This window comes from Camelus dromedarius, chromosome 9 (genome assembly GCF_036321535.1).
Source record: "Camelus dromedarius isolate mCamDro1 chromosome 9, mCamDro1.pat, whole genome shotgun sequence".
Classification (NCBI taxonomy): Eukaryota; Metazoa; Chordata; class Mammalia; order Artiodactyla; family Camelidae; genus Camelus; species Camelus dromedarius.
In genome coordinates this window covers 15068031-15138443 of record NC_087444.1, presented here as the reverse complement: position 1 = coordinate 15138443, position 70413 = coordinate 15068031, and the positions used below count along the sequence as shown (strand labels likewise).

The following is a 70413-nucleotide window of genomic DNA, read 5'->3' as shown; positions in this document are numbered from 1 at the left end:
CAGGGGACACCTAGTCTCCTCTCACAGCCAAGCCTCCTTTCCTTTTGTCCTACGAGAGCCTCACAGTGGGGGAAATACAGAGCAAGCAGGCTCCGGTGTAAGCAATTCTGGGGGGCAAGGAGACGGGGGCTTTAGTTTTGGAGGAAGAAGTGAAGGAAGAGCTGGGCAGAGAGCGAGAAGCCCCCCCTCAGCCCCCGCCGTCCTGAAGTCAGAGGCCATTCCAGGCAGAAGCCACAGGAGACAGCTGAAGCGACGGTACCACACAGACATGGATGCACAAGATCTGGGCTTGGATTCTAGTTCTATTACCAGCTGTGTGACCCTGAGCAAGGCCTCTGTCTCCTCTGTAAACTGAGGTTAATAATCCCTGCCTCCCATGGGTCAGAGATTAGAAAAAAGCGCAGGCAACAGCACTTGAGAGTGAATGCCCAATCAACGCGAAACTCCAGCTCCAGCTGCCTTCCTGGGGCAGAGGGATCCTGTGGGATCACTTCCTCTACTCAGAAGGGAAACATCATGAGAAAACTCAGTCCAGGTACTGATTTAGCCAAAGGAGGACTACCATCCTTAATAGAGCTGAAAACTGGGCTAAAGCCAGCTCAGTCCCTGGGACCTCTGGAGACTGAGGGTGAGGGAGGCGAGTGTCCCAGGGCCCATTCATCAGGCCTCCTGTCTGCCCTCAGGAGGAAGGCCTGATTCTAGAGCTCAGGATGCTGCCCAAACCCCGACTGGTCTTCAGTCCGGGAAGCCACCTTCGCTGTTGCTGAGCCCTGACTTTGCCTGGGCCCACGCGCAGTGGGCAGATGGGGACAAGGCCAGTCTGCCCCTCGTGCTTGCTCCCAGGTCAGGCTACAGAAACAGAACCACAGCAGCAGCAGTCCATGGGCCCAGCCACAGTGAAGGAGCAGGGGTGAGCACCCCAAGGCGGGGCCTCCCCTAATGGGAATGGCTCTGCGGGCCAGGCCAGTAGCTAGGCAACAGGCTCCCATCATCAGCTCAGTTCACTTTCTGTTAGTATCAGTTTGGCTCCTGTCATAACGCACTACTCAAATGACCAGCTGCTGTATGCGAAGAGATGCCCAGGGCAGCGCACTGCTCCTCTGCCCTTCCTGGCCCTCAGTGAGCACCCGCAGTGCTGCGGGCCCCCTCCAGGGAGGCAGCAGGAGGAGGCCCCAAGGGAGGGAGGGAAGGTGTGCACACAGACCCAGGGGACAGTGCTAGGTATGGGGGTGGGGAGGGATTACTGGCCTAGGGTAAACACAGCAAGGAGGGCACAGCCCCAGAACCCCTGCACTTCAGACCCTCAGGCCTGAGGGCGTAACAGAGTAAGTGTCCCTTCTGATGTCCCCATCCGCCCTTGGGTTTTCTGATGTCATCCATGGGAGGCACAGAACCTCAGAACACCTCGTAGACCAGAGTAAGAAACGAGCCACCAGAGGGACAGGGTATAAACTCAGTGGGAGAGCACATGTTTGGCATGCACACTGTCCTGGGTTCAGTCCCCAGTACCTCCGTTAAGGGGGAAAAAAAGAAATGAGCCACCTCTCCACCTCAAAAACAGCCTCATTCAGTAGAAAGAACAGGTTAGCATCCGAAGAGCAAGAGCCGGGGAGTCAGAGCCCTGGCTCTGAGTCACCACTCTCTAGCTGTGTGACCTCAGGCAAGCTGTTTACCCTCTCACAGCCTCAGTCTTTTAAATGGGGATAATACCCCCATTGTAAGTTTACTGGGAGGATTAGCGATTACTGCAGTAAACAGTAGTTATTGATTTTTTAAATTTTGTATTCTCACTTGTGTGTCCCAGGAACAGCTGAAGGCTTGCCTTTGCCTGTGATCGTTAGCAGGAGGCAGGTCCCCTTCTGGCGTGAGGGCCACCAAAGCTCCATCCAGCTGTGCACATCAGTATTAACCCCCAGAAGGTGGGCAGCTCGGGATGGTTTGCCGGCTCTGTTATTAGTTAAGTGTTGTGACAAGATGCTTAACATCTCGGAATCCTGGTTTCGTTGTTACTTCAATGGGAAGAATTTACCCTGCCCAGCCCCAAACTTCTGACTTCAACTGGAATGCCCTGGCTGCTGTGATTCCACATCCAAAGGGCCAAGTATCTTGGGCTCCTGGAGGACTTCGAGGGGCCGACCAGGCTCTGAGCTTACCTGCAGAGCTCCTGGCTGGATCCCTCTGCAGAGAGCTGAGGAGAAAACACTCTCTGACGGTCTAGCCCTTTGGAATCCAAGAGGGAAGAAACCAAGTAGGTGAAAAGTACAAAGAGACTCCAGAATGCTCAGATATAGGGCCCCTAACCACCTTGTCTCATTCCTGCCTTCCCTGGCTTGCCCTCTTTCCCCATCTCCATCGAGTTAAATCCACCTCCTCCCCCAATCCCCAACTTTGAAAGAGCCTGAATGACCTGCACTTGTCTCCCCTCAGTGCACACAGCCAAGAGCGGACACTGGCACGGTTAGAGAACTGTGTGAGAAGCCCGGGAAACTCACAGCTGACCCAGGCCAGGGCCTCACTTTGCCCTCACCTTCTGAGCCAGTCCCAGGGCTGTGGAAGAAGACACAGAGGTAGCACCCTAGCTTTGCTCCCAGTCCCGAAAAAGCTCCCTGCCTTACGGTGGCTGCCCTGGGATGGGTATGCCTCAGTCTCTGGGCCCTCTGTTCCTCCCTCCCCTTCCAGGAAGGAGATGCATATACCCTGGTCAAGCATTTATGCCAGCCTGGCCCCTCCCTGCAGCCCTACTTCCCAATCTCCTACCCTCCCCTGGGGGGTTGGTGGGAGGGGAGTGGAACTTTTCCTTCCATGACTGCGTGGAAGCCCAGCCCAGGAGGTGCTGGAGAGGGTGGCAGGGCTCTGAGACTCATTAACGTGATGACTTGGATACCAGAGGTAACTACCAGCTTCCACAGCGGGAGGCGGTCCCCAGACCCAACACATCACACTGCTCTTTCCTGTCTCCCAGACAGACCCCAGTCAGGTTTCCAGCCATGGTTTTGGGCTGCCATCCATGAGATTAGACACCAACCCCCAGGGTTCTCTTTTTTAAAGAATCTAAATCATCCTTCAGGGGTTTTTTTGGTTGTTTTTTTTTTTTTTCAGATGCTCAAACCTATCTCCCCCACTGCCCCCTTCCACTTAAGGGGGTTAGGGAAAACTGGATTGACTTGGGGAGGGGGTAGTGGGAAGGGACTAAATATTGCATAAATCAACCTTTACCTCTTCCCCCATCCATACCCATACACCTATTTCAAGCAGTAACCTGAACCAGGGCTTTCTGGGAAGCCAATTTGTGCTGCAGCACGAAGAAAGCAGCAGCAACAAATCTAGGATCATCCCCAGGCAGCCTGTGGCTGGCCACTGGCTGTGGAAGCCGGAAGGGCCCGGAATATTAGGCTTTTCCTGTCTGACTCTCCCCCCAGCCCAGCTGAGGCCAGGACAATCCAGGAGTCCTGGAAGCCTCAGGGGCAGGCATCTTGAATTTTATCCCTGGGAAAAAGAAGGCCTCTCCCAAACCTGGGCAAGAGACCTGGGTTCTGGTCCCAGCTCTGCCTGTCATGGTGGCTGAAGAGGCTGAAGCCTCTGTTCCCTTCTCTAAAACTCAGTTCTTGGCACACTGAGCTGCTAGGGGGATTTCAACAAGGTGGGATCAAGGAAGCAGCAAACCCAATGACCCACTAGAGTAGGCACTTACACTAGTTTTCTCCCCCAAACCCGACCTAACCCCAGCATAAGGCCTCATTTCAGCTCTCCAGGACTCTGTCCTTCAGAGGAATAGGGGGTAGATGTTTCTACCATTCCACCGCCTGTGCAGAAAGAAGGGGGTGGAGGAGCTCAGCTAAAGGCACCCCACTCACTGAGAGGGGATGTCTTAAAAGCAGGAGCTGGGATTAGGTCCAAGTAGTAAGTCAAGTGCGTGCAATCTCCTGATGAAGCGTGCAGGGGCGGGGGGGGGGGGGGTATGATTCCCCTGGGGGCCCATGGAAGGCAGGGGGAATTGGGAAGGAGGCGGTGGTAAAGTCAGTCAGTCTAGGTCCGAGAGGAGACCCAGGCTCCTGCCACTCACCCTGGCAGCCCGGGAGGAGTAAGGATCCTCGAAGAGCGCCCACATGCGGGGTTGCCAGCCTCGGCAGCTCCCGGACCCAGCGCCGGGGCCCGCGCCTCCCTCGTGGGGCCCCAGGCGCTGCAGGGCCAGATCCCGCTCATCGTCGCCGGCCTCGTCGCCGGGCCCCGGGCCCCCGCCACCTCCGTCAGGGCTCTCGAAGATGTCGAGCGCCTCCTCGGCGTCACGGTGCTGCCGGTAGGTCATCCAGCAGCAGGGCTCCACGTCAGTCTCGTCGATGCCCCAGAAGGTGAGCTCCTCTTCGAAGAGAGGCCCGCACACGTCGGCCGGGCAGTGCAGCTTGCCGGTGCGGTAGTAGTTGAGCACGTAAGCAAAGACGCCCGGGTGCCGGTCGAAGAAGAACTCGCAGCCCCCGCCGCTGTTGCTGCCGCTGCTGCCTGCACCGCCGCCATCGGACTCGGGCCGGCCCCCGCCGTCGGGATCCGCCAGCCAGGCGAGGCGGGTGCCCGGTAGCGTTCTCAGGGTGCTGCGGTAGGTCTCATGTCGCGTGCCGCCCACGTTGATGATGATCTTCTCCGACGCCTCGCCCTTGGCCATCTCCTCCTTCAGACATGTTTTGGACGGAGGCTTGTTCCCCGACTTGCGCCCGCGGTAGGAGGAGACACACACCGAGCTGATCATAAGAAGCGCTGCGGGGCTTCGGCTTGGGGCGGCCGCTGCCCTCCAAACACCCTTCCCGAGGAGGCAGCGTCAGACGGGGGAGGGGGAGGAGACGACAAGGAGGCAGGAGGCGGCTGCGGCCCCCTCTGCGGCTTGGCCCTGCCCCTGCCTCCCCCTCGGGGCGCCGAGCGGGAGGAGTTGGATTTCTCGGGTGCACAGGTGGTTGGGGTTTAGGGAGACAGGCAGGAGGGGGAAAGCAGAGCCGAGGACCCAAGCGAGGCGCCCAGGGAGGCAGGGGCAAGCACCCACGCGCTTCCCCGCTAGGACTGGACACTCAGACGCTCGAGGCCCGGGACACACCCCCCCTTCACCTCCCTAAAGACAGGGAAGCGCACAGTCCAGGCGCACTGCGAGGATCCAGGGCGCGCACGCGCTCACACTCACACTGGCCACCCTCCGGCTCCCAGTCCGCGCCGAGCCCCGGGAGCGGCCGGCTTCCCCGCGGCGGCGGCGGCAGCGCAGCAGCAACAAGTCCTCCGAGCGGCTGCCGGGGCCGGGCCGACGCTCTCACGGCAGCCGGAGCTCCGCGGGCCCGGGCTGCGTGCGGTCAACACGAGGCGGCGGCGGCGGCATGTGGCCTCTTCCCCCCATTCATAAATCCAGCGCAGGGCACGGATGGCGGGCGGGGCCGAGCGGAGCGCGGCGTTCTGGCGGGCGGGTGCTGCGCAGGGCGAGGCGGCAGAAGGAAAACAAGCGCGCCCGCAGGAGAGAGCCTCCGGTCCTGCGTCCGCGGCGCGGCAGCGGCGAGGAGCTGCGCTGGGCTGGGCGCTGCGCTGCGGGGGCCGTACTGGGGCGGGGGGGCCTCAGACGGGGCGTCCTGCGCGGCGCCAAGCTTGGGGGGCGGGGCAGCTCCCGGGAGCAGGGCTCTGGGTACTGGCGAAGGAGTCTCCCGGGCGGTGGCCGAGCGGCCAAGGACACCTGCAGGCTTCCTAGGCAGCGCGGAGCGGGATCCTCAGCGCAGCGCCCCGGCGCCGGGCTCCTGCGATCTGGCAGCGCTGGGAGCCACGCCATCCACGCGTCTGCCCATCTCCGGGCGGGGCGCCGGCCTTGGCCCGCTGCAGGGGGCGGTCGAGAGGTGGCCTAAGGGAAGGGGCGCCTCCACGCGGGTGGGCTGCGGCTCAGGGGGTTCCCCTTCTCTCTCCGGCGTTGGCAGCGGACGCCACTCTCCGCTGGCGCCTTTTCCTCCCGGCCCCGCCTCGCCCGGGCTCGTCCTCCGCGGGGCGGGGTGGGCGGGGCGCGGCGCGGCTCGCTGCAGGGCCCCGGCGGCTGAGCTCTGCCTGTCTTCGCGGAGCCGAGCAGAGCCAGGCGCGCAACCCCCTCGCCGCCCGCGCGCCGCTCTTGCGCGCCTCCGCCGCCATCCCCCCACCCCCGCACCCCCCGCCTCCCTCGAGCTTGCAGCTCCTCCCATTGCAGTCCCGGTGACACCGAAGCGCTCTCGACCCCTGACCTCTAACCTCTGTCGCCTTCTTCTGGCTGCTTCCTTTGGCCCCTCCCCACCAAGCTGATCGCGTTGTTGCTATTTGCGGCTAACTGGAGGCCGGGGAAGAAAGAGTGAAGAGATGGTGTCGCTAGGAGGAGGCTGCCCACTCCTGACCCAGACACTGTGTTGGGGCCTCCTGACCACTTAGCCCCCAGCAGGCCCAAGATCCCTGTGAACTTGATGCTTGCAGCCTCTGTCACAGTCACTGAAACCCCCGCGGTGGAATAGGGGACCCGGTGGCCTTGGGCAGAGAAGCAGCTCCTGGTCTGGGTGGAAGGAAACCGTAGCCCTGGCCCTTTTAGGGGTGTGGGGCAGGTGGCCCCGAAAGGTTAAAGCCGTGGCTCATCGTTGTCCTGGGGGCATATAGGAACTGTCCCACCTTGTGACTCCCTCCTGGTTCTCCCGTTGTTTCACTCGTCGCAAGTTGACTTTGCCCTTTTTATGTCTTATCTCCCCTCTCTGACCCTGAGCTCTTCCAGACCACACTGTTTTTTCATCTTGATGGCTCCCACAGTGCCTGCCTCTGAGAACCTGTTTGCTAAGTGATTGAGAAGCTGCCCAGTACAAAACATTAGGCACCAGCCTGGGTTGACTGGCCTCATCCCAAGAGCAATGTCCAGATTCATTTGTTTTTATGTCCAGACTTTTTCTACATTTTGGATTAATCCTTTTTTTTTTCTTTTTCTTTCTTTTCTTTCTTTCTTTTAACAGTTTTAGGCAGCTTCCATGTCCATCTGGATCACATAAGGATTTTAAAGCAGAAATACAAGGTGATTGACACACCTGCCCTGGACACCTGTGCACCATCTGATTTCCAGATCAGGCATTACTTGACTCTACTGGGAGAAATAAGAAAGGGGCCCAGGGGTGATCCAAGGAAAGGTTATTGTGAATTCGAGGGATTCTTATAAGCAAAAGTCTCATCATTGATGAGGTCAGAACACCAAAATGACATGACGATGATCTCTGGCCTGTATTAACATGCAAAAGAGGTGGATAGCATCCTGGACTGTAGCCAGAAACACACATTTGCTGATACCTATTTTGTGTCCAGCCCCTCTACCCCTTGGACTTGATGTCTGCATTTAACTGGCCTTCAATTTTGCTGCAGCGAAAAAGAAATCTCCTAAACGTGACTGGAAAGAGAAGACCTAGGACTGCGCAGCAGCTGGAGTGAGGAAGGAAGACACACAGCGAGGATATTAAAAAACTGACTGTAATGAATAGTTTTAAAGCCCTATCTGGTTGTGTCCCAGCAAACTCCCTTGAGATCTCTCCCCCAGTTTCTATTCTTCAGGCTGGCTGAACTCAGTCATTCCAAAACGAGGGAGATGCTGATGGGGTGGGGTGAGAGACATGAAAAAAACCATCTCAGCATCCCATTACTAAGTCATTTGTTCATTTAGCAAATATTTCTTGAGTGCCTACTCTTGGCCAGAAGCTGTTCCAGGCATTGGAAATCAGTGAATGAAACAGAGTCCCTCCAACCTCACCCTGGTAAATCTCTGCCCTCCTGGTGTTTCCACTCTGCAGCATCTGTAGATGGTGGGAGATGGGTGGAGGGAGAAAGCTGCCAGGACAAAGGCGGCCAGGAGGGGAGGTCAGAAAGCTGGAAGAGGCAGCGAGGTGAAGGTGCAGTGGTGGGAGTACCCCTGACTCAGCAAGCTGACCAGCTCCTGGAGAGGGAAACTCAGCCTCAGGCCAGAGTTCTCCAGACAAGTCCTCACTGCTTGTGAAGGATTTTGTCCTAGAGCTCTGGGCTAGCCCGTTACCTGAGCCCCTCTGGGATTTTCTGGAAGATTCAGTATGCTGCAGTTAACATCATAGGGGCTTGTCTCTGTCAATTCTGTAAGTATGAGGTCATGCTATTTCCTCAAAGCTCAGAACCCAGGAAGGAAAGACCCACCTGCCCAGCCTGCCATGACAGCCTACGGTGGGTGGGTGGGTGCTGCCCCCTGGTGGTACTAGGAGATCCTTCTCCAGACCTCCCACACTGGGCTGTGGTAATGGAAGAAAAAGGGGCTAATAGTCCTGAAGTAATGACTGGTTCTAGGTTTCCCGTCAACTCCAGGACCTCAGGTAGCTCTCCATCTGGGACTCTGCCTGCTTTCTTTTCTCCCTTTTACATTCCTCCAAGACCTTGATAACCAACAGGCTTAAGCAAGACCACGAAGCAGTCACAGTTAGAAATTCCTAATTTCGTAAGCTTCTTCCCTTTCACTGTCACCTTTTCTCTACCTTCCTCCCCTGCATGCCCTGGTTTCTTCTGGCTTTCCAGAAAGAACATCAGTCTGGGAGCCAGCTTATGCTAAAGTGTTGGTCACAGTGGGTTTCCATCACCAGGAATAAAGGTATGGCAAAAGAAAAGGAAAAGAGAGCAATGTTTGATCCCAGAGTGGTGCTGATGGGAGCCTGTGAAGTACCTGTAGCCTTTCTAGTGCCGCCCCCCCCACACACACACACATAAGGCCCTTGCTGTCTGAGAACTGAGGGCAATCTGGCCAGTGGGAGGCTTGAGAGCCTGATATTACAGCCATTTACCCCTCCCCTTCCCCTTCCGGGCCTGGTGTGGGGCTCAGCCACTTTGGGGTGACATGAGCCATCCAATCTCCTCTCCATCTTTTTTCTGTGGACTCTGGACTCTGCTTGTTTTGAGGGGCTCCAGGTCTAGGAGCAGGCCCCATGTCTGCCAAGACAAGGTCCTAGCCATTGATATTCACACCTTCCCCTTTTGATATCCCAGCTCCTGCCAAGGACCAACCCCGTCCTTCCTCAGGTTCAGGACAAGGAGCCAGCATCCTTTCCCAGCTTTCCCTGCTTCCCAGACTGGTTAATTGAGTTGCTTTATCAGCCGTCATCATGGGGCAGAGGGTGATAGAGCCTTTCCCTTCGTGGAGGGAGAAATGGGAGGGCGAGAGGAGACTGAAACCTCCTGTTTGCTTATCACTTCATTTTATCTTGCCTCCCACCCCTACCTCTAGGCAGCCAGTGGAGACTTGCAGGCTCCAAATCAAATGCTGAGAGCCTTCCCGGGAGGAATTGGGAAGGACTTGGACACAGAAGATGGCCCATAGGGCCTTGTGGATGTCATCGAGAAGGGCTCTGCGCAAGGGCTGAGGACAGGGTTGGGTTGCTGTGAAAATCTTAGTGAAGGTGTATTCAGGGCTCTGGGGGAGCTCCACAGATGGCCTTTGATGGCCCAGCTCTTAAAGTGAAAGGATCAAAAGGCCTGGGCAGGACTCAGAGCCTCATAAATCATGGACTTGGAGTCAAAGGGCTGGAAGGGACCTGAGTGTCAGCTTACAGACATGGTCTCCTTGAGAGATTTCAGACCTAAGGAGCCATGAGTGCTGGGAAACTGAACTGGGCCTGGGGTTGGGCCCATGTGGCCTCTGCATGTGGAACAGTGTTCATGGGTATCACAGAATCGGGGCTGGCTAAGTGGATCCCCAGAGCCCTCCTGGCTCCAGGATGCTGAGGAAGAGACCCAGCTCAGGTCCAGAGAACAAGAGCGCATGTGCACACATGGTAGCTCAGGACCCAGCTGGCAAGACTCCTTGGCACTCAATGCTCCTCCATCTAGAAAAGTATAGATTCCTCCCACTTGGGCTGAACTCCAGCAAAACTGGTTTATTCCATTAGAGTAGTGAATTAGGCCTGATGGTCCTGGTCCCCTCTGGCAATGGCTCCAGGAAAAGGAAAGCAGTTGTTCGGAGAGGCAGACCAAACTCCGGCTCCTCCTGGGGACTCATGAAGCCCATGGATCCTTCCCTGCTTGGGCCAGCCGTGAGAAGAACAAAGACACCCAGAAGCCAGCCACAGGCTCCACCTCCACTGGGTCTGCTCTGCAACCAGCACCATGGTTTGCATGGAATAGTCCTAATAATGACTGGTTTGCTGTTGAGTGACAGATAAGGCCTTCCCCCCATTTCCCGGGTTTCTTCCCACATGCAACCACGTAAGTAAATGCAGCAGTGTGCCTGGCACTGGTGAGTGTGACATGGCAGGTTGTGCCGAGTCAGATTATGACTACAAGGCAGGGACCCCTGCCTGAGTTTTCCTTGTATGTTCCCAGTGCTTGGCACAATCCTATGCACTCAGAACACTTGTTTTATGCTTGATGCATGGAATTAATGAGGTGGTGGAATGAGAGTGGGCAGGTGGGAGCCCTCCCTGTCAGCATTTTGCTGTACTAGAGGGCTCCTTGGATTTGGGAGTCAAGAAACCCAGTCTTTGGCCCCAGTTTTGCCCCCACTTGGTTGACACTCAGATCACTTCCAGCCCTTTTACTCCAAGTCCATGGTTTATGAGGCTCTGAGTTTCTCCTCTCTGGGCCTCAGTTTCCCCAGCTGTTCTGTGAAGAGGTTGGGCCAGATAATCACTAAGATTCATATTCTGATTCCTGCTGCTGTGAAGCAAATTACCCCAATTTAGTGGTGTAAATCCAATAAGCATTGTATTTTGCTCATGATTTTATGGGTCAGGAAGTTAGGAAGGGATGGTAAAAAGACCTTACTTAGAGTCCCTCGTGCAGCTGCAGGCAGATGTCAGCTGGGGCTGCAGACATCTGAAGCTCAGCTGGGCTGAATGTGCACCACGGTGCATTTATGTGGCTGGCAGTTGATGCTGGCTGTTGGCTGGGAACTTGGCTGAAGCTGTTCACCTGCAAACACATGGCCTCTCTGGAACAGGCTAGTCGCAGGGTGGTTGCACTTCTTAGATGGTGGCTGAGTTTCCCCAGAACCGGTGTCCCTAGAACGCCTGGTGGAAGGGGCATGATCTATTCTAATCTAGCCTCAGAAGTCACATGGCATCACTTCCGCCACACTCTGTTGGTCAAAGGAGGCGTTTGCTCACCCAGATTCAAGGGGAGGAGCATGGACTCCATTCCCTTGAAGTGTTAAAGAATTTGGGATCTTCTTTTTTTTAAAAAAAAAAAAAAAAGGCCACCCCATCCCTATGGTCTGTAGAATCCTTCTACTCTAGCCCAAGGCCCTGTGGTCAGAGCTGGGGGATGCTATGTGGCTGGTTGTGGCTATTTGTTATGGGGAGCCGGGTGGTGTGCGGGATGGATGAGACCCCCACACTTTGATACTCCCTTTCCTTAAATGGTGCCTTCTCTCCCCTTCTTCTTCTTCCTTCTTCCTTGGCTTCTTTGAGTTTTAGGCTGAAACTGTCCTTTCTGAATAGTTCTGGGAGAATGACTCCCTGCAAGGGAGATAGGGCCCCCAGAATGAAGCAGACCCCGTGGACTTACTCAGTTGTAAGAAGGAAGGAAGTTAATATTTAATGGGCACCTATTCCAGCTTGGAAGGAATTCTATCCTACATTTGAGTAGGTTTTCCAGAAAGAGTTCATTTTCCCCTCATAACATCTCTGCAAAAAAGAGATTTTATTGTCATTCTTCTTTTAGAAAAGGGAGGTTCAGAGGGTTCAGTGATTTGCCCCAGGTTATTGGATTGGTTACAGAGCCATGATTCAAACCTACCCCTTGCCGCCTGCCCCAGGCAAACACACAGCAGAAGAAATCATCTCTCGTGTCCTCCCACGTGGCCTTCTCTTCCTCCCTCTCTGCTCCCTCCATCCAGGGCCCCAAGCTCAGCCACTCACCTCCCCATCAGAGCTTCCCTGTTTGTACCCCACTCAGGCACAAGTGATGGGAGATCCCTGGCCCCCTGGAATGGGCTCATTACGTAGGCCACCAATTCTTTGGCCCCCTTCCCATCACCCAGCGGGGCCTCTATGCCTTCCCATTGACTCTGGACAGATGCTGTGACCCACGGAATATGGCAGAAGTGATACTGAGCCATTTTTCAATTCCAGGGCTTAAGAAATTGGCAGCTTCTACCTCCCGTCTCTTGAAATGGTCTCTCTGGGCACCCTGAGCCATCACATACACGTCTGGCCACCCAGAGATAAACTGTGCTGGCGAGTCCAGTTGTAGAGGCTCCTCTGGGGACAGTTTGAGCTCAGGGTGCCAGCCGTTCTCACTGAGGTGCTGGCCATTTGAATGAATGTGAGCAAGGCCAACTTGAAGTCTCCAGACCAGCTCATCTGCCAACTGAATACCACTGAGCAACCTCAGTTGTCACCAGAAGAGCCACTCAGACAAACCCTGCCTGAATTATTTACCCCCAGAACCATGAGCTGTAATAAAATGGTTGTTTTAAGCCACTAAGTTTTGAGGTAACTGGATACACAGCAACGTGTGTTATCTCATTCAATCCATGCATTATTTCCATCTTACAGACTAGGAAATTTAAGCTCAGAGGGGTTAAAATAATTTGCTCTAGGTCTTTCAGGAGGCAGAGGGCCTAGTTGGCATTTGAACTTGAACTGACTCCATAATTTCCTCAAACCCAAGCCTTTTTTATACCACTTCTCAGTGGATCTCTAGTCCCCCCGGAAGCAGATTTGGCATTCCAAAAACATTACCTTCAACCAGAGAATTGAATTAATTTTCAAGGAGTGATATTTCCAGCGCCAAGATATTTCCCCATTTGAGAGAGAGATGGGGAGATTTGAAGATGGGAGGGAGGAGGGAGGGGTTCCCTTCCCCAAACTCAGGACAGAGAGCCATGATTTATTTATGTTTGTGTATCCATAGCTGGCACAGAACCTATTCATGGTGGATACTTAATAAATGTGCGTTCAGTGAATAAATTAACAAAGGAATAAGTGATTGAGTTGGTGGGGAAGGGAAACAGACCACGATCTGGAGAGAAAGGTTTTCCTGCCCTCTGGTGGCTATTCCTGGAACAGCACTTTCTTCTCTGTGGTGGGAGAAGGAAATGGAAGGTTCCTTGGGGGACTTCGGCTGTGTTAGGGATCAGGCAGCATCATTCTAGTCTGGAGTGGGGTGCCAGGGGGCGGGGCTTCCCCCAGGAGCCAGACTTCTTGTCTCTCCCAATGTCTGTGTTCCTTGAGATGTGAAGAAAGAAGTGCTTCCCCAACCCCTAGTTCATTCTGTTTCCTAGGAAAATAAATATATGTCCCTCTTCATCTTCCTCAAACTCCTCAGCCAGATAGCCAGGCAGCCCCTAAGCTCCCACAGAAGTCCCCTCTGATCCCTCCCATCCAGGCTTTCGCTGCAAACCTGCCTTCAGGATCCATGGCCTCCACCATCCCCTCTCCCTGATGCCGGAGTAAGTCAGAAAGGCAAGAGAAATTTGGTAAGAACAGACGCTTTATTGTACACCAGTGGGGTGGGGTTAGAGAGGAATGAAGGACCCCGGGGGTGACAATGCCTCGTCCCCTCCCCTGGGCTGAGTGGTCTTGACCCAGGACTCTGAGCAGCACGGGGTGCGTGGACTCGAATTGTTCTAAACTTGCACCAGAACCTAAAATGACGCCTGCTGTGTGTGTTTGGGTCTGTACAAAGCAGTACTTGGGATGAGAAAGGACCTTGGATGTTCTTGCCCCATCCCCAGTCATTAGGCTCCAGTGAAGGGGCAGCAAGCCCCCAATTTCAGGGCCTGGTGGGTGCTCAGGGAGACAAGTGTGTTCCAGCCTGTGCTCTGGCAGGGAGGGGGAGGTGCGGCTGCGAGGACGGGCAGAGGAAAGCCCCCCCCCCAATAATACCCGCAGGCCTGTTTAGGCCTGGGACCATGCAGCTCCCGAAGCCCCACCTCACGCGAGGGCTTCTCCTGGCACTAGGAAAGCCGCAGTCCCCACAGACTCATTGCTGGAGGGCAAGAGCCAGCCTGACTGGCATCAACCCGTATGCCCACCTGTCCACCCCACCTGGGCCTCAGACTTCATGCTGCCTCAGTGGAGAGGGCTCCCTGAGCAAGAAGCTGGTGACTGGGGCTGGAAGGCAGGCAGGGGCAGGACCAGGGACCAGGGACTCTTTTCAGGTAGACCCCTGCCCTGTCCTGCCCTGGAGTCTGCTCTGTCCCTGGTGGGCACTGTATGGACAGCACCAAAGTCAGTGGGGCAGGGACCCTGTGCAGGAACGTGGAGGCCAGCCCCTCTCTGGGCACCTCCTGCCCCTCCAGGGGATCTGGGCTGGATCTTACCTCACCAGATCCCCGCCCCCTTGACCTTGCCCACTCCCAGTTCCCCTGAGCCACGAGCAGAGGTATGAGTCAGAGGCCCAGAGAGGGGCAGCTGTTCCTTCTGAACACTGACACCGATGTCTCAAGGACAAATACAGGACAGAGGCACTGGAAGATGCCCTCTTGGGGGCTCACCATCTTAAGAAACCCAGCACTTTCCCTGGGGAATGAAGAGCTTGTGACTCCAGTGGGCACAGCAAGAGGCTGGCTGGAAAATAGATGTGGGGGCTTCCCCCATCCCCCCAAGACCACTCCCTCCCTGCTTCTGGCAGGCCCAGTGGTGTGAAGGCAATGAGTCACCAGCAAGAAGCGTGTGCCTTTCCCACAGCTGGCGGCTTCCCACAGGACCCTGCCCTGAGGCCTCGCCTGATGGAGCTGAGAGGAGGAGGTGGCAGCAGGGAGGGCAGCGTGGTCTTCAGGAGCGTGAACACTGGGAATCACAAATCAGCACCCTATGCACACCCACACCCATATGTGCACACACACACACGCACGCATGCACACGCACACACGCCAAGCTCCAGGCCCTACGTCTAACAGCAGAGACACAGCCAGGACAGCGCCCGGCCTACAACAGCTGGCTACGAGCACTACCCAGCCCACGAGGACCAAGCAGAAGGCCCCAGCTCAGCTGCCCTATCGCAGGCTGGCGGGCTGGGGCCTGGCCCGGCCACAAGCTACAAAATTAAAAATATATCAAATATACAATGAAAATAGATCTGTACAGCACTGAGGATGAAAATAGTCCACCAGCCACAGTATAATATTGGGTTTGTCATTTAACAGCATTTACACCCACATGTACAGATTGAATATACAATAGAAATAGAATATATGGGAGTATATATAGTGGAGTGTCTCTCCTGGGGCTTTGCTTTTCCTGTTGCTATTTCTGCTTGGGATTAGGCACGCGGCCAGGTAGGAGGTACTGGCAGGTGAGGGGGCCTAAAGCGGGATGTTGTGCTCCAAAAGCTCATGTCTTTGGGGAGATGTGGGTCTCCCTCTCCCCTCTCACACTCAGGAAGGACCAGTGGGGCTGAGAGGGCTGGAAACGGGAGTACTGTGGTGGCGAGACGAGTAAGGGAGATGGCAGGCAGACCCCAAGGCAGGTTGGGGAACTAAGGGACCAAGGGGTGAAGGAGGGAACCCTGGGTGTGGTCTGTGCCTCCCAGTGCTGAGAGAAGTCAGGGACACACGAGTGGCTCAGGACCCTCTGTGAAGGTAGCCAGTCCAAGCACTGTGGCCTGCTCTTGCCCTGCCCACTGCAGCTCTCAAAGATGGAGGTTTGCTGTCCCAGCCATTCTTCCTCCCTTCCTCCATCCCTCCCATCCATCCATCCATTCATCCATCCTTCCATCAATCACTCTGCAGACTTTTGACCTCCCGTCAAGTTCTAATCCTCTTAATCTGCACTCTGAAGGCAGCTCTCTTCTGAGGGAGGTGAAGGTGAGTGTGCATGGGGATTCTGCAGGCCTGGGTCCCAGGACAGAGGCCTGGCCGTTCCCCTAGGCAGCTTGCAATGTTCACGGGCCATGGGCTGGGCAGCTTGGGCAAGGTTTCCAAGGTGTCCACACACAACGTGCACATGGGGTGGCTGTGCTTGTACAAGGAGAGTGGCGGTGGCCCACAGGGGCAGTGAAATTATCTCTTTCCCAGGGGGGTGATCTCCAGAACTCCAGGGACCCTGGTCCCAGGGGAGAAGCTGCCGCTAGTGAGAAAGTCAGCCCCTGGGCGCGAGAGGGGGTGTGCTTCACAATTGTGCTCCAAACTGTCCAAATTGTGCTGGGAACCATCAGGGGTGCTCTGGAGACCTCTCCGTGCACTGTGCCCTTCTCTTTCAAGGACAGAGGCAGAGGCCACCGCCCTGGGCTCCAGGGTTGGGGAGGAGAGGGCAGAACAAGCCCTAATAGAGGTGGGAAGGTTTCTGGGGCCAGGGATCACCCTCCCAGGCAGGAGACAGGAGCACACCTCACCCACCCCAGGCAGGGCCAAGGACACTGGAGGTTCCACCTAGAGCCGAGGCAGAGGAATCCCCTCATCCCCGACCCCTGCTGCCAGTGCTTGTGCTTAAACTAGAGGGCACCATCTGCCTCACCAAACAGAACTAATGGGGACCTCTGCAGACTCCCTCCCAAGTCTGAGCCCCAAGTCCTAGCACACCTGTTCCATCCCCAACCTTAAATCAGGCACCTCTGGCACAGGACACCCCCAACCCACCCTGGTGCTTCTCACCACGACCACTACCTGGCAGCACTAAGGGACCCCAAGACCTAAGACCTGCAGATGTCAAGTTCCAGGGAGAGAAAGAGGAGGGAATGACCCCCGGAGTGGCCACTTGGAGTCTCCCCTGAGCTGAGAATCGGGACTTCTGGATGCTTCCAGCTACTCAGCTGCAATTTGGTAAGAGGACCTCAGAAGGTTAGCTGCGTTGGGGGCCTAGTTTGGGGGCCAAAGCTTCTCCCAGCCCCCACTCAGATCTAGGGAGCAGAAGTCAGCTGGGACAGGGCGGCGGACGAGGCAGGACGGACCCCCTCTCCTTGGGTGGAGGACCTGGCCTGGAGAGAGAGGCCAGGCCGGGACATGTGGGCTGCTTGGGTGTTGGGGGCGAGGCGGGCGGGGCGGGCTGGTGGTCACAGCTCTGACTCAGGGGTGCTGGCCAGGAGGTAGCCGCTCCCATAGCGTCCGTTGGGGTTGCTGCTGGTCTCCATGGGTGATGTGCTGCCGGGCCCCAGGTAGGAGCGGTGAGTGGGCATGGGGGAGGGTGCCTCGCTGGGCACCTTGCTGAGGATGAAGCGGGTCTCGTCATTCTCCTCCAGGTTGGAGATGTCCTTCATCATGCGGCCCTTCTTGTAGGACACGGAGAGGGTGTTGGAGCCATCGGAGAGCAGGTGGAAGTGCCGCAGGACAAACACCACGGGGATGGGCAGGACGGCCACGACGATGAGGGTGATCAGGATGGCCATGGCCCAGTTAGGGAAATACAGGTAGCGCTCGGCAGCCTGGGGGCGGACAGCGGTGAGGGCTGCTGCCCCGCCCTGCTGCAGTTTCACCCTCTCAGGCCCCAGGACCTCTCCCATCCCACCCATCCTGGCCAGGCATCTACAGAGTTGGGGTCCTCCGGGCTTGTTCCCTGGGTTAGCTCGTCACCATGGCTAAGAGCCTGAGCCTCCCTGGGTCTCAGTTTCTACACTTGTAAAAAGTTGGAGTGGTTCCCCATCACAGACTCCGTGTGGAGAGAAAACCCGGGTTAGAAAGACTGAACACGCGCATTAACCTTTCTGAGCCTCAGTTTCCCCTTCTGTGTGATTGAGATAACGTCACCTTTCTCTGCTTGGGTTGTTGTAAAGGTTTCAAATCAGGTGTGCAAAGCCCCTGGCAGGGCCTGGCACTGAGTAGTCGCCCTAACTGGGTTTATCTCTATCACCTGTTGCATTAAAGGCCAGGAAAGATGTCAGCGTCCCTGGGGTTTCAGGCCCCCACCTCTCACCTCCTCCTTGATCCAGGCGCTGTAGCCTGGGGGCGTGACCCCCAGCTGGATGATGCTGGCCGTGGTGAGCACAGCCATGCACAGCGGAGACACAAACTTCCACATGTAGAAATAGAAGCGGTAGGGCCGGAAGCCCAGCATCTCCGTCAACTCCTGCATGAACCTGCCAAGCACAGCAGAGGGCCCTGAAGTTGGCATCCCCACTGCACCTGCACAATGCCCCCCAGCTCCCTCCTCTGGGAAGCCTTCGCTGACCAGTCTCTCCCTCCCAGGCTGTTCCATTCTTCACATTCAACACTCCCAGTGCATCATTCTGTGGCCCAGCTAGCCTCTGAAAAGGCTCTGCTGTCCTCCTCTTCCTCTGACTATGTCGCGTCACACCCCACGCAAGGAGATGATACAGCCCACGGGACACACCCGGGGCAGGTGGACGGGATCCAGGGGGCTTTGCTGGGCACCCAGCCCCACTCATACCAGCCTGGCTCTAGACTCCCCCTGCTGGAAGAGAGGTAGAAGTGCACATCTCTAGAATCCAAAGGCAGAAGGCTGCCCTGACTCGGGGATTTCTAACCAATCGGTGTGTGGGTGGAATTCCGGGAGGCTGGCAGGATGCGTACACAGATGGAATTCAAAAAATCATCTTTACCTCAGTAACACTTAACTGAAATCTTTCATTTCTTTCTATTATAAAGGCAAGGAATGACAGTACTATTAATAGTACCCGGGACTCTGTAAGCAATTGATTAAATCCCAGATACTTTCCTATCGCATTACAATGGTGATACCTACAAACATCATTTATGCTTATCACCACTTTGAAATTATCATCGTTATCAGACCCACAGCTAGATACTGCAACTTAATGCAGTAAAAATAAAGTATGCATATATTACTACATCACAGATTTTAAACATTATTTTGTAACTTTCAATATAATGAGTTTCTTATAAAATCTTAGATATTTTATCTTATGCATTTAAAAATAATATTCTGAGAAGGAGGTATGGGGCTTCACTAGACTGCAGGAGAGTGAGAGCCCTTCCAGCACCCTGGCCCACAGGGTTGCTCCCTGTCTGCTCACCCCATCCCCTCCTGCACACTCCTAGGAAGCAGACGGCTGCAGCAGGGCCTGTAGAGAGCCTGATTTTAACACCAGGTCTAGACATCGGGGAGAGTCAGGAGTCCAGGGCCTTGCTGAGTGTGCGTGGGAGGCCTAGTCCTGGGGCTTCCTGGGAACACGGGTTTGTCTTTAAATGAGGAAAGAGGCCAGGGGCTGATAGTGTGCATAGGTTTGCCGGAGGCTCAGGCCATGAGACCCAGTCCATTCATATTGCTGAACTCTTCTTACCCCACCCAATCCCAAACTTGGGGCTCACATCACAGCTTGTCTCACACCCCTTTTGTAGCTCACCCTAAAAAGTGTGAGTCAGGCTGCTGAAGTTGACAGGTTCTCTGAGGGCAGGGGCCGCTTGTGTATGTACTAAATGCTTAACAAGCGTGACAAAATACAGTTGATACCTGGGAAAGTTGCTAATTTAAGGCAATTTAGGAGGATGCCAGAACCTGAACCCAGGAGACTTGTGTCCTCAGCCTGGCTCTGTCTCTCACCAGCCAAGTGGCTTTGGACAGTCGTGTCCTCTCTCTGACACTCAGTTTCCCTAAAGGAGCTGTAAGGGCACTTTCAGACTGACATCCTGACTCTGTGATCTCCTGTCCCACTCACGAGCAGCTCTGGGCACACAGCACTCTCCAGGGAGTCATGATGGGATGGACCCCTCTTCCTGTCCCCACCCCTCCCCCACGACCCCCTTACTTCTTGGTTCCATAGATCCAGGCCACAGCGATGTTCTCAAGGATGACAATGACAGTGAGCGGCAGGGTGGCCGAGTAGTCATCAAACATGGTGACAAAGTAGTTTCCGGAGCGCTGGACGAACAACAGCCCCACGAAGAATGCAAAGACACAGCAGCCCACTACAGAGAGCCGGGAGGCCGGTGTGGGGGCAAAGGTGCAGGGTGGGCAGGGCCCAGGGGATCTTGGGGGCACCCAGGCCCCCCCATCCCACCCCTCTCCTCAGCAGGCCTGCAGCCCACCCTCTGGCAGACCCAGCCCTGAATGGGGGGAGGGGTCCAGATGCTGAGGTTCAGAGCTCCCACTCTTCTAGGCAGGGAGCATCCTGGGGCCAGGAGTGACTGGGATGGAAGCGGAGTGCAAGGCCAGCATGGAGGGAGGCCACCCCTGCCAAGACACTTCAGAGGCCCTTGGGGAGAAGGGCAAATCTCCCAGCCCAAATTTGGCACAGATTCCCAAACAGCTTTCTCCCTCCTGGCTCTTAAGTGGTCTTCTCTGGGTGGCAGAGCCAGGTTCCAGCTACATCCCGGGGGAGTGGAGCCTTCTAAGGATGGAGTTATGAATAACCCAGTCAGAACCCAATCTTTCTAAAATTAGAGCCACAACCTGATCGCTGTCCTCCAGGGTAGTGCACAAGGTCAGTGGGGGCTGCCGGGAGGCGTTACCTGTGAACATCTCCTTGGGCACCTTGAAGGTGTCGATGATGGGCGTGGTGATGCCCGCCATGGTCCCGATCATACTGCCCAGGCCCAGGTTGATGAGCATCAGGAAGAACATGACGGACCAGAACGGGGAGGCAGGGAAGTGCGTCATGGCCTCGGTAAAGGCTATAAAGGCCAGGCCTGTGCCCTGCACGGACTGAGGGTGGGGCAGAGGGTGGGGCTCAGTGAGGGTCCATGCCCACCTGGGAGCCCCCTGCTTCTTTATCTCTGCCCTGGGAGCTTTAGGAATAGCTGTTCCCTTTCACAGGGATCGCCACCCTCACCTAAATCCTCTTGTTTTTGGTCTCAAACTTGAGTGAGCATCCGATTCCACCCCTGCCACCCTACCCAGGGAGTAAAACGCTAATTCAGGAGTTGGCCTGCAGGGCTTGGATTCTGCAAGTTGTCCAAGGACTCTGGGTGGTTCAGATGAAGATGCTCACTTTTAGACACATGCCCAGCTCAGGACTCTCTTCCTCTAAGCAGTGTGGCCACCCCCAGCTCTGAACTCCAGCCTTTAACGTAGTCTTCTCAGCCACGGCTGTCCAATGGACTCAAATGGGAGCCTTTAAAAAACACCAATGCCTGGGTCTTTCCCCAGGAACTAAGATTTGCTTGGCCTGCAGGGTAAAGCTGGATATTAGGGTTTTATAAAGCCCCCGGCTGACTCTGATGGGCCGCCTAGGAAAACAGCACTGCTTCAATGGCTGGAACCTCTCATGGGGAACTGACCACATACTGTCAGCTGACATTACTTCTGTGCTGTCCTGTGATGTCCAGTGACTGCAAGGGACCACCTCTACCAACTGTATGAGAGCGTAGTTCTTGGCACTTGGATATTATTAAGATTGTATTATATTTTAAAAATATAAGATTGTATTATATTTTTTAAAATGCTACAATTCTTGTTCTATTCAGAGGACCAGGCCATGCCTGTGAGAATGGGACAGGGTCTCAAGGAAGGGGCAGTCCTCTGTGCTGCCAGTCACCTGGGGAAGAAACCAGGGCAGGGGTCCCCAGACAGGGCCTTTTTGCTCCTGATCACATGGGAAGAGGTCACGGGGTACAGGACACCGTCCCTCAGAGTTAGGATGGTGCCAGTAGAACGAAGCTGATTCAGCCCCCTGTGAGCCCTGCTACCAGCTGGGTCCCAGGACCCCATGGGCGTGTCTCTCTCCTGTTACCCCTCCTAATAGAACAGTCACTTTGTGTTTCCAGCTGTGCAAACAGGGATAGAAGCGAGATGTCCAAACTGGGGCCTAAGCATTAATGAGGGAGCAGCGTCACCCCGCCCCACCCAGGGGCCAAGGGTCATTGTGGCAGTTGGAGTGGGGCAGTTGTGGAAGGGGTGGAAGCATAAAGATTTGAACCCCGGTGTCTTGACTTCCTAGCTGCAAGGCCTCGAACAGCCTCCCAGCATACAGGCTGCTCACCTGTAAAATAGGTGACGGTATTCATATTCAGCTCACAGTGCTGTCATGAGGGCCCAGGAGGGTGGACAGCAAAGGGCAGATGCTAATGTAAACACTTATTTTCTGCATGCTGTGTCCAAGGCACTGTTTCAAGTGCATTACATGTGGCAGTGATAGGTGTGCAGGAAACCCATTCAAGAAACATGAAAGCCGTCTGCACTCCCTCTGATTTCCAGGGCGGATGTGTCTGCCTCGTCTTCTCAGCAAGACTCAACCTACCCCAGGGCAGGGGTTTTAGCCAGTACCTTCCCTCTCTCCCTCTCTGGGCACATAGTAGGTCCTCGCTTTTCAAGTAAATGAGTGAATCCCTGGTGGCTTTCTGCACTCAAGCACCAGCCACCTCCCCATCCTTGGCCTGTCTCTGGGTTCCATACTCCCACGTCTGCCTTCCTGCCTGTCTCATGAAAGACAACCTTGACCGCACCTTGTCCAGCTCGTCCTCCAGAAGGCAGGGATCGAGGCCCAGGGCTGAGAAATGGTCCTCCTTCACTGTCTTGATGACCTTGTACATCTCCGCGTAGTCCTTGGTGGTCAGGTGGGAGAAGTTGACGTGGGGAGGGATGAGGGCCCGGCTCAGGACATCAGTGTTGAGGTACCCCAGGATCTTCTCGGCATTCCTGCAGCACAAAGAGGAAGATAAGGTAAAAAGATTAAAAAAAAAAAAAAAGTAAGCTAAAAAAGCAGGGCTGGGCACCATCCTGGGGGCACCTCCCAGACACCCAGGCACGGCGCCACGGGCCATCAACAGAGACATCTCTGAAGCCGTCCCTGTGGTCCAGGGTGGGGACCGAGAGCACCTAGGCTCTCCATCCCCAGCCCAACCTCAGACAGGGAGGAGAAGGGATGGGAGGAGAGGTGCCACCTACTCGACCACACACTTCTCGTTCATGATGTTGGCCTTGAAACCCAGCACGGCGAACACCACGAGGGTGGCCAGCACGGAGGTGAAGAAGTTGATGAAGGACACCAGGGCAGCGTCAAAGTGGCAGTTGTTGTCCTGCTTGTTGTAGCTGGAGAAGGCGATGACACCCCCAAAGCCCAGCCCCAGGGCAAAGAAGACCTGTGTGGCCGCCTCCCGCCACACCTGGGGGTCCAGCATCTTGTCCAGCTGTAGGGGGGAAGGGGGGACCATGGCGGGGGGAAAAAAGAGACACACAAATAATGGCTTTATTCACCTGCAATTCACCACACCCCCTTTCCTCAGCCTCACTAGTTTAGAGGCGGCAGCGTGGTGTGGGGGTAAAGACCTGTGGCCATGGGAGCTCGGGCAGTTCCCTTAACCCCCTGAGCCTCAGGTCCCCCATGTGTAAAACACAGACAACGTGACTATCAGGAATCAAAAAAAACACGGCAAACTAGTGAATATAATGAAAAAGAAGCAGACAGACAGACGCAGAGAACACACTAGAGGTTACCAGTGCTCTGGGAGAGGGAAGGGTGGAGGGGCAACCAGGGGTGGGGGAGTGAGAGGTATAAACTACTAGGTGTAAACTAAGCTACGAGGAAATATTGTACAGCACAGGGACTATGGCCAACATTTTATAATGACTCTACATAGAGTATAAGCTTTAAAAATCGTCATCACTATATTGTACACCTGTAAATTATGAAATAATTGTACATCAACGACACTTCCATTAAAAAAAGAAGAGTAACAACTTCAGACCATTGTTGCGAAGCCTAAGTAAGATAAAATAAAAGCTACATGCTTCCATAGTAAATTCTCAGTTAATTTTAACTGCTATCATTGCTTACCACGGAGCTATCATGCCAAAGAACATCTTTAAGGCCATTGGGTATGATGTGTAGTGCAAAAGCTAGGGAGTGCCATTCACTTAGACTATAGTGTGAATGGTGCCTCCTGGAGATGGGCAGTGTACAACCTGCACAACGGTACAAGACAACTAAGACCACCAATGTGTCCCTGATACCTCCTCCACCTCAAACCATGAAAAAGGATACCAACCTCTTCCTCCTGCTCATCCAAATGCTCTTTTCCAAAAAAGATAAAGGCCCAAAGTTCATTCATATACATTTACATGTTCTCGATCACAGAAGAACAACCCCCCACCCACCCAACTTGAAGCACAGAACCCAGACACTTCCTGAAGAGAGAAAGCTCCTGCCTGACTCTCAAACTGCTCTCAGATTGACAGGAGCCTAAACCTCCACAGCATCAAGATGGCACGAGGCAATTTCCAAATGCTTCTCAGGTCTGTCTTCCTTTTATTGTTTGTTCCTCAAGGCAGGGACCACAGCTTGGACCCAGCACAGGGCTTTAGAGTCAGACAGACCCAGTTCTAAGTCTGACTTCCTCTTTAAATAGTTGAAAGGCTTAGACAAGCGACAGGGCCTGTTTTATAAACCTGTTTTCTCATCCAAGAAATGGGAATAAAAATAGAGCCTCCCTCCCAGAATGATGGTGAGGCTCAAATGAACAGTCATAAGTAATGCCTGGCGCATAGGAGCATCTAATTCTGACAAAGTACCTCTGACCTCAGGACAGAGGTGGTTTTGTTTTTTTGTTTTTTGTTTTTGCTGGGGAGAGGGGTGGGGAAGGAATTGTTAGCCACATTTTGAAAGAGTAAAGTGAGACCCAAAGGTGAAATCACTTGACCAAATTAATGGAGCTGGCTAGTTGGGGCAGAGGAGTTATTAAAATACAGATCGCCTGACACTGGACCATGGCTCCCTTCTAGCATCATCTCCTGACTCAGCCGGCCTGCGGCAATACTCCCCAGACCACTTTCCCCGGTGGACCCAAGGGACTGCACTCCAGACAGATGAGGAAGGCCAGGAGCCAACTAGAGACCCCGCCTTCCCCACATGCTCCTGCTGGCACAAGTCCCACGTGGTCCTGGCCCGGCCGCCGCTTGCTGCGTGCCTGTGGGTAGGATGCTCCTTGTGTGTACAGTGTAGCGACGGACTTGAGGATCCATTCAGCTCTAATATTTCAGCCCTAACATCTGGAACAGAGGCCCACCACCTCAGCAGCTTCCCAGGCATGTCTGAGCACCAGAAGTCACTCCCCGGCTAAGCTTGGGGGCTGGCAGAGCGGTGGGCTGGGGAGGAGGCTGAGGAGGGCGCTGGCAGTAGAGCCTTTGGGCTTTGGGGCTCCTACACAAGGGGAGGCCCAGCAGGACTGCCTGGCTGGCCAGTATGTGGGCTCCAGGGGAGATTAAGGTCCCTGACTCCGCACAAAATAGCTAAAGCCATCTTGGCCCACCAGGAATGCCCAGAGCCCAGACCTCAAGGATCCAGGAGTCCCTTGGCATCCATGAGGAGGAGACACCCTCCCAACCCCTCCCCCTCACTGGACACTCAACAGCTGTAACGCGTTGTGCCCTCCCTGTGGATACGGCATGCCACCACTCATCCATAGACTTAAGCACCTACCGTGGGCCAAGCCCAGTGCTGGGTGCTGGGGAACCATGGGGAGCAACAGTGGGCAAGGTTCCAGCGTTTGTGGAGTTGACATTCCAGTTGGAGAGACGGCCATTGCTCAAATGAGCCCACAAACAGATGCGAAGTTGCAAAAGTGACAAAGTCTGGGAAAGCCAAGTACCCAAGGCTGGGAAAGCCTGTGACAAGGATTTGAGTGAGTTAGGAGGCCAGGGGAGGCTTCCCAGAGGAAGGGATCTTTGAGCTGCCTTCGCTAAGGGGAAGGAAGAGCATTCTGGCAGAGGGAACAGTGTGTGCAGAGGTCCCGAGGTGGAACGGAGGACACCTCTCCTCACACAGGGAGCAACGCGTGAAGGGAAGCGCAAGGGGCCAAGCTGGCTGAAACGCCAAGAACAAGGCGGGAGTGGTCCCGACGAGGCTGGGCGAGTCAGAGAAGTCGGAGCAAAGGCCCGTAAGGATCTTTATCTTGAGCTAAGGAAGCACTTAATTCGGGATACTGCTAAGGTGTGAAAGGGGAGGGGAGTGATTGGGTGCGCATTTCTAAAAGAAACCAGTGGACACAGAAGACCTGCTAGGGAGTGCTTTCTGGGGTCCAGATGGGAGGTAATGGTGGCGTTGCCTAGGGTCAGGGTGGTACAGATGGAGAGATTACAGCAGGAAAAACCAAGATGACCTTACTGATGGACTAGAGATGGGGAGGGGGGCGCTGGAGGAGGAGATGCTGGGGTGGCGGCCATGTCTCTAGCCTGCAGACCTGAGTGGGTGGAAATGCAAACAGCAGAAGAAGGGCAGGTCTCAATGGGCTGGAACAGGGAGGATCAAAACACCAGTTCTAGAAGTGTTGAGTTTAACGTGTCCTTTAGATAGCTACGAGGAGATGTCAAGCCGGCAGTTAGACAAGTGAGTCTGGAGTTTAGAGGAGAGTGCAGTGCTGGAGGTATATGCGAGTAGCAGGTGTACCAGCAGTGACTGCAGCTGTGGCTGTGGACAGAGGGAGACGAGGCAAGAGCCAAGTCAAGATCTCCAAGTGTGATGCGGGGAAGAGGATTTTACAAGAGAGGGAGTGGAACAGCAGCAGTAGAGATAGGAGGAAAAGCAAGAGGGGGCTGGGTCACGGAGGGAAGAAAGCCCTCCAGGGAGGAGGGGGACCTGTGCTACAGTGAAAGATGCTACAGCCACGAGGTCATGGGTGTGCTTAGTCGGAGCCGTTCAGAGAGCGATGGACCAGAAGACAAGTAGGAATGACAAGAGTTGAGAGGAACAAGGGAAGAAATGGAGGCAACATGGATGCTCAGAGGACAAGCTAGGCTTGGAATGCAAGACAGGGCAGTATCAGGCGAAGGTTATGAGATCAATGCAGGGTTGCTTTTCTATTTGTTGTCTCGTTTTTGTCTTTAATGCAATGACTTGATGAAACATAAACGCTGATGGAGGGCAGGGGACCTAGAGGTGGGAAGGGCAGCTGTCTCCTATAAGAGACCCTGAGCTGCTCCTTTGAGAGACAAGGGGAGGAGGACCGGATGGGGCAGCTGTGGGCAGGGTGGTAGGTTCTATTCTGTGTCTGTCCTCTAAGGGAGTTTCTGTCCTGGTGGCTTCTGTTTTCCCCATAAAGCAGGAGGCAAGATCATCTGCTGGACTGAAGCGTGCTGGCGGGAAGGTCAGAAGGTTCAGGCAGTGGAAGTGGTTTAAAATGTTCACAGTGGAACATGGGAAAGCAAGTGGCCAGAGACATGGCACAGGGTCATCCCACACTGTTGACGGGCCAGTGTGCTCACAGTGTCATCTTCTTTACAAAAGTGATACAGACCCACAGCTCCTCATCCAAAAGCCTTGGAGCCAGACTGGTTTGGGGAAGCAGGCTTTGTTTCTCACTCCATTTCAGAAAGGTAATGTTGTGCACATGCCACAGAATTACATAGCACCCCCAGCGAGGTCTGGGGCAGCACCCCGCGATCAAACACACTGTACTTCTGCAGCAGAATATGAATATTCACACCAGGTGAGTCAATAAAGACTATAAATAGCCTCACATCTGTTCAGGTCATTTTGCCACCAAATGAGTTAAGGGAGAAAGAAAAAAAAACCCTTGTTTTTCAGGGCTATTAGAATTTGGGCATTGTGGAGAAAGAAATAAGAAACTCTATATGCTCCTAATAGAAATTAGGAGATTATTAAAGAAAATGGAGAACAACATAGTCATAGTCCCCCTGGAAAAGGACTTCTGTACCTCCGTTCTACTGGGTGGGGTGTTTTTTGTTTGTTTTTTTAATGATTCTCCCAGAAGGTTCGAGAAATGAGTGAGTTACTTATGCCTGGCAGGATGCCGGCATTCACTGTTGTACACAGATGTCAGTCATGAAATTCCTACCAATTAGCTGGAACCTGGGCACCTCCCTGAGGCTAGAAACTGGACTTACTGGGATGGCTCTGGGTAGTTTGGGGAGTTCCAACTATAAAGAGACACAAGATTTTGTAAGAGAGGGTGGGTTGAGATGGACACAGCTCTGGCCATGTCATTTGAGTGTTAAAACATCTTTGATGGCTCCCCACTGTCTGCTGGAAAATCTTTTCCCATTCTGTGTTCTGAACACCCTAATTACTCTTCAAAAGTACCACGGTCTCATACTGCTAGCCTTTGCCTAAGCTGTGCCCTCTGCCTAGAATTCCCTTTCTCCTTCTCATCTTCTGGTGAACTCCCATTTACTTCTCAAAACCCAGCACAAATATCACCTGCTCTTTGAAGCTTTGCCTGACTGCCTCTGGCACAGCTAGTCGTGGGCTCTCACCGCTCCTGTCAGTACTCGCAGGACAGGTCTATGTGTCTGTCTTCCTTCTGATACTTCGTGTTTGTTGGAGGGAGGAGCCCATCTCCTGTTCATCTTTGTGTGAGCATTGCCTGCATGGCTCACGGGAGAGAAGGAAAGAGTGGAGGACAAGAGAGAGACAGACAGAGGCTGACCTGTGTCTTTGAGGTGAGCTAAGCAGGAAGGACCAGACCAGGGGCCGTGAAGCTGTGCCAGCCTTTTTGTGCTAAGATGCAGTCTTCTAGGACCTGACTTTCTAAAACATGGCTACTTTAATCCTGGCATCCTTTCTTTCTCCTTTCCTTCTCTTCTTTCTCTCTCTAAAGTAATTATTTCCTTTTTTGATCTATGTCAGTCATTACTAAAGATTTTACAGAAAATCTAGGCCATGTGTGAGACCCAGACACATATCATCATTAGGGTTTTCACTGCTCCCTAAACCTCAAACTAAGATGTGAATAAATTCCTAGGCCTAGGCACCATCAGGGCCAAATTTCATGAATGGAGGCAGCCACCTCAGGGAGGGCACCATAATCCCAAACTGCACCATCAGAGCTGGCCCTACAGTGTGGGGGTTTCTTGGAGGACAGGGTAGGACTGCCTTATATGCAACAATTTGGGATGGAAACAAAAATTGTTTTTTGTTTGTTTGTATGTTGAGATTGTATCTACTTGCTGTTCTTTTTCCATTTTTAAAAATTATGGGGTGGGAAGGGATAAATTGGGAGCTTGAGATTTGCAGATACTAACTATTATATATAAAATAAACAGCAGGTTTCTACTGTATAGCATGGGGAATTATATTCAATATCTTGTAGTAACCTATAATGAAAAAGAGTATCAAAATGAATATAAGTATGTATATGTATGATTGAAACATTATGTTGTAGACTAGAAATTGACACAACATTGTAAACTAACTAAACTTCAATTAAAAAAAACTGAACCAAAAAATAAATAATTAAAAATTAAAATTATGGGATATTGACTATAAAATGTACGAAAGGGGAGAGGATAGTGTAATGAACCCCCACATACCGTCGCCCAGCTTCAACAATTATCTGCACATGATCTTTCCTCCCAGCCACCTCTAGATTATTTTGAAATAAACTGATGGATCCAAATCTGACACTAAGGCCCCAGGAAAGCACCTGAGAGGGCCAAAGCTTGGTCTCGCTGTGAGTGGTCCCTGGACATCCCCTCTTCCAGCCTGCAGCATGAAAAGCACTCTTGCCAGGGGGGACAACCAGATGCCCAATGCTCTAGGGGTGAAGATTCAGGCACCGGAGGACTGAATGCCTGTGTTCCTTGAATTTAAACGAGTTCTTTCAGAATTCAGGCTTCATGATGCCTGATTTCAATAAGGTCCTGATTGTAGTGTCAACTGAGGATGAACCCGTGGCCGGACCTCAGGAAGCCCAGTGTCCTTTACAGATGTCAGGAGGTGGCTGCAAGAGGAGAGGCTTTCCCCACCCAAGACAAGGCTCACATCCTCCTCGGGGTGCCCGCCCTGAAACAGAGCAGGGGCTTCCAGCCATTTCCTTGGCACGCAGCTGAGTCACTTCCTCACACAGGGAGCAAGGTGGCTCCACGGCATCTGACGCAGCGGCATGAAGATGCTTTTAGAATCGAGGAGCAGCTGCTGAGCCCCAGCCTGAGCTGCTGCGTGACAGGAGCGCACGCCCTTGCTTCTCAGTGCGGTCGGCCGGGCACCTGCTAGTGCGAGAGCCAGACGGGCCCACAAACACCAGATGGCACTGGAGCGCCAGGTTCCTGCTGCCCAAGAACAGTGTCACCTTCACGAGGGACGAGAAGAATAATGGCTCGTGCTAACCATGCGCTCTCTGCACCCGGGAGCAGCCCTACATGCTCACCTGAACGCTGTGAGGGAGCTGCCGGGGTTCACCCCATCTTGCAGCTGAGGAAACTGAGGCCCCAAGAGGCCAAGGAGTTTGCCTTCGCATGACTGAGTGATGAGCTGCCACCTCAATCAGATTGTCCAGCTCCAGAGCGTCCCCTCTGGTAACAAGGCTGGGCTGCCCTCGCCATCCTGCTCAGAGCCTTACTCTTTCTGTGAGAGTCACAAGTTCTCCCATTGACCCCTACCCTGGGCCCTTAGGACTTGCAGGGACCCCACTCCTCCTCACTAAGGAGAGCACACCCTTGACCCTGCAGCCAGTCTAGCTCACTGGGCAGGACTCCTCACTTGTTTAGACCCCAGGGGCTACAAAGCAAGTGGATGCTCCCCCATGGCTCAGGTGGTGCTGGGCAGTCCCTGAAACATGGGTGTGGCTTCCATCTTGACAGACTGTAAGTAATGTGGTTACATGGTTTAAAACTCAAAAGGCACAAGAGAGTGTCCTTTTCTTTACCCCTGTATTCCAGACACTCAGTGACTCTGTCCTGGATGTAACCACAGTCTCTTGCTTACTTTTCAGTGATATTTTATGTGTACTAGCAATATAGATAGCAGTATAGAGATACATGCACACACATATCACACACACATATCTACATGTGTGTGTGCATTCCTCCTCCCTTTTTTCCTACTGTCTACCGCCAGAGATGTCCACCGCCTGTGCCTCCAGCCTTAGCACTTCCTCAGCGTGCTGAGTTGGGAACCCACAGGGTCCTGGGGCTCCTGGCAAGCTCCCCACTCTGCCCCTGCCCACTCATTGCCTCGTCCCTACAGTCTGCCTAAGGGACCACCAGGTTGGGTCCTTGGTCCCAGGGCCCAGTTTAGCTCGGCTGCTGCCAGACATCCATGACTCCAGGGTTGTCTTCCCTCCTCTGGACTTCATCCCGGGATGGCCAGCTCTGTGCCCTGCTCTGACTCAAGCCTCCGCACCTCCCTAGCTGCCCGCACCTTGCCACCAGGCCCGGTCATCAGCACAATCCCCCATGGCCACGACCTGTCTCTGCGCGTTCTCTTCACCTTCCAGCTGTGACTCAGCAGATTCACCTATTCTGGACATTTTTTATAAACAGAATCACAGAATATGTGGTCTTTTGTGACCTGCTTCTTTCACTCAGCATAACGTCTTCAAGGTTCATCTACGCTGTAGCAAGTACTTCATTCCTTTGTATCGCAGGCTAATATTCCATTGTATGAATATACTACCTTTTATTTTTCCATTCACCTGTTGATGGATATTTGATTTGTTTCTACTTTTTGGCTATTATGAATAATGCTGCTATGAACACTTGCACACAAGATTTTGAACATACGTTTTCAGTTCTCCTGGATACGTGCCTAGGAATGGAATTGCTGGGTCATACGATAACCCTGCCTAACCTTTTGAGGAACTGCCAAACTTTTCCACAGTGGCTGCACCATTTGACAGTCCCACCAGCAATAAATAATGGATTCTTTTTAGCATCACGTAAAACTCTGAAATAACACCCTTGATACCATGATCCTCTCCAGTTACCATCCCATTTCTCACTCCTCTGCTCCCCTCACACAAAAACTTTTGAAAATAAGTGGTTCCTATTACTTGTCTCCAGTCTCACACCTCCCATCTTCCCTTGCCCCCAATGCTTTTAGACTTTCTCCCCAGCACTCCACCAAAAGAGCTGTCAAGATACCAGTGACCCCGCTGTTACCAAGTGCATTGGCCATTTCTTAGTCCTCATCACCTGACCTCTCGACTGCTTTGGACTTGACTGACAACTCCCTCTTTCTTAAAGCACTTTCTCTACTTGGCCTCTGGGATGGACCTTTTTCTCTGTCTCTCTCTCCTTTCCTCCTCCTCCTCCATTAACTATCTCTTCCCCAGCCTCTGAACTCTGGGACCCCAGTGCTCAGTGTTCAGTACTCCTCTGCCTACGTTTGCTCTCCAGGTGAACCAGTCCATGACTTTAAATTCTCTGACTCCCAAATTTATACTTCCACCTGCCCTCCAGACTCATCCATCCAACCATCTACTCAAGATCTCCACTTGGGTACCTCCTAGATATTTTAGACCTCCCATGTTCAGAACATTACTCTTAGTGTTTCCCACCAAACCTGCCCCTACAATGTCTTCCCCCATCGCCACGAATGTCAGATCTACCCTTTCAGTCACTCAAGCAAAAGGCTGTGCTGTCATTCTTGACAGCCCCTTTTTCACACCTCACAGCCTATCCAACAGCAAATCCTGTTGACTCTACTTTCTAGATAAATCCTCAGTGTGACCACATCTCATCACTTCTGTTGACATCACCTGGGCTCCAACCACAGTCACCTCCCACTGGATGAATTCTAGCCCCTGGGTGAATTCACCCGGATGGACCTTCTAGTAGATCTCCCTGCTGTACCCTTGCCCCCCAGGTTCTCTATGGCAGCCAGAGTGATCCTTCGAAGATGGAAGTCAGATCATATCACTCCTCTGCTCAGAGCTCTCCAATGGCTCCTATTCACCCAAAGTAAACACCAGAGTCCTCACCTAGCCTACGAGACCCTCCTGGTGTGGCTCCCCACTGCCCCCTTGGCCACATGTCCTACCTCTCTCCCCTCCCATTCCGGCCACATCAGCCTCCTAGAGTATGCCAGACACGTTCAACCTCAAGGGCTTTTCATTTATTGTTCTCTCTGTTTGGAATGGAAAGTGCTACTTCCAGTATCCATGGCCACGCCTCCGTCAAGTCATCACTCAAATGTCCCTTTCCCAGGGGACCCTTCCATGAGCACGTAGATCAGCAACCCCACTCCCCAGTGCCCCTAATCCTTCTTTCTCTGCTTCATCTTTCTCCTTAGCAACACCATCCAGCAACTCCTTTATCTCTTATTATCTGTCTCCCTTCACTAAAATATAAGCTCCAACAGGGCTGGGAATTTTGTCTGCCTTGTTCTCTGCTGGATCCCAGGACACACAGCAGTGCCTAGAAAATAACAGGAATTCAGTGAACCTTTATTAAATAAAGGAATAAATGCATGATGGTCATTTGAGTTGTTTTCACTCTTTTGCTACTAAAACAAATGCTGCAATGACCAATATTGTATACAGACCATTTTGTTTGAGTTGAGTACACCCATAGGACAAATTCTACAAGTGGAATTGCTGGGCCAAGGGATGTGAACAGTTCTAATTTTGATAAACATTCCCTGGAAGTTTTGGTGGTTAGAAAATCTACCCTAATCTATGAGTAAATCACGTGATTAATTATCTGGTACCCCTTGACTTGGGCTTTTAACTGGATGGAAAGAATAATCCAGAAAGAAGTAGCCCGAGGAATTCAAGAAATTTGTTAGCCATTAACATGAGTGACTGTCCCATCAAAGGTACCTGTGGGTTATCATGGTATCCTGGCCACATTGTATTCATCACACCCGGTAACTGCCTAGAGACATGGACTGAAAGTCCAGGTCCTCCATCTTGGATGGTTCCTGATGTTGGAAGGCTTTGTAGGAGGGAGCATCCCTCAGGTTATTCAGCATATCCATGGAGAGCCTGTGCTTCTTTCAGGTGGGATTCTGAGATATCCTGGCCAAAAGTCTTCTTGGACTCTGCCACAGCTGCCAAATGGCATAACCCCGGGTGATGTCATTTACATTGTGGTCGATATGAATGGAGAAGTGCACAGGCCGGGCAGCTGTGTGTGGTGACCCTGGCACTCTATAGCACTAAACTAGAACAAGGATTAGATGTGGTGCCAGGGTTCCTCACATCTCACCAGTCCCATGCTGAAACAGACACAGCTCTGCAACAGTGGTTTGCCATGCACGTATGGACAGACAGATGACTGTGTCTGACAGTGGGTCCACACTTTTTGAAGATGACTGGGAGGGATTTGTAAATAGGAATTTCACCCTAGCCATCACTGCTGGCTTTGCCTGCCTAAAACAAACAGGGGAACAGGCTGTGAAGGAGACCCCTGACAGAGGGGTTTGGCTTCTGAGGCCCTCAAGCCCCCCACTCCCTGCTCAACACATCCCTTCAGAGTCAAGGGCAGGAGCTGCCCCATGAAATTGCTCAGTGGACAGGGTCTCAAGATGGGCCCGATAAGCTCTATCCAGATTGCAAGTCACAAGAGCTAGATGGGCCAAGGGCCACACCTGCTGATTCTTGGTGACCTGGATCCTCTAGGGCCTTCTGGATTTGATTTCTTTAAGCTTCACCTCATGAAGACTCTGGGCCTCTGCAAATGCTGGAGTGGAACCACACTGTTTCCTGAACATCCAGGGAAAGGTTTAGGAAGGGACCACCCCCCTCTGTTGTTCAAAGTACACATCATCCATTTTGCATCCATTTGATTGGTAAAAATTGCAGTCTAACAAATGTGGAGCAACTGGGACTTTCATATACAACTGGCAGAAGTGTTAATACATGCAACCACTTTGGAGAGCAATTTGGCCAACACCTAGTAAAACTGGAGATATGCCTACCCTTTGAGATAGCAATTCCACTCTGAAACACGCACACCCTAGAGAAACACGTGCACATGAAGACCTGTGTAATAATGCTTATTGCAGCATGGTTAGAAATGGTGAGAACTGGAAATGATCATCAATTAGAGAATGAATAAATACACTTTAGTATAGTGCCACAGTGGACTACAATCCAGCAGTGAAAATGGATGCATTACGGCTGCATATATCAATATAGCTAAACCCCCCAAAACAATATTGAGTAATAATAAAAGCAAGTTGCAGAAGGTTGCATATATAATATCATGCCATTTATGCAAAGGTTAAAAGTATGAATGAGTGCTATATGTTGTTTATGGATACACATATATGTATTACAAAATATAGTTAATATATCTAATACATTTAAAATGTGTTAGTGAGATAAACCCCAAATTCAAGATAGTAGTTATCTTTGGGAAGGGAAAGGAATGTGGTCAGGGGAGCTACACAGGCACTTTTATGGCATGTAATATTTTATTCCTCAAGAATGTTTATTATATTCCTTAAAAAACTGAAAATAGACTTACTGTATGATCCAGCAATCCCACTCCTGGGCATACATCCAGAGGAAACTCTAATTTGAAAAGATAGACGCACCCCAATGTTCATAGCAGCACTATTTACAATAGCCAAGACATGTAAGCAACCTAAATGTCCATTGGCAGATGACTGGATAAAGAAGATGTGGTATATATACACAATGGAATACTACTCAGCCATAAAAAAGAATGAAATAATGTCATTTGCAGCAACATGGATGGACCTGGAGATCATCAAACTAAGTGAAGTAAGCCAGAAAGAGAAAGAAAAATACCATATGATATCACTTATATGTGGAATCTAAAAAAAAAAAAGACACAAATGAACTTATTTACAAAACAAAGACAGACAGATTCATAGATGTAGAAAACAAACTTATAGTTACCAGGGGGAAAGAGGGTGGGAAGGGATAAACTGGGAGTTCAGGATTTGTAGATACTAACTACTATATATAAAACAGATAAACAACAAGGTCCTACTGTATAGCACAGGGAACTATATTCAATATCCTGTAATGGGCTACAATGAAAAAGAATATGAAAAGGAATATATATATATATATATATATATATAAATAAATGAATCACTATGCTGTACACCAGAAATTAACATAACATTGTAAATTGACTATACTTCAATAAAAATTTTTTAATTAAAAATCCTTCAAAAAAAGAATGTTTATTACATTATTATACGTGGGCCTGAGATGTTTCATTTAAAAAGATGGTTTAAAGAGTGAATCAGAAGGCGAGCAGCATTGTGTGTGCTGGGACTGCCGATCTCACGAATTGGTTCCCTGGCTTCTGGAGTTACATACCAGCTCTCTTCACATCGCCAAGGGGCCCATTTGGGGATTTGTGTGAATAGTCCCACTGATGAATGTCTCCAGAGTATATCATTTCCTCATAAAATTCAACAAAGTAGAACTGAAAGACTCCAGTGAACACACTAGACTAAGCATGATTCTAGAAATACAGTTGCATTCATTCATAAAATAATTGGTTTTCTTCTCATGGCTGTTTTCCACCAAAGAAACCAAGTTTGCATTTTTCTCTTCTTTGTCAGACATCACATGTTCACAACAACCCTACCCCAGCCAAGTGGCTCGGGAGTCACACTCATGCCCCAGGAGATTCGCTAAGTGCTTCATAAAGTGGACCTCAGTCGTTGTTCACGTGGAAATCTCAGATGTTATATGCAAGGATGCCAAGGGCCAGTCATGCCCTGTCTGGTGAATAGGGAGTGGCATGTGTCCTGTCCGCGGCCACCCCACAAACATCAGGAACCACTCGCAGTTGCAGAGCAGGGGAATTGGGAGGGAATGGGGATTTCCTACCCCACTAGATCTGGATTCTTTTCCCTGTGTCATTTGTGCGAACTTTCTGTGTAAGCATTAGTGCTCATGCATGAGACAGCACTATTGAGGGACAATACTGATGGCCTTGAGCTGGCCTGGTGGGGTTCTGACCCTGTGCCTGTGGGCTGGAGCCTCACCCCGGTCCCTGATGTTGCTTATCGATCAGCTGGCATTTGGAGGCAGACTTCCCAGCCTGCCTGCTGGGGTGACTAATGCACATTGTTTGGGGTTACTTTGAAGGGCATAACAATCTGCATTTGGAATTCTCTTCTTCCTCAGTGGCCTGGCTTATGCCAACTGTGCCTAGTGGTTTGAAGGGCAATAGAGAGGCATGGCCACCAGGTGGGCAGAGACCACCATTAGGAAACCGGGTGGCCCTCTTGAGGACGCCTGTGCCCCTGCGGCAGCCCTGTGAAACGAGCCCATCCTGCTCATCCCCTCACTGGGCTGGTGGGAAGATTACATGAGAGGCGACATGGATGGCTTTGGTAAGGGTCCAATCACTGTGCACGTGGTCTCTGATCTTTAATAAGATAATTAACTCACTCCCCTGATTTGGGTACAAGCTGGGATTTTCAGAGAGCTTTCTTCTCTCAAGCATCCTCATGGTTCCTACTATCACAGATTCACTCAGTGAACGCCCACTCCCTGTCTCCAAGCCCCAGCCGAACCTGACTTCCCACCATCGCCTCAAGCACGCCCAGTGCGTTTCTATTCTTGCTGATATGGTTCCTCTGACCGCAGTGTCCTACTGCTGCCCACTGAAATCCTACCTGCTCCCTAAGGCTTGTTTCAGATGTCATCTCTTCCCCTGAAGCTTCTGATTTCACCCATATGATGTGCTGTCCCTCTCCTTGGAATCGTGAGGGCAGTGCCCATGCCTGCTTCCCTGGTGCCTCCCTCCAGCACCTGACACAGTGCCTGACACGCAGAAGATCTTCAGTGAGTGTTACACTGCACGAAACGGATGAGGCCCCGTGGAGCTGTCGGTGCTCCCTGGGAGCCTGAGACCCTTACCTTGGGAGTGAACATGTGTAGGATGCCATCGATGGCCCCTCGCAGCAGCAGCCCCCGGACCAGGAAGCAGGCCAGCACCACGTAGGGGAAGAGGGAGCTGAAATACATCACCTGCAGAGAGGACAGGGACCCACTGTGGGGCAGAGCCCCTCCAGCAGCCGGCCTCCTCCTCCCTGCTCCCAGCTGGTGCACACGCGCCTCCTCTGATGGCAGCAGAAAGCAGAGCCCTGAAACTCCTGGGCACAGGGCCAAACCCACGGCGCATCTGGCATTGAGCCAAGGCAGAAGCAGGCACACAGACAAGCTGGAGTCAGCACGGCTGGGCCTGAGGCTTGTTTTCTCCTTTCAAGGGCTGGTGGAGCTGGCCCGCAGCTTCCCCACCCACAAGGGCTGCCAAAGGGGTGAGGACCCCTTTGCTCTCTCCTCCTCATTGTTTCATGTCTCATGCCTGCTTTTTGGTCCCTGACTCCAGGGAACCCCACGAGGATCTCCCCTGTCCTTAGAGCTCCTTTGACACAAGGCACCCAGGAGGGTATAGGCACAGCTCCTAAGCAAAAGCATCAGAAAAGCTGCCCCTGTGCCTGTGATTGTAGGTCATGTGCTATTTTGTAGCACGTGCATTTCTTGAACATTTCTCTATGCCTGTGTGTCTGGCACAAAGCCTCCCACAAAGGGGATGCTTACAGAAGTTTGCTGCACTGAAACAAATCAAGAGAGCTGTTTGGGAGGATGGTGTCGAGGTCATAAGTGTGCATGTCCAGAGCTGGACCACCTGCGTTCTGATCCTGGCTCTACCGTTTTCCAACCAGGTGACCTTGAGCTATTTATTTAACCTCAGTTCCTCATCTATAAAGTGGGTATAATAATTCCTAACTCTTAAGGTTGTTGTGGCAAATGCATTCATACATGTGGCCATGCCTGATTGGCGCCACAAAGTGCTAGCTACTATTTAGGCCGTTGGAGAGAGAAGAGGCGGTGCCTAAGACCACCCTACCTTTCCAGAGCATAGCTTCCCCTGCTCATCAAATCCAGCAAAGAGCCCAGAGCCCCAGACAGACAGCCAGCCAGGGTTCTAGTTCTAGCCCTGAGACTGGCTGCCTGATCTCAGGTGAGGTACTTTCGCCTCTCTGGGCCTCAGTTTCTTCATCTGTGAAATGAGTGGATCGGGCTATGGGATCTCCAGCACCGTTTCCAGCCCCAGCAGTCCATGAATACTGATACGTGACAAAGAAAGGGCCTTTATTTGAAGGGAATCTGACCTGCTGCGAGAATGTGTGTGGGTCTTGGCTGGTCTGTACCCTAAGAGGCCCCCAAGGCCTCCTTCACTCCCAGCACCCAACTGCTCACAGAGCCCGTTAGTTGTTGATACAGGGAGCTGTTGGTTTTCACCAAAAACTGCTGAGCAAAATTCTCTAGAGCTTCTGCTAGGGAAGCCCAGGGACCAGGATCTAGACGATGTCCCAGCTCAACTCCCAGTTTTCCTTCTCTTTGAAATTTGCAGAGCAGGCCTGAGCTATCTGAGCAAGGAGGCAGCTGGGTTCAAAGCAGTGATTTTCCGCAAGTCCACTCCTGGCAGGCTGCCCACAGGGAACAGTACAATACATCCTCTCCTCATCTCCTCAGGGGCTGTGTCCTCATCCTGAGCCAACCAGAGGCCAAGCCTGCCCAAAGAACCCTGCAGGGGCGACCCAGAGTTCTCCACCCCCTGCCCTCCACCCCCGTGGAGACGCTTTTCTCCCGTATCCTCTCCCCCCATGTGGGTGTGGTTGCCACCCCTGCCCCACTCACCTTCCCCGAGGACTGGATGCCCTTGACAACGGCCATGCCCACGATGCTCCAGGCCACAAGGAGGCACAGGGTCATCTTCCAGTTGAGGCCCCCACTCTCCGAGATGGAGTTGGAGATGTCCAAGGCCTCTCGGTACCAGAAGTAGGTAGTGGCTGAGCTCTTTTCACACTCTGCCTCCACCACTGAAATGACAGCAAAGCCCACAGGGCCTCAGTGGCAGGGCTGTGGGACCCCCTCTGCTGGACCCCCAACCGGAGCAGCCGGGCCTGGGTAGCAGAAGGGGATTGTATTGTTCTGGGTCAGCCAGAATCTGGCAGACCCTGAGGGCTCTCCAAGGGAGGCTTCAGGATACACTGATCTGACTGGATTCCCACTTATGTCATCCCCCTGCCCATGTCCATCCGCGGAGGGCAGTAAGGGTTAGGCAGAACTGGCCTCAAGTTCCTTGGAAAACTGAGCCAGGAGCTGGAGACCTGGATTCCCATCCTAGATTCTTGGTTAACTCAGTGGTGTGACCATGGGACAGTTGCTTCTGGGCCTCAGTTTACCCATCTGTGAGGTCAGATAAATCACGCAGCCCTTTATAGGACTGGAATGCAAATTAAGATTGTTTCCAGATTGGCTGGTGTTAAGAGTAATGTAGGGGTAGTTAATAACAACTAAACAGAAGTCACAATTTCCAGAGTTTTACCTATTTCACTCAATCTCCATAAGAACTCTGTGGGATAGGCTGGCAAGAGGTCATCAGAAGGGGAAATGAGGATCAGAGAGGGTAGGTGGCTTATTCAAGGTGATACAGCAAGTCAATGAGATCCAGAATCTGTGCCTTAGCCTCTTAGGCTCCTTCAGCTCCTTCTGGGGACAGAGCTGGCTGGAATCCCCAGCTGGGTTCCTAGGAGGAACCATACTTGCCTGTCACGGTCCCATTCCTGACGACAGGGCACTCACTCCAGGGCAATGGGTACTGGAAGGACTTGAAGAAGTAGAAGATGCTCCATCCGATGATCACATTATAATACAGCCCGACAAAGAGGCAGACCTGCGGATGAGGGTCCGTGGGGTCAGGGAGGCTGCAGGCAGCTCCACCCTCACTCGCCTCCCCTAGCGCAGCCTTGAAGGAGGAGGTAGAGGGATGGGACAAAGGCAGCTGAGGGCCTGCTCCTAATCCTCCACTCATCTGTTATTCAGGACATCCACAGAGGAATGTTTCAGATATTAAAGTTCTCTCCGTTAAGCAATAAACTCTTAAAATGTTAATCCTTTCCAGTTTGAAATTCTTCTAAGATGCCCGAAGCACTTCCCCATCATTTCCTGATGACTCAGGATTATAATTCCAGAGCTGCCTGCCGGACTACGGAGTGAGCACAGCTCTGGCCTCTACGTTCAGGGCCCGACTGGTGGGCTTTTTGAGGCTTTGTGACACTTCTTATTGGTTTCCTCTGTCCTCCCTTCTCTCAGAATGCTACTTTCTCTTTGGTACTGTCAGCAGCCTCCCTCTTGAAAGAAGTCACTTCTCATTTCTTGTCTCCAGAAAGAAGTCACTTCTCATTTCTTGTCTCCAGAAAGAAGTCACTTCTCATTTCTTGTCTCCAGAAAGATGTCACTTCTCATTTCTTGGAAACATGGTAACTAACCTTGATAGGACTGTATTTAAAATAGGAGCCCGCAGATTCTGACTGAGGGCCCAAGGGGATTCTTTGAAAGCAATGCTTTTACACGCAGGGATTTGCTGCCTCCACTCTGGATGTTGAGAGATCCCATTAATCTCCAGGGGCCCGGCTATACTCTGCATCAGTGACACTGCTAGTCAGCGTGAGGGCTGAGAGCCCCTTGCTTCATCAATGTCACCTGAGCCCCCATATGCATGAGCAGACACTCCCACAGTGCACTTTATATGGAATATAGAGGGAAAGACGTCCACTGTCCTTACTCAGGTGCTTTCAATCCAAGGCGGAGACCCCCTCACACTCATGAATGCCAGGCCTGGCTAAGCCTTGGCCCCTTCAAGAAGCAGATTCCAGTTTTTATCCCACATATGACATAGACACCTTCAGGCTTTGCTCTTAAGGGAAGTTCAATTTCCTCACCTAGAGAGCTAAGCGGGGATTCACCTGCAGCCCTGTGGATCAGCCTGGAGCCCTCACAGAGTTCCCCATCCAGGCCAGTGGGGTCTCCCTGTCTCCCATTGTTCCAAGCCTCACCCCTCCTGTGTCAGCCACGGGCTCCTATCTGAGTCCTCCGGCTCTGCTCATATGCACAGCGAACTGGCAAGGAGACCCCATGACCCAGGGCTGCCTACTAAGGCCACCCACTTACCCAAATTCCAATACTCCTTAGCCAAGGGACAAGGACAGGACTCCCTCACACAGAGCTGATGGGCTGTAAGCAGAGAGGGGTATCCAGGAAGGTCCACCTGACCCCAGAGAACTCTGGCTAAGATGTCCCAGGCACCCTCTTGTGAATATGTCTCAGCCTTTCCTCCTTGTATTAGGAAATATGTGGTCCTGAGACACCAGCTGGATGCAATTCTCATGATGAGGGTCTCCCTCCCTGCTCTTGACCCTGCCCAGGACATCGGTCTGTAAACCCTGTGTCCAAGAGCAGACCCTCAGCCTCCTGGCTAGTGCCCACCGCCAGCCCCCAACTCACTATGCAGCTGGAGAAGCCGATGCCGCCCAGGCGGGGGCACACATAGTGCCACACACCGATGCTGCCGCGGCGGATCCTCTGGCCCACGGCCAGCTCCAGGAAGAAGAGTGGAATTCCGATGATGATCAGCAGCACCAGGTAGGGCACCAGGTAGGCACCTGGGGAGGAGGGAGGGATGTTGGAGGGTGTCTGGAGCACGGCAGCAGGGTAAGGGAGGGGTGGCAGCCGTGTCCTACAGCCTCAGCCACATCTCTGATCATCCTCAAACTGTCACCTGTCCTTGTGCTCCTCCAGGAATGGTCTGGCTCACACATGTGACCTACCACACGCTGGCCGCCCAGACCTCCTTCTCCCCCTTGGTTCCCCTGACCCGAAATGCCAAGAGAGGATCCAGATGTATGTCAACACCTCCCACCCACAAGGCTAGACCCAGAGACGGACAGATATATATCGTACAGACAGACACACCACCTCCTCCAGATGTACTCTGTGGACACCTGTTCACACCCCCTCCTGCCCAGAGAGAAGAGGCCCGGGATGGCATGCGTCCTGGCTCACTGGCCCTGCAGAGCACAGACCCTGGGCATGGTCTTCCCACCGTCTGAACCAGATGCAGACGCAGCAGATTGGGCAGCTCCCGGGAAGCAGAGCTTGGAAGCTCTCCAGGGACAGAGGGTCTGACCAGCATCGCCATTAATCTACAGCTAATTGGGAGGAATGGGAGAGAAATTAGCAGTTCAGGAAAGCGTAGCCAGGAGGATCATAAAGGATAGAATAGATCTCACTAAAGATTCCAGATGATAAATTAAACTCGTTGTCCCGGGGCCTCACTGCAGACACAATCTCGATTCCAAGTGACAGGGCATTTAGCAGGGAATTAAAACCATGTCTAGACACAGATGAGTGATCCCTGTGGAGAGCGGTGCCAACAACCTAGTCCTGTGAGCGGTGCTGTTGGCACAGCCCTGCCTGTCTGCTGAAGGTGTCAGACCAGCCCCACCACCAGTGCCTGTCACCCAGCTCCCCCAAACCAAGCCCCATAAGCTGGGAGTCTCCAGAAGATCCCCAGCAATACTGCTCTGCCCTTCCTAGTGTGACATTCCACAAGCTCCCCAACATGTGCCCAATCTGCCAAGGAACCCAGGGGGTCGGACATCCCTGGGGCACAAGAACAGGCACTTGGCAATAGTCAGTCATTATCTACCCTGTACCAGGCATGTGCGGTGGGGATATCATATCAGAGCAACAGAAGGCACAGATGCTACCCCAGAAGAGCTGGCAGGACTCTCAGGTTCAGCACATGCACACACACACACCCCCACGTCACACACACATCACATATGGCCAACTGAGCACATACATGCTGCGGGAGGGAGAGGTGGGGATAGAACAAATCAGGAGAGGATTCCAGGGGAGCAAACCCCCGTACCTGTTTATGCAGCAGCATCTAATTCATTAAACACATAGACGCACACCGTCATGTGCTCACATGAATCCAACTTGTCACTAACAAGCCCCACATCATGATCCTTAAAGGAGGAGGGCCTGAAGGACCCCTGGTTCTGTCTTTTAACCTAGCTCTGTCTCTTGGTCTCCGGCTCAGGGAAGCGGAGGAGGAAAGCACAGGGACACAGCCTCACTGGTTTTGTATTTCGCCTGTGAGTCCTCGGGTCAGGCGAGATGTGCAGGATGAGTTTCTGGGGTCAGAGAAGTAGGGCGGCATCTTCTGTGGATGCTTCTTTCCTTTCCCTAAAGAGCCAGGGAAGGACTCCAGGTAAGTGCTCTCGGGAGACTGATCCCGCAGCAAAGGCCCAGCACCTACCAGCCAGCACTCAGGCCCCAGCGCACTGACCGGACTGCGGGTCTCTCCAACGCACTGAGGCCTGGCTCACCACAGTGCTCAGGGGACTACAGTGTGGGTGAGAAGGATCTGGGGTTAATCAGAGATACTGTTTCATATCAACCCTTATTGAAATCATTTGGAAATGCACCCTCTTCCACCTTAGAGAATAAAACTTGGGACACACTTGGATTTCTTGTGATGTTTCAGAGGCTTTCAGGGGCCTCAGGTCATCAGTCTAAACAGCTCGGAGCACTGTTCAGGGTATTAGGAAGTTTAGTAGAACGTGGCCATAGAAAGTTGGATTCTGGGATCTCTGAGGTTCCCTGGATCTCTAATAGCCTATGTCTGGGTCTACACTTGGTCTTGCTTCTAGCAAACCCCAAGTTTATTCCTGGGCTTTGAAAAACCCGACTTGGTCTCAGCCTGTTGAAATGCACACTGGGTAGGGGTTGAGATCCAGACCCTGGAGCTAGACCTCCTGGGTATGAATCCTGACCCTGCTACTTACTAGCTGTGTGCCTTTGGGGAAATTGCTTGATCTCTCTGTGCCACTGTTTTTCCATCTATGTAAAGAGGATGAAAATATTAGGTAGAACCACGTGAAATTGCTGATCTTTATGATTTTTGACTTATGAAAATGGCCATTTCATATGCTTCAACTGCATACCTACTGCACAGGGCTGTTGTGAGGATTAATTGAGTGACTTACCCATAGTAAGCACTTGATGAACATTTGCCTCGTTCTCATAAAAATAAAGAGGAAAAAAAAGCAAACTGAGAAATGCAGAACAAAAAAAACTGTCAGCATCTGGAAGAGCTAGGCAGAGTTCCAGAGTTTCCATCCAGAATTAAGCAGTTTTGACTGGATCACCCAAGGCTCAAAACCAGAGTTTTGACTCTCAGACAAACCATCTCCTTCCTGTAATAATTTGCTTCCTTCCAAAAAACAAGATGACTTATTATAAAACCAGGAAAATACAGGAGAGTTGAAAAATGAAGGTAGGAACATGGAATGGAGAGTTCAGAGTCCTGAGACCAGACAACGCTTTCCTTCTGGGAGTTGTTCCCGATGTCTGGTGCTGTGGCAACCATCCGGCGACACTGGGAACTAACAGACTTTGGCAGGAACACTGCCCTTGGCAGGTGTGTGTGATGGAGAGAGGGACTCTGATTCAGCACTGAGTGCTCAGGCAGACTCTCTCAGCCACAAAGGACAAGGTTAGCGGTTGCTCGCCTGAGTCTCCAAATAATGTGTCCTCCAAAGTAGTTTTGGATACTCTGAACTCTTCTCAACATCTCGCAGCACTTAAGTTCCCCTTAAGGGAACCACACACTTCCATCTGCATCTTTGCTTTGGGCTAGTCTTAAATCAGCTCAGTGACCTGGGTCTGGCCATGCTGTACAGACCAAAAACTCTGATTGGCAGTTATTTATTGAGAGGCAAAAAAAGGAATAGGGAATAGGCCATGTCCTAGTGGAAAGATGAACGTTTTTGGCCTTACTCAGGTGGGCATTCTCACTCCCTGCCCTTCACTGCAAAGGAGGGGAAGCCTCTAGCAAGACTCTGCCTTCTGGACCAGAGATTGTGTCATGGAGAGAAGGGAGGGTCCCTGAATGGGGCCATGTCTCTGGGAGAGGCTACAGGGAAGAGTTCTATGGAGTAGGGAGGGGAGGAGCAGGGTTAAAATGCCTGCAACTGCTGTGGCCACACCTAAGGGCCAGAATATGGCAGCCCCAGGGCACAGGGACTTAGTGGCATGAAAGCTCTCTGCTGCTTCAAATCACTCTCCCAGGCCCAGAAGTCTGAGCCTGAAAACATCATTGTTTTCGGCCCATTGGATTTTTCTTCGCGTATTTTTGGTTAGTTTTCCCCTGGTTTCGAAGGAAATTCCCTTTGGAACATTCCAGCCTGCCTCCAAGGCGCTGGGGGATAGGGCCTGGGGGTTAGAAGTCATGAGTAGAAGGGGTTTGGTACCAGGGGCAAGATCCTCTGGGTAGACTGGAACTAGGGAGCAGCCTGAAGGGCCCTCTGACCTGGGAGACAGCTGGTGCAGCGATTAAGTGCTCAGGCTCTGGGGTCAAGTTGTCCAGGTCTGAATCCTGACCTTATCACTAGCTGTGTGACCTTGAGCAAGCTATCTAACCTCTCTGTGCCTCTGTTTTGCAGTCTCTAAAATGAGGAGGAGAATAACTCTTCCTCATGTAGGGATTTTGGAGGTTACAATAGTTGGGGCTTTGTCTGTTCTAAGACAGTCACATGAGCAGTTCCATGTATTTCAGCCTAATATCTAGGGAGTGCCTACAACAGTGTCTGGCATCTGTAAGCAGTTTTATTGAGGGGGGGAGGTAATTTGGTTTATTTATTTATTTTTAGAGGAGGCACTAGGAATTGAACCAGGACCTCACGCATGCTAAGCATGAGCTGTATTGCTTGAGATATACCCTCCCCCTATACGCATTTAATAATAACGGCCAACAGCTACTTTTTCCTAAGTCAGTTACAGTGGTAAGTATTCTACGTGAAAAGCTCATTTAATTCTCACAACTATCCCATGAGGCAGGAACTACTATTATTTCCATTTTACAGATGCAGAACAGTGAGGCACAGAGAGATCAAGCATCTTGCACAGGGTCCCAGCACTGGGATTTGAACCCAGGCTGTCCAGGGCCAGAGCCCATGTTCTTATCATCGTGTCTACCGCCTCTTGGGAGCTGTTAGCACTTGGCTATTAGCTATTCCCGGGGAAGTCTCACTTGTAGGTTGGAGCTCAAGACTCCAACCTACCAGGGCTCTGGTTCTGCCTTTTCTGCCTCAGCCCAGGCCATCTGTAGGGCACTCCCAGGGCAAGCCTCTTACCTCCTCCGTTTTTCTGGCACAGGTAGGGGAACCTCCAGATGTTGCCAAGGCCCACGGAGAAGCCGATCTGGGCTAGGATGTACTGCAGTTTGCTATTCCAGGCCGGCCGGTCCTCCGCATCCAGCTCCTCGTCTGCCGCCTTCTGCTTGCCTGCCTCGCCAGCCACATTCAGGACGCTCTGCTTATAGTCCACGGGCTCCTCGAGGGCCAGCAGGTCAGCCACTGACTCTGTGACATGCTCACTGCTGTGCTCGCGCTGGGTCACCTTGCTGTTCTTCGGCATTGGGCCACCTGGGCCGTGCAGCCCTGCTCCCCAGCACACAGAGAGGGTGGGACTCAGCTGCTGTCAGCTCCTTCTCATCCAGGGACCTCTGAAACCAGGTGAGCAGGAGAGGATGAACTGACCACACCAGAGAGGTGGGGGGCCCGAGTGGACATGACCCAATTAACTTCCCATCACACGCTCGGAGGCCAGTCAGTGGCCTTGAATGTGGAGCTCGCCTTGCACCCCATTGGGGTACCCTTGGAGGAGCTTGAGTTCTGCACACTCGGTTTCCCAACAGGCCTTCTTACCTGAGCATCATCAGAGAGGCAAACCTAGTGGGGCGGAAGAGGCAACACCAGACAGCAAACCCAACTAAAGGGTCACCCACGACGACATTGCCCCATTTCATAATCACAGATACTAGAATGTTCAACTACATTTGGAGGGTCCCACAGTCTCCCCCGACCCCCAGGGCAGCGCAGGGTGTGGCCAAGTCCTAGCCCTCTTGTGTTCTATTTAGTCAGACCACCTGGTGGGATCCAGGGAAGTCAGCATCTGCCTTCCCTAGGGCTTTTCCATTCAAAATGTAGTTCAGGAGCCAGTGGCATCATGGGGAGCTTGTTACAAAAGCAGAATCTCAGGCCCACCCCAGATCTACTGAGTCATTCTCTGTATTTTCACAGAACCTCCAAGCAATTCAAAGGGATATTAATGTTTGAAGGAAAAAAAAAAGGCTAGAGCTTTTACCATGGAGCCCCTGGACACCAGCATTCCCCAGGCTCCTTCATTCCCCAGGCAGGAGCACTGACCAGGATTCTGGCACCAGAGCCTTAGAGATATTTGCTTGGTGCCAACAAATCCTGGGTCATTTCTCAGCAGTGACATTATCTGAGGGCCACCACAGCCAAAAGCTGGTTCTCCATCCTTCAGTGACAGTTTTACAGCAGATAATGTCTGCACAATGAGGGCGGGGGAGGCAAAACCCTCCCCTGCTCCTGCCATTCCTCATCTGTCATTCATGCTTTCTTTTAAACAAATAAAGCACCAAGGAAATTAGTCCTTTGAAGGATCCCAACATTCTGCTCCGTTTTGAAGCATCTTCTCATTAAGGGGAGGTTGGAGGATTTAAATTTAAACCACATACACCCCGGCCTGCAGTTGCCCTGCATCTTTCTAGGGATGTAAATTACCCGGCTCTGTAATTGCTTTACTAAAGGGAGGAGCTGCCTCTGTTCTCACATGGGCCACCTGAACTGCCGGGCAAGGTCCCTGTGCGGCGGAAGAGTGCTCGACTGCCCCTCCTGCTGAGCTTGACCCAGACTTCTTGGCTGACTCCAGCCCACACCTGACCTTCAAAGAGACCTGGCTAGCTAGATTGTGTTATATACGCGATGAAGCTGAGAGGCCTGGCAGTTGGGGACAACTGTCCACCCTGGTCTGTAGGGTTAGCCAGCCCTCTCCAGGCCAGCCCTTAGACCACACAGGCAGGTGACACTTCCCTGTCTTCTCATCTAAGGGGGACAGGGATTTGTTAGTAACTGCCACTCCAGGAACAGTCAGGGTCTTGGGATCTAGAGTGACTGGGACAGAGCCAGCCTGCCTGAAAGACCTCACAGTTCCCTATAAGAGACGCAGCTGTCAGTTGGGACTCTACTCCGCGGTGGGTCAGCTGGCCACTCCATTATTGTGCCTGGGAGGGTACCTCAAGGTGGGACTGTGGACCCTCCAGCCCTCAGCTTCCTCCCCGGGCTGCTACCCACGCTACACAAGTGAATGGTGCTCCTAGGAGCTATGCAAGGTGGAGACCTGTGTTCCTGCCTGGGCAGCCAGGATGAGCCCCTCCCCCAAGCAGGTCCTCAGGCACTCAAAGGAAGAACAAAATCTGAGGCACACTCAGTGGCTGCTAGTCCAGGTACCCCATCACTCCTCAGTGTACATCAGGAATTTTATTAAAAACTACAGCTAAGGAGAAGGGTTCGAGTCCCCCTGACGACTGCAATCACCAGGCCACCTCAGTTCAGAGCCTCTCTGCAGGTGCTCTGCCTGCAGCGGGATTGGGTCAGAACAATCTGCAATGCATTAGATATGATTTACTGCTCATCACGCTGCAACTGGAGAAAACCAAGGGGGATTCTGGCAGGTCTACAGAATTGATCTTGAGGCTGACCAATTGCAGAACATGCTTCCTCATAAACAGATTAGTGAGTGGCAGCTCTGGTCACTAGTATGAGAAAGGGGTTGGGGGGGCGAAGGGAAGAAGGCATCATTTCAAACTAGGAGGGCTCGAGGACAAAATTAACGCATTCTGGTAAAGCCAGAGGAGACCCACAGCAGAATCAAGGAAATCACAGGCATCCACTCAATATGAGCTTCTTCCTTCTTCCCAAGATGTCACTGATGTGCATGAACATCCCACACCACAGGATAGGGGCCCAGGGTCCTCCTGTGCCATCCAGTTTGCAGGAAGCAAAGTGCTGGTGCAAACTTGCAAGCTGAGGCACTGGGCTGGGCTGCAATCATGACTAGAACCTTCTGTGCCCAGTGAATATGCTCATGTGACAGCAGAGACCAACATTTGGGATATTAAAGCTTAAGGGACCCTAGGAACATTCTCATCTTTTATATGAGGAAACTGAGGCCCCAGAGAGAGGAAATGAATTGCCCAAAGCCACTGGGTCAGACTCAGCAGGGACTGACACAGGAAGAAGACAGCTGCAGTGGTGGAGGGCAGGGGCTTTGGGGCTAGACAGGCTTGTGTTTGAGAGCTCACATTTCTTTCATTCATTCACTCACTGACTTGACATACATTTACTGAGAGCCTTCCCTGTAGCAGACTCTGTTCTAGGTGTGAGGGATACAGCAGCAAACAAAATAAGTCACCTGTTCCCTCTTGTGGAGGTTATACTTCTTGTGGGAGGGCCAGATACTAAAGAAAGAAATAAACATACAAAATAGCCAGTGGTACATGGAAATAACCTAAATGTCCATTGACAGATGACTGGATAAAGATACACATACACGCACGCATGCACACACGCGCACGCGTGCACACACACACACACACAATGGAATATTACTCAGCCACAAAAAGAATAAAATAATGCCATTTGCAGCAACATAGATGGATCTGGAGATCATCATTCTAAGTGAAGTAAGCCAAAAAGAGAAAGAAAAATACCAATGATGTCACTCATATGTGGGATCTAAAAAAAAAAAAAAGACACAAATGAACTTATTTACAAAACAGAAACAGACTCACAGTCATAGAAAACAAACTTAATGGTTACCAGAGGGGAAAGAGGTTGGAAAGAGATAAATTAGGAGTTCAAGACTTGCAGATGCTAACTACTATATGTAAAATAAATACACAAGTTTCTTCTGTATAGCACAGGGAACTATATTCAATATCTTACAGTAACCTGTAATGAGTAAGAATATGACAAGGAATATATGTATGTATATATATGACTGAAACAGTATGCTGTACACCAGAAATTAACACAACATTGTAAACTGACTATACTTCAATTTAAAAAAAAGCCAGTGGTGATTTGTGCTATCAGGAGAAATAACATGGAGTGGAGGGTGCAGTAGTTTTCAAGCTGGAGGGCTGATATTTTATGGCCCCTGAGGAGGGGACATTTGACCAGAGGCACTCAGGAGATGTATGTCGAGGGCATGAGTGAATGAATGGATGACATGGGAGGTCTCAAACTCAGGCCTGTCTGACTTCAAAGCTACCACTGCTGCCGACTGTAAGGCCTTGGACGGGTGCTGTGAGAGGGGTGAACAGCCATCTCACTTTAATCATGTGAGCATCGGCCCCTTCGTGGGTGAAAAGTTCTATTGATGACAGTTCCGGTCTCCCAGGGAGGAGGCTTCAGTGAGCAGATGCACACAAAGTGAGGAGCACGGGGACTGGCGCCAAGAAGGATCCAAAGGGTAGTGGCTGCTCCTGGAAGCCTCCTGTTGTTTGCCTTTATTCATTTAAAAATATGTAAGTCCCCCTATTTATATTTCATTACATAAACGCCCCGTTTCTCCTCAGGAAAAGCTGAAATGAGTTTGCAGAGGGAATGGGGTAGAGGGTGGAGAGCATACTGCAACACCACCATCTCTGAAATGTTCTTTCTTCTTAGCGAGAATGGTACTGCCCTGAGGCTGATGGGGCAGCACCCTGCGAAGTCCAGGCCCACTTGCCTCGCCCCGGGGTCAAAGGGCAGCAGCGAAGGGCCAGGCGGCACCAGGTCCTGGACCCAGAGATCAGCAATACTATTACTAATAAAAACATGGCCTCAGTAAAGTCTAGCAACATTACTAATCAAACTATAGCTCGTAGTTGTAATAGTTAGCAAGCATTAAAGATGTGTTTGACACAGTCTGCTGGCACAGAATAGGGTGGTGATTCTGCTTCAAAGCCGGACTGCCTGGGTTCGAATCTCAGCTTCGCCCCTGACCAACTGCCAGCCAGGCAAGCTTCTTCATCTCACTGCACTGTGAGGTGTCGGTGAGGCGAGCAGGGCACACCCCGAGATGTCGTGGGGAGGAGAGGTTGTACAGGTCTCAGAAGGGTACCGGCTCCCAGCAAGTGCTCACAAACCCCACCTCATCTCGACATCTCATTGGATTCACAGCCCTGCCTGGGAAGAGAGGTGGACAGCTGTGCCCCAGGGTAGGACAGTGCGTGGCTCATGTCACACAGCTGTCAGCACCCAGGTCTCCTCACTCCTGTGCTCTCTCCATGACTTTAAAGGGGGAGGTGGCATCAGTGACTTGGAATAACCCTCCTTCCCCCCACCCCCAGCTCCCTGAAGCCTGGAGTCCTGTGCAGGTGAAAAGAGCATGGAAATCCAACATATACCCAGCCAACAACCCTGAAGCATTGCCTAGGACAAGCACCAGGATCAGAGAAGGACCAGGAGGCAGATTCTCTCTGCCTGGGCCTTTGCAGGCCATGATCCAGGCATCCAGAGGCCCCATGCTGGTCCTGACCAACCACCAACCAAACCACCAATGCAAACAGCACCATCGCCCTGACCTCTCTGGGCCTTGGTTTCCCTGTGTGTAAAACGAGTTGGTCTGGATGACCTCTGAGATCCCGCTCAGCTCTGCATATATCCAGAGAGGGCCCTCTTGCACGTGGGTGTGAGCCAGGCGTGACCTGCCCCAGGCACTAGAAACTGCAGGCTCTCGGGTCTGTCAGGCCACCCTCTGTCAGCTAAGAGCTCGCTGGGGCTTCATGGGGATGTTTTGACAGCCAGCCCAGCCATACTCGAATTATTCCCCTCTAGTAACTGGGGGTGGGTTGTAAACGAGCAGCGTATCAGATGATGAAGTTCCTTGGTACTCTCTAGAAGGAATGCCTCAATTACTTAAAGTACAAGGCAGAGGGGCTCAAACGCCGAGAAAGCGCTCGGTGCTTTCGCTTAGCTGTCACTTAGCAACGGATACAGCTTACAGCTCAGAATAGCACGTGTGAGAAAGGCAGGATGAGCGAGTGAACTGCGAATCTTCTTAAAAAGAGGAAAAAATAGTGCGACTAAAAGGCAGACAGGTAAAAATATCTCCTGCCAGAGGGCTGATGGCTCCACAACAGCTTTCCCAGCGCAGCACCCAGCAGTTACCCCAGGGGGTGGGGGTGGGGGCTGCTCACCTTGCAACCAAGGCCAAGCCAGGGGCCCCTCCACCCCACAGCAGCCAGAGAAGGGGAAGGGGTCTCTCTGGAACACTCAAGTCAGCCCTCTGAGCACCTGCCTCTGGGGTTGGTGAGGTGGTACCAGGTAACTCAAGGGACAAACTTAAGGGAGTCACTTATTTTCCAAGTGAGACCCCCCAGGGGGGCTAAGTGGACAAGCTGTCATCTTGGGGAAAGCAGGCAGTCAAGGGGACCACAGACCCCCACCCACGCCCCAGGGGTGGCCTCACCGAGCCCCATGGAGCATGCCCAGCTTTGCTGCCCTTGGGTCTCAGGGGTCTGGAGAGAACACCGCACACCCATAAATGTAAACCTCCACGGCGGGGGAGCCGTGAGAGCCCCCAGGAGGGAGGGCCATGGAGAAGGCCCAGCTCCCCGGGCCATACGGCTGACGACCAATCCAGGTGGGGAGAAGGAAGCAAGGTTGGGCCCTTTCCTCTCAGAGAACTTGACAGCATCCTGATTTCCAGGTGACTCGAAGTGGTGGTCCACACAGTTCTCCTAATTACTTCAGAGCCTCTGGGCTTCCACAGAGAGCAAAACTGGTCAGGCCGTTATCAGACACAAACTGTCCTCCAAATTATTTTTAATTGTCTTACTGGAACCTCTGGCGGTCCCCTGGGGCAAACTGCTCCTGACAGGCCCTGGCCTGGATGTGGTGGCCACTCGCCTGCCTTGGGTTTTCTCGCCCAGGACACACAGGCAGGGACCCAGCACCGTTCTCGGCCTCTCCCTCCTTCACCCTCCATCCTAAGGTTGCAAACTCCTGTCAGCAGGTTCAGATCTATCCTCTCCTATCCCTCATGCTTTAGCTCAAGCCTTCTCTCCTCTAGAGGCCGGCAGCAGGCTCCCAGCTCACCTCTCCTCCAGGCTTTCAGAGGCTGCTTCTCAGAAGACCAGTGCCCCTCATTCCCACTGCCACCGCACCGCCCTGGCCCAGGCATGCGCAGCTCCTCCTCTGGGCTCCCCTCCCCCCCCCCCGCCCAACCACCACTCCCCGACCTCTTCCAACTGGAGCTTCTAGTCTTTGAAGGCCCAGCTCAAGCCCCCCAACCCCGTCTCACCCGTGATGCCTTCCGCAATTCTCTAAGTGAGAACGAATGTCCCTTTCTCTCCCCTCCTCAGCAGGCTCCTAAGAAGACTATTTCACACTTTGATCATTTGGCTATCTTGTATAGCTAGCTGTTAACATGCCTGATCCCTTTCCTAACGACAAGGCTCTCTGAGGGCAGGACTCAGGGTGTATTCAGCCCCTCTCCACTGCCCGGGCCCAGCAGTGCCTAGAACACAGGACAGAGCTCGGCACTTACAGATGCTCCGGCGTCTCTGCCTGCCTACCCTCCAGGAACAACCTGCTTCCTATGTTGAAATCCAAATCACTGCCTTTGCCTTTGAAATGAAGATGCTGGGCAGAAAAGCTAACAGCTCTGACTAGAGAGATGGTACACCGATCAGAAGTCGCCTGCCCAGCCGGGGGCTCTAATTCCACGCAGCCCTGCAGCACATGTGGGGAGGACCCCCAGGCCTTGGAAGGCCTACCAACTGCATCTGGTTACCACATGGATAAAGGGGAAAAAGAAAGAAAAGCTTACTGAGAAGTGAAGCCAACAGAACAGTGGTTCCTAACTCCATTTCACAGATTCGCTGGGTTTGTACTGTGGTCTCCAGGCCTTATCCCAGCTCCCAACGTCTTTGCTTGTGCAAGGTCAAATCCTGGTGCCTACATGTGCTCAGTAAATATGGTATGAATGAAGTGAATGAGTGAATCAATGAATTGTGGATTTTGAGCTCCCCAAATTTTCTAGAGTCTGATGTGATTTCCAGCTTCAAATATTCCCCCTTTTCCAACGTGATATTCTGATGATCCCAAGAACATGTGATGCCCCAGCAGCAGTTTAAAGCTAAGGTAGACTAAGAAGTCTGGCCATCATTCACTGACTTTTTGTCTTTTATAAAGTATCCGTGGTCTGTGCTTCCCTTTCTCTACTTTACAGACGGGCTCCATCCTCACCTCAGACACATGAACCCTGGATGGGCACAGTCTTGGCACCGAGTGTTCCAGGGGCTGGTGGACCATTCCAAGCAACAAACAGGCAAAGGAGCCAGTGGAATCATCTGCAGCCCGTCTCACCTTCTTGCTGCATTTGCCGAGCGTGTTCTCTGCAGTCGGTATTTTGTTTTCTTAGTCAAGGAGGAAGGAAAGCAGGAAAGGGGGCAGATGGTCCACAGGGGGAGGAACTGGCACTGGAAAATGTGGGCGGGGCCAGTGCCAACAAAATCTTTTGGTTCATTTCTACCATATCATGTGAGGGGGAAACACATGCCCAGTGGGTATGCAAGCAAGATGCATGAGCCTCGCACTACAATTTAGGTGCTGAGGGCAGAGTCGGGTTTAGTAATAAAGACAATGACAACAGTAGCACGGAGACGATACTTCTGGAGGGCTGACTCCATAGCATCCACTGTGTTGAACAGCCATTATGTCCTGTAGCCCCACCAATAATTGTATGAGGCAGGTACCACTATTATTCCCATTTTACAGGTGAAGGAGTAGAGGCTCAGAGGGATTAACTACCTATATTTCACTGAACTGAAAACCCTTCGGTGCTGGTACTTTTTTTAACTTACCAGAGGTCCCTGGAAGGTTTTCCCCCAACTAGGTCACCACTCTACTTAACCAACAGCTGATCTGAAACATTCTCGATCGCACACCCTGATTTTAAGATGTGACACTGTGCAAAAATATGCACCTTGGAATTGATGACATAAGGCACACAGTCAAAAAGTTGAGGCCCTGAGTCCCCACCAACACAGGCTGACTCAGGAATCTGACTCCCAACCATGACACTGAAAGATCACGGGTTTTGGAGCCAGGGAAACCTGGATCTGGGTCCTGCTGCCACTTACTAGCTGTGAGTCTTCGGGAAAGTACACAGCCTCTCTTGGTTTCAGCTTCTGGACCTGAAAAGATGGGGATGAGGCTCTGACCTCCTGGGGCTGTCATGAGGATAAAATGAGATAACACAGGGGTCACACTGTAAACCTGCACCAGCTGCCCCTCCACATAAGAACACAGGGGAATGGGCTCAAACAGGAATAGAGGCGCATCCACCCACAGTCCTGCGATGGCCTGGAACTGGAGTGGAACAAGCACGCAGGTGCCTGAGGACACAGAGGGCTAGCAGGGGATGCAGGTGCTTGGAACTCCAACTAATCTTCCACTTCCCTCTTGGGCTGGAGGAGAATGGAGCCCAGAGACTCCCATGAACTATAGATTCTGCTAAAATATGAGATTTTAAAAACTCCTCTCTATACCTTCCCTCCCTCTGTCTCTCCTTCCTGTCCTTTACTTTCTTCAACAAATATTTACTGAACGCTAACTATGCACCAGGCCCTGTCCTAGTATAGCAGAGAACAGAGCAAATAATGTCCCTGCCCTGGGGGATTTATATTCTAGTGCAGAAGACAAATAAAAATCAGATAAATGTATAATTAATATTGTATATAGAGGCATATACTGTATCCATAGTGATATCAAATGAATATATAATATAGAGGGGATGGAGTGAGGTAGGGATGCTACAGTATACAGGGGGTTAGGAAAGTAACTCTGATAAAGACCTGATAGTGTGAGACAACGAGCCATGTGGATATTCTGGAAAAACATTCAGGGCAGAGGGAACAGAAAGTGCAAAGGCCCTGAGGTAGGAGCAGCATTTGAGTTCAAAGACCAGAGAAGAAGTGCCCTGTGCCGAGAGCAATCCAGAGCTAGGGAAGAGTGGGAGGTGCTGAGACAAAAGGATAGCTGGCATCTAGTAGGCAGGACTCATCGGCCATGGAAAGAAGTTTGGGTTCCTTTCAAGGCTAACAGGAAGCTGTTGGCAGTTTTCAAGAAGAGGGTGATGTCACTCAACTGTTTTAAGAGGGATCACTGGAGTACCAGTGAGAAAGCAGGGAGGGTGGTTAGAGATGGTGGTGACCTGGGCCAGGCTGTTGGAATTTAAAGAGAGAGGAAAACAGAGGACCTAGGGTGCTGACAGGCACACAGGCCCCAGACGGAAGATGCATGAGACTGTTCTGATTTGGAAAAAAAAAATTTTTTAATCAGATGTGAAAAATAAAAACTCCAAGAGCAATGAGTGAAGGCCTCACTCCCTTCTTTTCTTGCTCAAGGGAGGCCCACGGTGGTGACAGATGGGTCCTCACAGCATCTGCCCAAATCCTCTGACCTGGATTTTTTAAAAGCCACTATTTTCTCTTGTCTCAGAGAGAGAGAGAGAGACAGACAGAAGGGATCAAGGGTGTCCAATTACCTGAGTCACCCACCAGAGTGCCAAAGAGCACTTGAAGGAATAGTGACGAGAAAGCCTTAATTACAGTCTCAACATGATGTCTGTTTCCTGAGAACCAGAAACGTTTGTGTCTCTTTCCTCACCAGCCTTCGGTGTGGCTTTGTGGAGGGGTTCCCGTCGGGAACAAGTCGCAGGACACCTGAGATCGTAGCGGAGGGAGCACACATGTTTGAAGACATACTGTGCTTACATATGTTGTTTAGCCCCTCAACAGCTTGGGATAAAATGTAATTCTCATCTTCCAGACGAAGAAGCCAAAGCTAAGGAAAGATAACCATCATGTACAAGATTGCCCAGCCAGGAAGTGGAGGAGAGGGGAGCCACACTGTGATCTCCCACACTCTGCAGCCCAAACTCTTTCCCGTGTACCGGTTCCTCCAATCTTCTGCAGGTGATGACACACAGAGAAGAGAGGACTGGGATGGCACACTGGGGTCAATGGAGGTGGCTTCACCACCCTGGGCCACTCAAGGCTATTCCCAGGGATGAAGGTATCATTATTTCTGGGCCACATGCCATCCACCTGGGGCACGGGTTAGGAAGTTCCTCCAGTGCACCATGCTGCACTGCAAAGTGACACACGTGACTCATTCAGCAAGTCAACAGTAGAACAAGTCCATCTACCACCCTTCCTCCCTGGGGTCAGGAGGTTCCTCGCTTGGCCATGTCCTTTCCCAAAGCTAAAGATGTAATGCAATGTCGGGGACTGGCCAAGGAGAGTTCTTCCAGTTGTTCTAAAGGAGTCTCCAAATTACTAGCAGGCAGGTTGTCTCAGAAGTGTCCCAAGACCGTGGACAGCACCCACCAGGCCACTCTGGGAGCCAGTACTGGGTTGCCCAGCCCAGGAGCACACTTGCTTCCCTTCCTATAGACCCCAGGAAGAGGAGCTCCACGTCCTCACTGACTACTCACCTGGCAGCACCTGCGGGAGCCTTCCCACCGATGACTGTTCACATCTCCTGAAAGGCAGCTTTATCAAACAGCACTCCTGATCTGGAGTAGGATTTCAAACCACAGGAGCCCAGAAGTCTTATAATTAAAGAGAAAATGCAATCAGCAGGAATTTGAGGTGTAGACCAATGAATTCTATTTGCAAGTGAAATAATAAGGAGGCAGATTAGTGGTGCACAGAATCCAATGGAAATTCTAATTAAACCAGTAATTAGAAATGATGGAATACAGTGAGAGGCAACTTGTTATCATCAGATAAGCTGTGAGTAGGCTCTGGAAGACAGAGTGGCAGCTCAGTGGGACAAATGCAGCTGATGCAATGCCCCCAGGCCCTGGGAGCTGGGGCGTCACTTCCTCCAGCCCGCAGTCACCCCACCCTCACTCCACAAGGAGCCTCAGAGCACTTTCAGCCTCAGCTCCCAAGCTGGGGACTCAGGCCGCCCAGGCCTCACCTGACCCAGAATTCCTCTCTGACAAAACAGACCTGGTTCTAAACATGAGGATGATTCGGTACAGTAATACACCCTGCATCTGCAATTATGTTCTCACATGTGAGTTTTCTGTGAAGATCTAAGTATATTTTTAAAAATATACTTTTACACAGTGAACATCTAACTATATGTTTACGCAGTGAAGATCTAACTATATTTTTTAAATAGTTGGATTTATCCATAAATGAACGATGCTTTAATTTTTTAAATCACTCATAGGGAGATGGAGGTGGAGGAGAGAATTACCCAGAGACTGTATCCCCTCAAAATGGCTGCCCACAGAGCAAGGGCTTCTGGGAAGATCTCCTTGTTCACTGGGGGTGGGGGAGCAGTAATGCTTACATTCCAATTACCCATCCTGACTTTAAGAAACTTCTCTACCATGATCAAAGGTGGCTTGGAGATGCCAGGCAGGCGAAGACAGTATGGGCTTGTTCTTCCAGGCAATTTCTCAGAGAGAGGAGATGGAGAACCACAAGGAATCAGATGCCAAGTTTCCCAAAACAGCCAAGGATGGAAGCGGTGGAGCCCCAAGGGTAAGGAGAGTGAGCTCTCCATGGGACAAGACCAGAAAGCAAGCAGCATCTCTCCTGGCAGCCCACAAAGCAGCTGCTGTAAAAAACCTTGAAGTGTTAGCAGTTTTGCCCTGGGGTCTAAGATCTCATCAGAAACTGCTGCAGGTCCCTGGCTCACACCCTCCAGCACAGAAATCTGACACATCAAAGCTCCCACCAGAGGCTGGCTGTCCTTAATTCTATAGACGCAAAAAGCCTCAGGACAACTTCCGGTCTGCTCTGACTCTTTCCTTACTGTTGTCAGCACCAACCCCTGACTTGGACAAACTTTAAGTGAAAGCGGTCAGGGGTGGTAGAGGTCAGGAAGAGAAAGATGGGCAGGACAGTAGAGCACCAAGATGGAGCCTGGGATCTTCTTCCAAGTTCCAACCCACCTCAAACCACATACCATATTTCTTGAATGTTAGAAGTTGAGGTATGTTCACTCTCTACCAATTTCCCATTGGTGGCAATTCATGTCCCCTTTTCTCAAGGCACCAGCATAAAGAACTAGACTCACAGGTTTAGACAACCACATTTGGGTAAATGCCTAGGTTGCCAGCAACATTTATTAAGAACTTCTTATGGAGACATATCACATAGATATTAAGAGCATCAAGTTTGGAAACTGACAGACCTGAGTTCAGATTCCCAGGTTGTCATTCACTACTTGTGTGACCTTGAGCAAATTATTAAACCTCTCTGAACCTCAAGCCCCACATCTGTAAACATCTGAGAGCAACATCTGCCTCCTGGGACTAGAGAGAAGGATAAATGAGATGGTCTATGAATAAAGCACTCAGCCCAGCACAGGAGCCTCAGTAAAAACCTGGATATTATCACCATGTGCCAAGCACGGCATGAGCTGCTGGAACCCACAACTGCACCCACCCTGCTTAAAAGCAGGCAAAGTAGGCATTTCCCCACAGGTCACTGTCCCCTCTGCGCTTGGGGTAGTGCATTAACACAGATCTACCTGCGGTACTCTGCTTCTGACTTCTGAAAGCCTGGGACACCAGTCGGGGGTCAGGGGGAGGCTGATGTAAAAGGACTCTGTAGGGGCTGATCACAGAGTCTTCCCCCATCCTGATGCTCCAGGTATTTTGCTGTAAGGATTTCTTGCAGTCCAGCCTGAGAGCAAGCAATCACTCAGAACTGGTTCAAGAGGAAAAAAACCACCAAAATCCATCTCCCCTTTAAACTAGTCTGCTGCTTATCTTAGCAGCTTTGAAGGGATTAATGATGAATTGTCCTGCCGCAGCAAACCTGGACAGGAAGGAGCAGGAGGGAAGGGAAGCTGTCCAGGCAGAAGGAACTTGCTTCTCAGGAATCCTCTCATCTCTGTATATGTCATCCTTGGAATTTTCTCCCAGATCCAACTGGGAGGGCACTGATTCCAGGGTGCATGTACCCCTCCCCTCCCCACACAAACATGCACACACATTCCAGTAGCAGACTGGAGTCCTGGGGGTCAGCATGGCTTCTTTCCTGCTGCCCTGGGGATCCCCTTACTTCCTTTGCTCTGGAGGGGCGCACATCTTAAATCAGCACCAGGTCTAGACACATTACAGGAGGGAGGAAGGGGCCCAGGATCCTTCAGGAAAGGCAGGAGACATACTCCTTTCCTCTCCAGAAAAGGCCAGCCTAACTTCTTCTGGATAGTTCTCTTGTAGCTCCCAACTCCATTATGGATAGGACAGGTGGGGAAGGGGATGGCAAGACCTGTTCAGAGGGCAGCGACTCTTAAAGTTCAGCAGGTGCCACAACTTGGGTGCAGTCACGGTCGCAAACGATCCTAAGGAGGCAAGGTCTGTGCTTGAATCTCACCCCGGAGCAACTGCAGGCAGCCAAGGGCACCCAGCAGACCCAGCCCGGCCCTCCCCACCTCCCCAACTCTGTTACTCAGGCTTCCCCATTCAGGGTCTCTCAGGGGAGACTTGAGGGTTGGAAATAGGTCAGTCTGAAGCTGAGTTATGGGTCCTTCTTAACCACACGGGAAGCCCTGACACTTTCATTTGTCTCTACACCCCGCTCAGAGTGAGAAACAAGGACAAGATGAGAAAGAATCACCTCTGGTTAAGGCCCATAAGGAAGAGTGGGGAACTAACACTTAATGAGCATCTGCTATGTGTCTAGCACTGGGCTCAAAAATAAGCCTGCAGAAAAGGTACCACAGGCATCTCTGCTTTACAACTCAGGAAACCAAGGCTCGGGAGATAAAGTGACTTGCCCAAGGTCACCCTGCACTGGCACATGGCAGAGCACTTCGCCTGGTTCTCACCACAGTCACAGGCCCTCTCCTCCAACCTCCCCCTCAACCCAGCCTCAGTCGCTTCCCCATGGGGTCAGAGCTCCGGGACCCTTGCCTAGCAGACAGGCAGTATGAGCTCTGCTTACCTCACTCTGGGGACTTGTTAACCTCTGGTCAGTGGACCCAAAACACTGGGAGCTCGGGCCATTGCCACTCACAAGTCCTGGCAAAGAACCCCATTCAACTCACAAACAGCTGACACACGACTCTGTGTGTGACTCAGGCCAAACACACTCACTCCGACCAGAGCTGGTGGGCACGATTTGCCTCCTGCACTGAGTCACCCTCCAGGCTGAGCAGCAGGGATGCGCTGAAACTCACCACCTACTTAGCCACAGCTGCTCCATCAGAGGAAAAGCCAGCAGAGGAGCTGAGCCTCTGACAGTCTCCATGGATGGGCTCCTGCCAAGGTCAAGCAGGTGTGACCTCGAAGCCCTTCCTGCCAGGGGATGGGTCCACCTCACAGGACCACGGGATAATATAAGCACAGCAAGAGATGCAAGAAGCCCTCTGTTAACCCCCACACACTCCGACCTTGCTCTCCAGACACCAATCAGTATGTCCAGCACAGCACAATCAAACAAAAGTTTTAGTTGAATTTTTTTGGAGCCATGACAGGATTTTCCTTGTTCCTGGAAGCTCCTGTTAACAGGGGCAGTGTCCTCAAAAGAATCTTCCTTCCCTATACCTGTCTCCCCAACCCAAACCCCCCTGCCTCATGTTCACAGCTGAATTGCTCCAAAGGTAGCTCTGCTTAGAAATTTCCTAATCTGAGGGTCTATTAAAAAATTCTCAAAGAAGGAAAGAGGAATGGCAACAAACAGTAATAATAATAATAATAATAATTATTATTATTATTATTATTATTATTATTATTATTATTATTAGAAACTCCCCTTGATAGCCATTGGGTCCTGTAAGGTGAGTGGCCTCAGGATTTCTGAACACTTGCAGCCTTGACAGGGCTGTTTAGGCTTTAAAAGAATAGAGCAGGAGGCCGCGCCCCAGCTTCTCCGGGGCACTGCAAGCGCCGCTTGAGAGCACGGTGCGCACAGGTATAAACGTGGCAGAGGCCCTCTCTCCCGAGGCGGCGCCCCCTCCAGACCTGCTCCCCGCGCACGTCCCCCATCTCTGCCATTCCGTTCCCCGATGCTCATCCCTCGAGGGAAGATGGGCTCCCCGCTAGCTCTGAATTCAGCGAGGACCAGCCCCAAGACTGGGAATTAAATATTCATCGCGGGCGTGAGCGTTCTGCTTCTCTTGCCAATGTTACTGTCAAGGTCATGGGCCTGAAGCCGAGCGGCTGGGGCTGGGGTCTCCAGCCGCTCAGGAGTCTCCCCGCCAGAACTGCGCCCTAGGCGCGCGGCTCAGGGAGGCGATTCTGGCGGGGCCTCCACCCCGGTCCTCAGGGGGCGCTTGCCTCGGCAGCTCTGCCCTACTACCTCCGGAGTTCTTGGGCCCTCCTGAGCCCTAGAAGCTGGAGCCCAGTGTCCAACCCGTGAGCGCGGCGCTGGGCACCCCCGAGGCGCCTAAGGAGCGCCGGCCCCGGGGCTCCGTCGCCAAGCAACGGCGGTAGGAGTGGCGGGAGGAGCCCCGGGCCCGCGCAGCGCCGGGAGGACACCGAAGCAGCGCCTCCTCACACCTTGGTCCTTAGGCCTCCCTGGCTGGGGCGGGGCCGAAACAGATGAAGTTGCGGTGGATGTTCTGGTAAAGCCAGGCGGGGCGCAGCCGGCGACTCACCTGTCCCGCGTGGGTCGTCGCGCAGCCTCAGCCCCTACGCTCCGGTCGAGTAGCTGCGGTCCCCGACGGGTCGCGGGAGCACAGCCCTTCCCACGGGTAGTCCGAGTGTGGTGGCGACGGGCCCCGGCCGGGGCTGGGAGGGGACCCGGAGCCGCGCGCCGGCGCACGCGATCCTGCTTAGCTCCTCGCTCCCTCCCTCGCCGCCGGTCCCGGCCCGTCTCCCGCCCGCGGCGCGCTCAGGCCTCGGGGGAGCGGTCCGGGAACCCAGGTCCCGCGGCGGAGGGAGCGCGTGAGGCTGTGGGCACCGGAGCCGAGTGCCACCCTCCCTGCGCGCTGGCCGCGCCGGCTCTGCGGAGCGGAACGGAGCGGGGCGGAGCGCAGCGCAGCGCAGCGCGCACTGTTCCCTCGCTTTGCGAAAGGCCACCCTGGCGGCGGGGCGCCGTGACGCAGGCTTGACTCACGCGCGGGCCCGCGTCAATGCGAGGCTCTGGGTCCGCGAGGGAGGCTCTGATGGCCGACGCAGGCGGAGGGGGTGGGCAGGGAGAGGGAGGGGTCTGCCCCAGGAGCAGCCTCTTGAAGCCCCTGGCCAAGGGACCCAGACCCTGAAGCATTACCAGGTTCTGCCCTCAGGGGAATGCGGCCCCATGGCCAAGGCCCTCCTGAGCCCTGGGCCTCCCTTCATTCGTCTATTCAGGTCCATCTCTTTCGGCCGTCTTTCATGAACTCACCCCGCCAAAGTGGTCATTCCCCTGCCCTAGCCACTTCCATCTCTGTGCCTTTGTTCACCCTCTTCTTACTTTTCCACTTCACTGTCCTTCCACCCTACCATTCTGCAAGACTCCTCCCTGTGCGTTTACCTCCTCAATACACCACTCATCCATTGAGCTCCTACTGTATGCCAGAGGCTGTGGGGGCTAAGAAGATCGCCCCTCTGGGAGATGAGGGCATGGAACCTCCGGGAGGAGGCAGAAAAGGGGTTATCCAGGAAGCTACAATTTAAGACAGAAGGACGGAAGAACCGTACAAGATTGAGCACAGTGAGTGAAGGGAGAGGGAATTTCTGACTGGGCTCTGGGCAGGCCTTATGGTGGAGGTGAGACAGGATACTGACCGCAAAGGGTGGCCAGGATTTCAATGGAAAAGGGGAAGGGTGACCCCTGTGGAGGAGACAGCATAATAAGGACAAAGATTCAAGAGAATGGAGAAGGTGTGCAGGCGGGCTGGCTGGCTGAGCTGGAGCAGCGACGGGCTGATATGAGGTGCAGTTAGACAGGGAGGTATGAGCCATGGGATACTGAGCATTAAATGAGATTTTTCCAAGTAAGACATTTCTAACAGCAGCCTGTCGCATAGTAATCTCCTGCTGTGTTGATGATGATGTTGATGATGACACAGTGAGGAGCTGGGCCAGGGGCTTGGAAGAAAGGTGGTTCAGGCCAGAGCTCTTTGTCTTGGGGTCCTGTGCACATGGAACAGTACCTGGAGCTCTGTCTTGCAAACCAGGCTGTCACTGGTCCAAACGAGTCGTGTGCTAAGGAGGGAGCAGTGAGAATCTGAAAGGAGAAGAGACTTCCCTGGGCACAGTCAGGACAAGCAGGCAGCTGCCCCTCCTCTCCCAACTCACCTGGTGCCATCCTTGGAGGACAGCAGCCCTTCTTACAGCTCCGAGGGCACCTGCTCCTGTCTAGTTGGGAACAGCTAGTCTGTGTCAGGCATGGTGCTAAGCTCAGTAGCTCATGGCTGAATTCAGAGGCAGGGTTTATACAGTCAGTCGAGGACAACTTGGGAGGTGTTAAGGAGCTAAACAACTTTCCTCTGCATAGGCCAGAGCCCAACGAAAGCCTCAAAGCAGCTGAGAAGGTGAGACGAACAATGACGAACTTCATCCAGACATAAGAGGAAGAAAATGTTTCCTGGAGCAATAAAAAAGGGGCTTTGTTAGCACCTAGGGGAGTTGTGTTCAGTTCAGTTTTTGCTCTGAGTATTATGTTGCTTGCAAGAGGGAACAAGATTCTATTTCTCACTCTCTCTCTCTGTCTCTCTCTCTCTCCTGAGACATGCCCGATACGTGTGCATATATACATATACACATATATATGATTCATGTAAGAATCTTTGTGGAAACAGCACAGATAACTTAATGAACTTTTACATTTTGGTTTCATGTTTCTTTTCAAAATCCATCCTTCTCAGTTCCATCAAGAGCTTATATGGAATATTGCTAGAGCTTTAGTTTATTTTGAGCTATAAATATAAAGCAGTAACGTGAAATGCTGATAAAGCAGTTAATGTTAAGTTTGAGCTGCGTGAATAGAACTGTAGTTTTTAGATGAAGGGGTGGATGTAACCAGTCTATCTAACTTCCTCTCTGAAGCTAGAGGACTACTCTAAAGAAATAGAGAGCAACCAGGGACGAGCTTGTGCTGAATTTACCACACCCCCAGCCTCACAGACCTAGGTCTGGATCCAGTCAGGCCATTTAGAAGCTGCAGGCTTAGGGGACAAGTGAGAGATAAAGCCAGAAGGCAAGTTGGATTTGCTAATGTGGATGCCTGACATGCTAGGCTAAAAAAGCCTACTTATGTCAGAAGGTAATAGGGAGCCACTGAAAGTTTTAGAGCGTGATGGTGACATTATGGGGCTGACTTCCTATCTAGACTTAAATGGGAGGAGGCCACCCCAGACCCCTTCAGAAGCATCCCTGCTTCCTGAGAGAAGGCAGCAATTTCTAGTCCCAGGTTCTACCTCACAGCAGTTCTGAGAGTCCCTTCATCCTTGACCTTACCTCACTTCCTGTCTGAGAGAACTCCTGCAGTGAGCAGGGTTGGGGGAATGTGAGGAGAGAGAGAGGTCAGAGGCCCTGGAGGGTCAGAGAGGGCCTCTAGATTTTTTCCTGCATGTGCCACCTCACCGTCCCCAGGTGTGACTCAGGTGAGCCTGTGAACCACTTGGTTCCTCACCTCCCCCCATTCCAGCATTGTGAGGCTGGAGGAGAGGAATGGACAGCTCTCCACAGGAGCAAGAGGCGCCACACAAAGGCAGGCCAGGCCCCACTGCCCAGCTCCAAAGGCAGCCTGGCCTTCTGCCTATTGGGACTCGGTGGCCTAGAATGCTGGCCTGGGGCATCTGACTCCACAGGGTCCTTATCATGCAGGGTGGGTGTCCGACTAAACACCCCTATGTGAACATCCAGAACACAAATCAAAACCCACCTGAGGATCAGTGAATCTAAGGGACCCTGCATACAACAAAAGGACTTGCCTCGTTCTCTTTTTTTGAGACAGCAGGATGTCAGATAAACTCAGGTTCTGATCCAACACTGCCTTGCCGGGTGACCTTTGACAAATCACTTAATATCGCTGACCTTCAGATACTTTATCTAGAAAATGGAAATAATCTGTTCTCTAACCTCGTGGGGTGGTTGTAAGGATTAAATGAGATAAACCCCTGTGTAAACTCAAGGCAGTAGTCCCACTGTTGCTTTTAGCTCATAAGATGTACCCGACGCTACTCTAAGCATCTTACACCTATTAACTCATTGAGTCATTCAAAAGGCATTCACCTTGGAAGTCTGCAATGTGCTTTCTCCCCTTCAAAGCTGAAAACGTCATTTAAAAACTAATTTGTCATGAAAAAACAATGTAATTCAGTAATGTGATTGAATGCAAAATTAACATGTAAAATGGCAATAACCACCAGATATACAACAGCCAGTAAGAAGATATGAGCTGCTTCAGTTATAATAGCAACAATGAAAGAGAAAAATACTCAGAAATAAACTTTAAAAGATGTGTAGAAGGCTCCTGAATGCCACTGAGAGATCTGAAAGGGCATTTGAACATAAGAAAAGAAACGACAGTTTCTTAGATTGGAAGATAAATCACAGTAACATGTTAATTCTCTCTAAATTAATCCATGTTTTTAAATGACCCTAATGAAAATCACAAAGGGGTTTGAATTTTCTTTTTTAACTAGACAAGATGATTCTGAGGTTCATATGGAAAAACCAGCAAAACAGCCAGAGAAATTATAAGGGAGAGTAATGGGTGTGATGTGGGAATTTAGCAGGTGGGAAAACATAACATAAAGCTGCAAGTTTAAATTAACGCGGTCCTAGTTATGAGAAATATATGAGGCAGAACATGTAATCCAGAAATAAAGGCAGAGGCAGTCATTTGGAATATGATAAAGATACATCTCAAATGAGTAGCGGGAAGATGGATTTTTAATAGATGGTATTGGCTTGGCCATCTGAAAAAAAGGAAATTTGAGTCCCTGCCTTACTCCTTATACCCATATACATTGTAGATGTACTGAGATTAATAAATGTAAAAATAAACATAGAAGGCATCAAAAGTAGTACTTAGAGGGGTATTTACAGCCTGAAATAGATATATTAGAAAAGGAGAGTGAAAATCAGTGAACCAAGCAACCATCTCAAGAATGTAGGAAAATCGACCTAAAGAAAACAGAAGGGAGGAAATGATAAAGACAGTATAGCAACTGGTGAAATAGGAAAGCAAACATACCATAGAGAGGATCATCAAAGCCAGAGGTTTGTCGTATGAAAAGTCTAATTTTTTTTTTAATGAAATCTAAAAGTACTAAAAGAAAGCATGGAAAAAATTGTCATAATGCTGAGTGGGGAAGACCTTTCTAAGTCTGATAAAATCACTGGTGTCCTCCTGCTTTATTGTTCTCCAAATCACGTATCACATCTGGCACTCAATTCACTTCCATGTTTATTTGCTTGTCTGCTCCCCAACTAGACAGACAAATGCTGTCTCCCCAGCTCCTAGAACAATCCTGCCATATAGTGGGTGTTGAGGGATATCCGTTGAGTGACGGTTTAAAAAGTGGGGGAGGTATTTCTTTAACATATAGAGTTCAGAAAAATCATTAAGAAAAAGAGAAAAGGTTGGGGGGAGGGTATAGCTCAGTGGTAGAGTGCATGCCTAGCATGGATGAGGTCCTGGGTTCAATCCCCAGTACCTCCAATAAATAAACAGGTGAATGAACCTAATTATCTCGCCCCAAAAATTAATTAAAAAAAGAAAAAGAGAAAAGGATATGAACAGAAAGTTCATAGAATACAAAAGACAAATGGTTCTTCCACATATAAAAAGATGTTCAATTTCATTCATGATAAAAGAAATGCACGTTGAAAAATAACGATATACCATTTTTTACCTATTATGTTGGCATATAATTTTTTTAAAAAAGAAGGTTGATAGCACGCATCTTGCTAATGGGAGAAGGATTAAATTGTACAATCTCTGTGGAAGATAATTAGACCGTATTTATCAAAATTACAAAGGTGCATCCCACTGCCCACAGGCCATATCAAAATTATGAAGACACACACTCATTTTGCATGTGTTTGTTTAAAGGCAGCCATCTAAAGATAATCCTTACTGCAGTGTTTGTAATTTTTTTCTAAACAGGAAACTATTCAGATGTCTATCAATAAGGGACCGTTTACATAGTCAAATTTTTCCAGCCATTAGAATGAACAAGACTTCTCTACATGTTCTGATTTGGAAACATCTGCAAAATGAGTTGTTAAATGAAAAAAAGATGCAGGAGAGTGTGGAGAGGGTGTGACCATTTGGTATGCTCCACATACTTGTAAAGACATAAAAATATTTCTGGAAGGATACGTAAGAAATTGATAATAGTGCTTGCCTCTAGGAAGAAGCGCATGGCTGGGGTGGGGCGCAGGCAAGAGAGAAAAATTTGCTTGTCATCATGTACCTTTTGAACTTTGTATCTTATGTCTGTCCCATGTCAATTCCATATAGGCATATCTGCTTCTGTAATGCATATGAGATCTCTAGAAAGGGAACATCTGAAACTGCCCACAGTGACTTCCTCTGCAGAGGGAAACTGGGGGCTGGAAGGCCCTGGGAACAGAATCTTAGCATTGAACTTACTGAATTTTGCTTTCGTTCTTCTTGTCCATGTGCATGTATTACCTGCTCATTAAAATAGCAAAATGCATTTCTCCCAGCTGCTCTAGACTACCGCCTTCTGCAGATCTCTTCTCGGCCCCTGCCTCCCTCCCAGGCCCTTGCCTCCCTCCCAGGCCCCTCTCCGTTCAAGCATACTCTCTGCCTTCTCCCCAGCAGGGCATGGTGGGAAGAGCGGGGATTGTGGAATCAGATAGATTGGGGTTCTCATTCTGACCTGGAGCTTTCTCATCCTCATCTGTAAAATGGGAGTATCAGCAGTATCTATGTTCTAGGGTATGTGAGGAGTGCATGAGATAACATGTATAAAGTGAGTGCTGGATAAACAGTGGTTCCTGCTAGAATTAACTTGCTTTTCCAGAACATGGCTGTAACCCCCAGGACAGGCTGGGTGGCTGAAGCCTTCCTCCCTTTGGCTACTGTCTCCAAACATTGAAGGAAGAAAGAAGTGGCAAAGGCTTTGAGCAATGACAGTATCTTCTAATATTTATGAATAGCAGTGAGGACATTCCACTTGTTTGTAACTGCAGAGGGGTGAAAGAGGGTGTCCCAAATCGCCCGCATGCCCGGCATCCTGGGGCCACAAACTCCCAGCCGGGGAGGAAGCCTTGTTCCATGTAAACAGAAGGGAGGGGGCTGCTCTAGTAGGAGCAGCATCCACAGGGAGTCGGGTGGGGAGGGGAATGTGCCAGGAGACAACAGGAAGGGAGGGGGCTACACGCCCGACCAGACCTGGGGCGAGACAATTAGATGCAAAACTTCCCTCGCCCAGAGCCAGCAAGGAGCTTTCAGTCCCAGAGTCAAATATAGACCCACTTCCATAAAAGCACCAGCCTGCTTCTATAAATACCTCAGCCAGTTTTCCGGGGTTCTCATGTGACTTTGATGCCTACCTCGTCTGCGGGGATCCATCTCCATGGTGACCAAGCCATGTGATCAGCCTCTCTTCATTCATGGCAGGTCACCACATCCCGGATTGGGGGTGGGGTGGTGAAGGGGGCTGGAGGGAGGGTTAAGGAGAGGGAATACGGGGGTGAATAATGACTAAAGTGTCCAGTCTGGGGGAAGACTGCAGAGCTCCAGCCTTATTGCAAGGATGCTCTGACAGAATTATTGATCTCCCAGGTTGGCTGTCAGGCAAGGAACATTTTTATTCGAGAAGCAATAGACATCTTTGCCTCTGAATCAGAGAAGCAAAAGTTCAGAGCTGTAAGGCACTTTAACATCCTCTAGGACTGTTACAATCCGCTTGTTGTCAGATGAAGGAAACCAGGCCCGGAAAGGTCGAGAGACTTGCCCAAGGTCATGCAGCGAGTCAGTTGAAAACTAGGACAAGTGCCAGGGAGCATGTCCCTAGCAGGCTCCTTCCCACCTCACTGGGGCTCCGCTCTGGGCTGGAGGCTACGGGGGCAAGAGATATGTGTGACTCTGGTGAGTGGGAATTTCGGTACCTTGATTCCCAGGTTATTCCACCTGGCTGGAGTCACAGGTCCTCCAAAGGAGGGAGATTTATTTATTCTGTGCCGAGGCTCAACCCTGGCTGCTTGGCTGATACACATGGAGAGAGTGGCTAATAACTCGTGAGAAGTCCTGCAGTGCTGAGCAAACC

The 70413-nt window shown here is 51.7% G+C and overlaps 2 protein-coding genes across 5 annotated transcripts in view; both read right to left on the bottom strand.

The window, feature by feature from the left end:
- The window catches only part of KCNC4 (potassium voltage-gated channel subfamily C member 4), a 23314-nt gene extending 17286 nt beyond the window's left edge, over positions 1–6028 (bottom strand). For both annotated transcript variants that reach the window (XM_031457780.2, XM_031457779.2), the window contains exon 1: positions 4064–6028. In XM_031457780.2, the coding sequence (XP_031313640.1) occupies positions 4064–4741 (678 nt within the window). In that variant the 5' untranslated portion in view covers positions 4742–6028. The remainder of the gene's footprint in view (positions 1–4063) is intronic.
- A 7400-nt stretch (positions 6029–13428) lies between these two features.
- SLC6A17 (solute carrier family 6 member 17) lies at positions 13429–63238 on the bottom strand. 3 transcript variants are annotated; one of them, XM_031457775.2, is made up of 13 exons: positions 62836–63238; positions 57701–57817; positions 46477–46847; positions 41777–41934; positions 40040–40166; positions 39128–39309; positions 37340–37450; positions 22695–22936; positions 22253–22445; positions 20321–20513; positions 19618–19777; positions 17805–17967; positions 13429–17316 (listed from the first exon to the last, which is right to left on the bottom strand). In XM_031457775.2, the coding sequence occupies exons 3-13, from the start codon at positions 46757–46759 to the stop codon at positions 16948–16950; spliced, it is 2181 nt and encodes a 726-aa protein (XP_031313635.1). In that variant the 5' UTR covers positions 46760–46847; positions 57701–57817; positions 62836–63238; the 3' UTR covers positions 13429–16947. The 3 variants fall into 3 exon arrangements, with proteins under 3 accessions (XP_031313635.1, XP_031313634.1, XP_031313637.1); XM_031457774.2 differs by lacking the exon at positions 57701–57817; XM_031457777.2 differs by lacking the exons at positions 13429–17316; positions 17805–17967; positions 19618–19777; ... (1 more) ...; positions 22695–22936; positions 57701–57817 and having other exon boundaries at positions 22277–22445.
- Between the last annotated feature and the right edge of the window lie 7175 nt (positions 63239–70413).

What these genes read in the sequence shown, in the direction of transcription:
- SLC6A17 (XM_031457775.2), bottom strand. Translation starts at nt 46,759, where the DNA reads ATGCCGAAGAACAGCAAGGTGACCCAGCGCGAGCACAGCAGTGAGCAT. An exon ending in TACACATGTTCACTCCCAAG is followed by an intron (nt 22,937 to 37,339) that starts GTAAGGGTCTCA and finishes TCCCCCCTACAG; the next exon opens with CTGGACAAGATGCTGGACCC. An exon ending in AACGAGAAGTGTGTGGTCGA is followed by an intron (nt 22,446 to 22,694) that starts GTAGGTGGCACC and finishes TTTGTGCTGCAG; the next exon opens with GAATGCCGAGAAGATCCTGG.